At 47.3% G+C, this 72,089-nt stretch overlaps 1 protein-coding gene and 2 long non-coding RNA genes across 4 annotated transcripts in view; 2 read left to right on the top strand and 1 right to left on the bottom strand.

The window, feature by feature from the left end:
• Nucleotides 1-7,889: 7,889 nt before the first annotated feature.
• Nucleotides 7,890-9,062, top strand: LOC144114788 (histone H2A-like). The gene is made up of 2 exons (XM_077648742.1): nucleotides 7,890-8,251; nucleotides 8,604-9,062. The coding sequence occupies exon 2, from the start codon at nucleotides 8,611-8,613 to the stop codon at nucleotides 9,034-9,036; it is 426 nt and encodes a 141-aa protein (XP_077504868.1). The 5' UTR covers nucleotides 7,890-8,251; nucleotides 8,604-8,610; the 3' UTR covers nucleotides 9,037-9,062.
• A 3,800-nt stretch (nucleotides 9,063-12,862) lies between these two features.
• On the top strand, nucleotides 12,863-25,875 carry LOC144095767 (uncharacterized). Of its 2 annotated transcripts, XR_013306770.1 has the most exons (8): nucleotides 12,863-12,922; nucleotides 13,326-13,396; nucleotides 16,943-17,049; nucleotides 17,179-17,359; nucleotides 19,678-19,792; nucleotides 20,035-20,190; nucleotides 23,911-24,018; nucleotides 25,701-25,875. It is a non-coding gene; the product is annotated as an uncharacterized LOC144095767 (long non-coding RNA). The 2 variants fall into 2 exon arrangements; XR_013306768.1 differs by lacking the exon at nucleotides 12,863-12,922 and having other exon boundaries at nucleotides 13,287-13,396; nucleotides 25,701-25,873.
• A 44,184-nt stretch (nucleotides 25,876-70,059) lies between these two features.
• Nucleotides 70,060-72,089, bottom strand: part of LOC144095783 (uncharacterized) — a 3,200-nt gene continuing 1,170 nt past the window's right edge. Inside the window, exon 3 of the long non-coding RNA XR_013306771.1 lies at nucleotides 70,060-70,183. This is a non-coding gene — a long non-coding RNA (uncharacterized LOC144095783). The remainder of the gene's footprint in view (nucleotides 70,184-72,089) is intronic.

Genomic DNA, 72,089 nt, shown 5'->3' on the forward strand with positions numbered 1-72,089 from the left:
CCTCCCCGTTCCCCCGAACATAATGTGGCCGCGAGCGGGCGGCGCTCTTGCGCGGGGGGGGGGGGGGGGGGAGGGAGTGTCAACACCTCAGTATGTTATTCTTACACCATGGTCAGGACCAGTATCCCCCCCCCCCCTTCATAGCAACAACCACCACCAGGATGTTCGGCTGGGATCGTCGGCGCAAGCGGACGTGTCGCTCACGGCTCCGCTCTTCGCCAGCGGGGCGAGGAAGCGGCGGGAATACTGGCTCCCGTATCTCGTCCCGTCCGGCCTCAGAGTATATCCCTTGCCCTAGCGCGGGCGAACATTCGCTCGGAACCTTGCTGGTGAGTCGGACGACCTCGATTCTTTAGTATATCTTGTTGCTAGCTGGCGTTATTGTTGCTGTAGCAATAAATGCCTATTTCCGTCAGCCAATGTGTCGTTCCTTTGTTCCCTCAGAGCAAGGCCCGCCGTGGTCGGCGTGCGCTCGGTAGCGCACACGATCACGGGGTGCGGTCTGGCTGCTTTGAACTGTATCAGCCGCGATTAAGTGGGGAGAACGTATTTGTATATCCCTAATAAAACCCCACAAAATCGATTAACCTAGCGAGAAGGAAATATTAAAACAACTTGATCATACATGTAGAGGCCGCAAGATGGCCCGTTCAGATTGCGTTCTGTTTGGCAGCAGTCTTCAAGCCAACTTGTGTGTCAGTACCTACCGGATCCAAAACTTACTGACAATAATATACAGTCGCTGGGCGGCTGCATTCGGCTATAGGGACTCCAGCTACCTCTTCTTTTGGCTCTGACACGGCACTTAATGTCATTGCCATTGTGTTGAGACGCCGCGCGGCAAATATGAAGCGCCGATGATCGACGGAGGATGTCGTCTCTATCTCCCTGGCCTGGATCCCCAGCCACGTCGTAGTCCCAGGCAATGAGGCAGCAGATGCCCTGGCCAAGGCTGCCCACGGAAGCCGTACCCCCTGCTCTACTGCTGTGGTGCCCCTGGATGTTGCCAGAACCATCACGGAGCGGCAGCTGCTAATGGAGCACCCCGACCCCCCAGGGTTGCCCAAGGGACACCCCCTCAACGCCTGCCAGATATGGGGATCACCAGACGGCAGAGGCCCCTCCTCCTCCGGCTCCGCATCGGATGTTTTTGGACCGGGGCTAGGCTCCATCGCAAGGGTTTGGCCCTCACTGCAGACTGCTCCCGCTGCGGCCTTACGGAGGAGACCACCGACCACCTCCTCCTCGATTTCCCCGCCTTTGCCATCCACCAGGCAAAGCTGGCTGCCTGCTACAGGGACCTGAGCCTTTCATCCGACTCGGCCAGTGCCCTCCTCTTCCCCACCGGCCCCAATGCTTCCAAGGCGCTCCGGTCTCTCCTCGCCTTCTTGGAGGAGACGGGCCTGGAGGGCTAGCCTAAGGCAGCTGACTGATACGACTGCGTCTCCCGCATCTTTATACTCCCCTTTTCCTCTGAAACTCTGCCTATCCTTCTCCTCTCTATCTGCACGCCGGCAGTGGTGGTGGTGCGATAATATCAGTCACAGGCCCGTGCACTTTCCTTTCCTCTTCCCCTTTCATCCACTTACTACTACTACTAATGTCGAGCCAGCATAACATGCTCGATGTGGACAGTTATTGCCTTAATTGTAGCCTAGGATAATAGCGTGTTCGCATTCTTTCGTAAGAGAAGTGGAGTAAACAAAAACACACTGAAATCGCGAGACAACAGTCGCCAGGAATGTGTGCCGTACGCGCGCACGTAAACAGTGCTGGCTAGTAGACGACGCGCGTACGCATCCCCACCACGGTACAGCCCTAGAGCCCCAACTAGATGCGCCCCGCGCCGCGCCGCGACGGAAGTCGAAAAAAGGCATCCACCTCCATGCTCCCTGTGCTGGCTCGTTCCCCCTCTCGAGCCGACCGAAGGAATTTAAAGCGTGAAGAAAGGGGATTTAGGGGGCGCTGAAAGGACAACTTAAACCGCGAAGAAAAGTTCCAAGAACCTGAAGGAGCTTCAAGCCATAAAGAAAAGAGTCCCCCGAGAGCCCCGCGGTCCTCCTATTGTTGTAAACCGCACCCCGCTTCCGACGCGCCCTGCGCGTAGGCGCTCCGCCGGTACGCGTAGGATGTGTCCATCGAGTTGGGGCACATCCTAGGCGTACGGGCGGAGCGCATACGCGCACGGGCATACGCTGGATTCTGTCTGCGCATGCGCAAAGCGCGACGCGCGCGAGCAGGGCGCAGATATCTGTACATGTCAGATATCTTCGCCTGAGCGCGCGCGCGCGTCGGAAGCGGGGTGCGGTTTACAACAATAGGAGGACCGCGGGGCTCTCGGGGGACTCTTTTCTTTATGGCTTGAAGCTCCTTCAGGTTCTTGGAACTTTTCTTCGCGGTTTAAGTTGTCCTTTCAGCGCCCCCCAAATACCCTTTCTTCAGAAGAGCCTGTTGTCGGGCAAGTTGGCTTTGCATGATATAGAAGAAGTTAGCGCAAAACTTAGACGAAGACGGAGAAGAAACACACAAGACGACAGACGAGCGCTCGTCTGTCGTCTTGTGTGTTTCTTCTCCGTCTTCGTCTAAGTTTTGCGCTTTCTTCTATATCCCCTTTCTTCACGCTTGAAATTCATTCGCTCGGCTCGAGAGGGGGAACGAGCCAGCACAGGGAGCATGGAGGTGGCTGCCTTTTTTCGACGCCCGTCGCGGCGCTGTGTGCGCAGGCGCTCCGGCCGTGTGCCTAGGCTGTGTACATCGAGTTGGAAATATCCCCACTCACGGCCGGTCTCGAGGGGAGAGCGCGCTCTTTCGTCGGATAACTGTTCAAATAGCGCATCCTGTTAAAAATACCGACAAGTCACCCTCCCATTTCAGGAATCAAAATGACTCTAGGGTAGGTATTGCGGAGATCAATGCACAATTTATACCGTGATCAATTTTGTTCCCGTGGTATTCACTTGTCGCGCATTCTCAGTAGTGGCTAACCACAGGTGATGGTTCCAGCCAAAGTAAACAAGCTCTGGAAGTACGCACGCAAAAATATAAATGGTTGTTCAATCAAATCGGTAGAAATCTTGGGCTCTTAGTGAATAATATACGTGTATCACCTTTCCAAAACAGTTTGTAGCATCTATACCTTCAAATATTACCGACGGATGCCTAATCAAAACACTAATTTCGCTACATAACGTATATGATGCAGCATATCGGCCCGTAAATAATTTCCTAACGCGGGCGATTTCGATACGCTGATGATGTCACGTCAGTGATCTCACATTCAAGTTTCAGAAAAGAAAATGAGTACAGTGTAGATATTGCAGGGATAAACTGGTTGAACCCACGATTCGCGCTCTGGTAAATTTATTTCGCACGCGGTTATCACTTGTCGCGCATTGTCAATGAAAGGGTACTGCAGATGGTGGTTCAAGGCGGAGTGGATGTAAGCACGCGATAATTGGTGGATGGACACTCATCATGGCGAAATTCTAGGTTCCTCTCCAGCTGAGTCATGTGTATGGCTTTTCTCAAAATGTATGCGGCGTCGGAAGCTATTAACAATGATTGCGGTAGAAAGCAATGAATTCAAGTTGCACATGTGGCGTAGGCGAGACTGGCACGCAAAATGTACATAGGTGTATGCTCTATAAACCACAAAGGATCTAACCGAACATGAATTTTCTTTCTCCTCCTCGTATATTCGGTTCGCAGTCCATTTTAAGCCTATTCGGTTAAATCGGCGATTACCTAAACGCGATACTGATTATTAACATTTTTATTTCTAAATGCTGATTAGACTTACAACAGCAGTCTATATTTCCGTACTTTCTCGAAATTTGTTAAAAAGCGCCTTCAATATTTCTATAAATTAGTACCTTACCTTTTTCCAATGTTCGAAATTTTTGTTCGAGAATGTTGGACATGGATATTCGTGCATAATGTTAACTAACATAATTTTATATTCAAGGCAGAAAGGACAGGTGTGGGCTGTGAAACTGATTCCAGCTACATGCGTTGTTGTCTTTTTCTTTAATACAAATAGTTTATTGAGGCTTTTTTGATGTTGTTCCCAAAACCAGATGGCAGTAGTTAATTAGTCATTTAAGTTGGAATTAAGTAGGGGTGCATTCCTAGGAGCTAAGTTTAAGTAGGGTGAAATAAACGGTTAGTTTTAAATTAAAGTTGCTCAAATGCAGGCGAAGTTATAACACTTGGGAAGGCGTATTTGTTTCATTTCGAAGTCTCTTAGCCAAAATAACTGTATGATGACAGAGCTATTTTTCTTGTTTGAGTCATGTTCATGATTGCATATCTCACTCTGCCAGCTGGCTTCAATTAGTATTCGAGCGGGAAGTGTACATACAGCCTTTGCGAATTATGATCATGGTCTCTTGCGACCATAAAAAGGAGTATAGTTGAAATATGCGGCAGAATATTACTATATGGTACAAATTCACATCACCTTTGGCCATAAACAATATGCAACTCGAATACATCAATGCGCAAGACATGTGCAGGCCTGCGGATTGAGTATATACTGGCCTGAATAGATTCAAAAATAGTTTGCAGCGCTTCAAAAGCGCGATCAGCGAGCGAAAGCGCCCACGCGCCGCAGCATTTCACATGTGAGAGGCCAGTCCGCCGGCTGAGGAGCGGTAGGGTCGCAGCGCCACGATCGCGCAGCGAAGGCAGACAGGAAACACCTTCAGCGCACAGGGCGTACAAAGCGCGAACCGCCGCCGCTACTCGAGCCCAGCCGTGCCACACTAAGGAGGGTTTGTCGTAGCGCCGCCAGGTGGCGGCTCTGCGCGATCTCTCGTACAATGATGAGTACAAGTATCTTGGGGTGTGGATAAATAACGGTGCTTGTAAAAATGCAGCTGTCATGAAAAAATAGGGCACTGTGGAATTACAATAGGTATGAAGTGGCAAGAGGGATCTGGAAAGGGGTGATGGTTCCTAGTCTGGCTTTCAGCAATGCGGTCCTGTGCATGAGACCAGGTGTTTAAGCAAGGTAAGAAATCAAACAACGCGGCGTAGGGAGGCTAGCTTTGGGAGTACATGGCAATACACCAAATCAGGGCGTACAGGGTGATATGGGATGGGCGTCGTTCGAGAGCAGAGAAGCTAGCAGTACGATAGCATTTGAGGAGCGACTGAGAAAAATGGGGGAAAAGCAGTGGGCTTGGAAACTTTTAAGGTACCTGTACATAAGTAATGTTGATACGAAATGAAGAAAGCGAACTAGAAAATTGACAAGCAAATATCTGGACAGCAGTAGGGGGGCAAGTCAGCAATTATCGGCTAAGAAAAAGGTTGAAGAAACAGGGAGGGCTCTGTGGAAAACAGGGATGCTGACGAAATCGGCACTAGGAACATACAGGATCTTTAAACAGGGAATTGCTTAAGAAAAAATCTATGATAATTGTAGGGGAAGCTCTTTGTTGCTTGAGGCCAGGACGGGAGTTTTGCGGACTAAGACATATTGAGTCAGGTACCACGAGATAGACACGTTGTGCGTTGCGTGCGGAGAGGAGGAGGAAATGGCTGAACACTTGATACTTTTCTGTAAATGGCTTCACCCTAGAGTGGAAAGCAGCGAGGCTGATTTATCCAAGGCATTGGGGTTTAAGGACAGTGAATGTAAAGTAGATTTTAAGGGGGTAGAAGTAACCAAGCGAAGGTTATCTGATTGGTGGCTAAAATCAAGACGAGTAAAATTTCACAAGTCATGGCTATAGGTGGCTTGAACCACCACCTGATTTAAAGGGTCCATCCATCCATCCATCCATCCATCCATCCATCCATCCATCCATCCATCCATCCATCCATCCATCCATCCATCCATCCATCCGTCCGTCCGTCCGTCCGTCCGTCCGTCCGTCCGTCCGTCCGTCCGTCCGTCCATCCATCCATCCATCCATCCATCCATCCATCCATCCATCCATCCATCCATCCATCCATCCAATGACTCTAATCTCGCGTAAGGCTGCGTAAGGTGCCTGGATGTCCGCTGGCCTCCACTTTATTCTCGATACGATGGCGAATCAGGGAAATTGAGTGCTCAGCGACGCGGAGGTGGAGAACGGCGGCGAACAGACGGGCGGCGATCGGAGGAGTCGAGGGTCTCGGGAGCCAAAGTACGGTGAAAGGGCTGGGGAAGGCGTAGGCGCAGCCGCGAGGGTCGGCATCGTCAGCGGGGTCAGAATGTCGCAGTTAAAGTCGTGTCAACGACGCATCACGTGGCCTGCAATGCCGTAGGCATTAACTGGAGGTTGTCCGATGTGCGTCATAGGCGAAAACGTTGGGTAGGTGGTCGGGCGGGAGCAAATGGGCTCGACGGGGGAGGTCGAAACTAATGATGTCTTCGACTGGTCACTCCCGCGATCCGGTTAGGATCTGGCAGAGTGGGAGCCGCACTCGCTCCGAGCGCATAGCGAGACTAGTCAAGCCGAATGATTTTAGAGCGGAAGCGCAGGAGGCAGAAGGTGGGCGTAATTACCGGAACCACTACGCTGCACCGCTGCTGATGACAACAGTAGCCGCACGTAAGGTTCCTTGATTACCTTTAGCCACACGTTGCCGCACACAGTTTGCATCGCGGTTGCCGCTTAGCCTGTATCGATCGCTACCCCGGCTTTTCGTCCCACGGGACGCTCATTTTTCGAACATCGCCTTGTGGATCGCACTGTCGTCCTCGTCTGAGCTGCTGCTGGGATCGCTGTTGTCATGCGACAGCAACACAGACCGCGTTCCTAGCGTAGCTATTCGGCGTCTCTTGGACATTTTTCCTCACACAGCGCGGCACCCGCAAAACGCAACACAGCAAGGACGCTACTGATGCGTCAAAAGCCTACACTTACTTCTGCCTACGCGCAGGGGACGCCGAGGCCTCGCGAAATGGCGGAAGTGGCTCTGTTACGTGAACTCATCTCGAAGCCGCCCTCCGACTTTTTTATCGGAGCGCGTCACAGCGCTCTGAGCTGGAGGCGAACGCTCAGAAAGAACCAGCCGAATGTAGTCAGAGCGGCCGGTTTCGACCAGCCGAATGTGCGGTCGCCTCTCAGAGCTGTCTAGAGCGGTCTAAAGCGACCAGCCGAAGACACCATAAACAAACGCTTTATGGCGGGGCTGCCTGACGGCTTCGGCGTAGGTAAGCGGCGCAGCAACGGGAGGCTGGAAGCAAACAGCTGGTGGCTCGAACACCTAGCTGCTCCCGGATCACATGCGCTGAGCGTCGTAGCCAAGTCAGATGGAGGACTCGGGATAGAGGGGAGAAGCGATAGCTGCCTAACCTCCTCAAGGACAAACTACTTGATCTAGAACAGCGAGCTGTCCTCTGTCGCAGCGGAAGGTTGATAAGTGAATTGGTTGCGCAGAGGGTTGCTGACTGAAAATTCGACGTTGGGAAGGGTCACCCTTCCCAGGTGAGCAGAGCAGGAAAACGAAGGTCCGGGCTCAAATAGTTCGCCTTCTCGTCTCGCGCTTTGCGTCGGCGCTGCCGCTGCTGATACTCTTCCTCTTCGCACAAGTATTTTTTTAAGCATTCGTTATCCTACTTTTCAATCACTCATCGCTCACTCTGGGGGAGAGTGCAGCTCAAACCTAATTCAGGCCACGAAGCCGCAGTATACTGCGGCGGTGTCGTTATGATTGCGCGCTTGCTGTGTACTAACCTGCACATATTTTTTATTGTATTGGCGCCCATTATTTTAACGTGATTGAAGCTGCGTACAGTCACCATGGCGCTATGCTCTAGCAATATGTTGGCACTGAAATGGAAGCGGCCGCCATGGCACCGGCAGAAAGCAGACCGTGACTGCAGGTGGCGCCCGTCACTGCAGCGATCCTCATAGTCTGGAGCACAGCAGCAATGGTGTCGGCCAATCACACAACGCTCTAATGCGAGAATATCACCTCGTACTCGGCCCCCAATCTGCTGGCGCCAGCTGTAGCTCCCACTCGAGGGCTGAAAAGTAGCAAGCACGAATACGGATAGCCACTGCGATTACAAAAGGTGGACAGAAACGAGGAGGACGTCAGCGCGCCATTTCGAGAATCCTCTCCTGGCGGAACCTATGCGGTCCTGAAACCTGGGAACGCAGCCTGCCAGTCACGTGACTTCCTGATAGTATATAAAACACCCGCTGCAAGGGTCGCGTGCCCGCAGTCGCCGACGACGAGCGCGATCTGTAGCTTGGCTGACGCTGCACTTCACCCGGCGACTCGGACCAGTACAAGGCGCGCCCAACCGGTAAGATAACGCTTGATTTCGGCATTGAGCCCAGTTCCGTTTAGATGAGACGTGTGTCATGCTTTACTTCAATCAATGAAGGAACTCATACGCCGTTCTTCGAATCACTTGCTCAGTAAAATAGCTTGAATGTGGGAACGCCGGCTTTCGGCATTTTTTTTTTATCCTAATGTCGAGAACGAAAGGGAATATGTGCGCAGCACCTCGACTGCAACGCATCGGCTAAGAATGGCGTATATAGCTACGTAGATACTTGTACAGGCTTTGTCGGTGCTTAATGTTACTGTGCTTCGTGGTTCTAGTATAGCTGCACTGCGCTCCTTTGACTGTTCTCTTCCTTACCACTGCGCAGTCCTGCCATGGCAAGCCGGGGAGCCGGAGCCAAGACGTCCAAGGCACCGAAAGCAAAGTCACGCTCGGCCCGTGCGGGCTTGCAATTCCCGGTGGGACGCATCCACCGGCTGCTGCGCAAGGGAAACTACGCGGAGCGGGTGGGAGCCGGAGCCCCAGTCTACATGGCCGCGGTGCTCGAGTACCTCGCTGCGGAGGTGCTGGAGCTCGCCGGCAACGCGGCGCGAGACAACAACAAGACCCGGATCACGCCGCGTCACATCCAGCTGGCTGTGCGCAACGACGAGGAACTCAGCAAGCTGCTGTCCGGTGTCACCATATCCGAGGGCGGTGTGCTGCCCCACATTCCGGCAGAGCTCCTCCCGAAGAAGTCCGGTGGCCCCTCGCACAACGGCCGCAAAGGCGAACCAGGAGCCGCGAGCCAAGACTACTGATTTGATTTGAGCACGTTTTCCGCTCTAACGGCTCTCAATAAAGTAAGTTGGTTGTCCATAGGTAATCTGCGTACCGCACGACGCCGCACACAGTCATGCGCTTCCTTCCTAGCCTCGTCGAACTGATCGCCAAAACACGGACAAACTGCCTTATTCGTCAGTGTTTCATTGCCTCTTAATTAAGCCGCCGCGGTGCACTGTAAAAAAATTCCGTACCTATAACGTAGACTATGTATGTTTTAAATACAGAACCACTTCTGCTTTCAATGAAATGTAGGGAATGACCGTATATTCAGTCCAGTATTGAAGGAAGCGTCCGTGTTCCTCTGTAGTCGTTGCAGGGAAAAATACTAAACATTCAATTTAAGGGATCAAAACTTAACACGACAGGACGGTTGACCCCATCGACTATGTGTTGCACCAAATGCACTAATAACTTGCTTAAAGGCAGCAAAAACAGAAGATGCTTATGATGTGACGCCACTTTTACACGATGAACTGCTGGCCCGCGGACTATAGGCATCACATGACATCCGATTTTTTATTTGTCTGGTTTACTCTTAGCCAACAATGTCCGCAAACTAGCATGGCGAACGACCGTGAGCATGTCTAATGTGATTAACACAATGAAGAGCCGAGGAAGGGTGATAACGCATTACGTTGCTTCAAGGTTGAGTGATTGGTACAAATTGTGAGCAACGTTAAATAACAAAGGCCTTAATTTGCTATAATGTTAAAAGCTGACTTGATGAAAATATTTTTCGCTACATTGCTAGCCACATGATAGAGTAACATGTAATAAAAATGTTACTGCAACATTTGTTTCCTGTGAGAAATGCTGCATAATGAGGTCAACTGTTAGAAAACATTTAGACACAGACAATGGTTGGACAACTTCTCCAAAGTGAAACTGAACACCAGCTGAAAGTACATTGCAAACATGATGAAAGTGCACAATTTGAAAGCCGAATTTCCATCTGCCATTTGGTAAGGAAATAAACAACTGAGTAAACCAAAAGCATGGGCAAACAAATCTGTGAATGCAGTGCAATGTAGCAGTTACATCTTTGCTACACAACCATTAATCAAAAACACCAACTCCTTCATGGATAACAAAAGCACCGACACAACAACATATTGCTCAATGCAATGTTTAATTTAGTAGGTACCTATTGCCGCCCATTCATGCCTGCTCTTCCTGCAGATAAATGAAACGCCACCAAAAAGCAGCGAGCAGCCATAATTGCTGCAGTGACAAGGAGGATGTGCACCATCGATGCTGTTCCCCCATCCCGAGTAGGAAATAATAGCAGTTTTTTCTGGAAATACTCTGAAAGCACGAATTTTCTATCCATCGTTTACTTAGCTTGCACTGACACGACCCATTGTGTACTCGGTACCTTTGACAAACAAGGGGCCAGCCGATAGGCACACAAGACTGTAGAACCTTGCTGACTTGCAAAAAATCAATGCACAGAAAGAAAAAGCTGACAAAAAAATAAGGAATTCCTTATTTGCACTTTTTATACAATACTAAGAATTGTGGCTAAGATATGGCATGAACATTGTTTTTTTCTGTTCACTTAAACTTTCCAGCCTGTGCTAGCATATTACTGTGATGTAAATAATGAAGCATGCCAGCACTGTACAATATGCTGTAACACTTATGAAATACTCCCCTTCAAGGCTACCGCATGCCTCTTACATGCGGTAAAGTTTAAATCTGCCAAACTAGCTAGTCTGCAAGATGAGACGCCAAGCCTCTGACATCTGGCGATGTGTACCTCCCATGTAATTAGAGTGATTGGAGATGCTCCTTTTTGATGGCATTTCAGTTGCTGGGTGTGGAAGGACCAGATAAGAAGGGCAACAACTAGACACCAACTTTTTAAGCAACATCACAATAAGCAATGTGCCTTAGCTTTCCATCTGTCCAAAAAGGAGTTTCATTTTCTATGTTCTGTGTACACACAACTGCTTGCATGTGCACATTTTGGCTTGCTGGGAGGTGCTTTCCTCTGTTAAACTAGTTTTAACTCTGGCCTCAGTCTTCTGCGCCTTCTTAATTTTTTGCTAGCGTTCACCTTAAGTCGCGTACAAACTCACGCAGATCTCCACTTTTCTACGTTTCCAGCTGTCACATCTTCTCTGCCTTCGTCATGTCCACCACTGCATCCAATGCCTTCAAGTCTGCTGTGTACAATCATTTTAATTAATCTGCCTACACATGTATTTATGTTAGTTGCTCTCCTCTCTTCGATGCCAATTGGCCCTGAGAGTAAATAAGTGAAATGGTAGTCTAATCTAGGTCTGAGCAATCACGCATTATGTTGAGTTTATTTTACCACGTTGGCCAGTAGAGAGTGGAAGGAAAAAAAGCTGCTAAGTGGAGCTCGACATGCCTCTCGACCCCTACACTGGAAAGCAGCAGACACCAAGGCATACGTAATCACCAACAACAACAGAACATGACAAGTGTGAAGTAATTCAGTAACGTTCGTCGCATTTACCACAGTGCATACTCGCTGCTCAGTAATTTATTACCTCATTAGACATTCTTCAGAGTGTACAATTATGTGTTTTGTTTGAACATGGCACCACAGTACAATGACAATCATTAACCTTGTGCCAACACAACATAAAATAAACTTCTGCCCAGTAAATGCATTGCTTACAGTGCCACCACGGCACCTGTTTAGAAAATAAGCTCAAAATATTAGTGACATTAAATTTGAGCAGACGGTAATTCCCCTACCCCCTCCCTAAAAAAATGAAAAAGGGTGCTCTTCCGACGGTACGTTTGTACGCTGTAATATTTGCGAGTCCAACTAACTGTGAAATTCAGATATAGATAATTAACGCCAAAGCATTCGGTTGAATGCGAGGCGCCAGGGCGCGGGCAAACAGTAATCGTCTTCAGGTATCCACTGGTGCCACGCCCTGAGGGCCACTGCTCGGCGAATACCATTCATGGCCACGTTCACATCCAACAAGCTTGTCACAAACATCACACAGGTGATGATGCAGCAGCAGTTCATCATTGCTGTTGGCCAGTGCTGAATTTTTTGGCGTGATAAACGGAATCATCCACCGAAACGCGCGTCGACTGTTACTCGCCAGATTCTTGCAGTCCCACGAGGGAGAGCAGCTTTTCCGTCGGCTTCAAGTCTCCTCTTTCGTGCAGGGCCACTGGCATTGTAACGCACATTCTGCATGATCGTTTTACTACGCACCGATGCCGCACGGGACAGCGAGCTGTTGTATGTACGCTCCAATGCAGCGTTCCGGCCACACACATACACACACACACATACTAAAGACACGCAACGCACAGGACGCACGCAGCGAACACGGAAGAACAAAAAACCATTCCATTGCGCCTGTTCACTCAACTCCACACTGCGCTAACTGCGCACATGTTTCCGACTGCGGGCTCGGCTAGCGCTTCGACTTCGCCATGGCTAGCCATGGCCAAGCTGCGCTGCCGCTGGTGGTAATAACGTTCATGCAACGAAAAGAAAAAACAATATATCAAACGATTCAGGTTGTCAGCTAAAAAAGCTACCGTAAAATTAAATACATCTTATATGTTTTTACCGTTGTGCGCCTTTGCGACATCAGCGACGTGAGCTTGAGCGCGAATACGCGAATGGCGCTATGAATTTCCCGTGTTGCTCCGTAAATTGCAAATGGCGCGGCCAGCGCGGCTGCGCCGCTAACTTTTAGACATGCTTGCAGAGGTAATCGGTGCGAACAGTTGGAAGTTCAGTCGACTGGAATTGCTCAAGGAAAGTCAGCGGCACTGCATTTTTATTGTTTCTGTGCATTGCGAGTGACTGGCGGCAGCCACTCGGCAACGTCTCCGGTTTGGCGAACTTGTGAGAAGGTGAGCTCTTTGTTCTCAAATTTTGAAAGCGGTTTTTTGTTTGTATTGTAACCCTGCGTCTCGTCGCATGTTATGTTCACGATAACATCAGTACAACGTGCATGCGCTTTCTGTCTCTATTTAGAGTAATATTGGTCGATCAGCGTAAACTTTTGGATTCAATTAAGCACGAACTGTCCATGTTGGTACTGCGTGTCGAATGTGTTTTGAGATGATTCTGAGCGGGAGATGGTGTTCTGATAATTTGTGTACTACCAGATATAGTCTAGACATTTGAAACCATTTATCACACTGAAACAAAGTTGGAAAACTGTTTTGTGTTCATCTGCTGTCCTTAAACTTGACTTTTCGGCAATCATTCGCATGGCTCTTTTGGATCTGGAAAATTGACTACTGTTGCCAGGGGTGCCTGGTAGCAGAGCTCCTGGGGACGCCCAGTGGGTCATTTGTTTGTCCAAGTGCCCAGTACCAAAGGTACCATTCCTGACATTTTTTCCCAGTCCGTTAACCGCATATTCCTTGCAAAGATTACAGTATGTAATCAGGTAGTAAAAAAATTGGTAACTTTTGCATATTTCAGAACAGTTCAGAGAAATGCACATGCAGCATCAGTATTCTCTCGGTAGAATTTCTGAGACCTGGATTCATTTCTTCTAGGACTGTGGCAAGCAGTAGGTCATGTACATAAATTTATTTTCCTCTGGTGCAAAGTAAAGAGTGCAAACGTCATAAGACAAGTCTCTAGTCTGTTTCATTCTCACTGCATTTGGCCAAAGCATAATATGAAATGCTGTATGTTTTATGCCCTAGTTTCCTTTACATTTTGAGCAGTAGATATTGACAGTGAATAGCAAGGCAACTCCACTCGCTGACGGTTTTGCCTTCGGCAGCAAAACAGGGAATACCTTACCCCATGTGTTATCTCGACAGACTGAAAACTGCGATGGACAGCTGCGTCCACAGCTGCTATCACCTCCCAAGTGCATGCGCTCGTAAGACACATAATAACTCTGGATTGCCATTAACATAGCCTTGCTCATTGCAGTTGCCGATAAACACCTCATAAGTGGTACTATTATGCACTCTTTTCTTTGGCACTATGTATGAGCTTCTGTTTTCGCGCTTTCTAGAAATAATGCATGCAGTTTTGAACTGCGAAAAGAGAATTTACGTTTAACTAGATTGTCATGTCAGTATGTTACAGCCAAATTGTACATTGATGTCAGTGCTGGTGGTTTCTTTTCATTATTTTAGGAGAATGTTATAATTTTACCTATAGCAAATAATAGCCCTCACTAATTAGCTGATTTTGTCATGTCCAGTATTCTGATATGCTAAGCCACCAAAGCATGATTCAGAATGTTGTCAGAACTAAAGGCACTGAGTCTTTCGTGTCAGTAAAAAATGTGCTTTATACCCCTGTCACATGGCATTCCTCGAAGGCCTTTCCAGCAAAGGCACCATTTTTCACCAAAGGAGCGAAAGCTTAAAGGAGCAGTGATGCAGCTACACGGTGCAGCCCAAAGGTGAAAGTCGTTCAGGCTTAGCACCCGCTGCTATACTCGAGGTGCCTGAAGTGAGTGTTCTAAAATTAAAGTGGTGTATTCTGTTCATTCGTTGAGCTTTGACAATTTTTTATTCTGATTGCTTCCTTAAAAGTACTGCAACAGCTACTCTCATCAGCAGGAGCAGGTTTTGTACGTGTATTGCCTTGGCCTCCATGGGCGCTTGGTGTTGCCGCAACACTTTCACTGTCTTGAAATTTGAACATAAAACATAAACACCCGTACAAAAACCAAAGCCAGACACACCTTTCGTATTTGAAAAAAATGTTTTCAAACATTATTAGCTTATGTATTTTTTTTATTGCTTTTACTTTTTGACTTTGGATGGTACTGCGATCACAGCTTCTCGAATGCCGCGTCTTCGGGCTCTGAAGGTCTCGGTTGAGCGCCTTCGCCTCCAAGGCCCTTAGCGACAAAGGCGCAACATTTGTACCGGGTAGCTGCACTCCTTACGCATTTGGATATGATTCTCAAAGGCCTTTGCGGTGCCCGTGTGACAGGGGTATTAGTGTGGTATGGCTGCTTGAACACCTGTCCCTGGTATCTCACAAACTGAATAAGGAAGGGAAAAGCCTCAGGGTGCTTGCCGACGTTTCGACAAGAGGACTTGTCTTTGTCTGGCAAAGTGTTCATCATTGGTGGGGTTTAAATAAGGTTTTCACTTCGAGGCGAAAGGACTGTTGTGTGGTACGAGGGTGCGATATGGGAAGGGCATTACGATGGGGAGCATGAACCTTGACCAGGCATGATAGCTGCTAAAGAAGATTAACCGGTTGACCTGCAAAACTGTGAAAACAAAAAAGCCCAATTCAGTAGAAACGAATCTCGGGGTATGGAGTGTGGATAGTGGGCTTGAATGGCTTTATGTCCAGCCACAACAGGTGGCTTGGTATGGCTGGCTGCCTTTTCCTGAAAAACTAGGATAAAGGAATTAAGGAGCATGGCAGAATAAAATACCAGGGGGGGTGAGGGGGCAAAATAATTTGAAGTAAAAAGAGAAAATGAGGGCAGGTTCGGAGAAAAGGAAAAAAGAAGGGGGAGGAGTATGGCAGCCAAGGTTCCGAGAAGTGATGTCAGGAGGTGCAGGGCGTAAGGTTAAAGTATAACGATAAATTAAAGAAAGCAGGAAAGGAGGGGGAAAATGTGGGTTGGGAAACCTCTGACCATGTGCAAGGCCTTTTCAAATAATTATGCCAATTCCGGAATGTACAGAGCTGGCCACATTTAGTGCAAACATGTGAGCGCATGGCCGCACTCTTTAGAGGTCCACTGTGTGCGGCGCAGCCACTCATCGCTGCAAAATGGCGCAAGAGGAGATGCACCTGGATGTGGTGCTTCGTGTCATGTTACACTTCGATGTGTGGCAATGTCAGACACAGTGGCCCAAAGAGCACAGCCATGTGCTCGCGTGTTCGCACTAAGAGTGGACAACCCTGTACTTGATTCTAAGTTTCCTCTGTATATGTTAACCCCAGATGAAAACAAGTTGTCTTGTCGAAACGGCAAGCACCCTGAGATTTTTCCTTCCCTTGTTCACTTTTTGAGTATCAAGAAACCATCTGCCTACTCTCTCTGTACCATGCACTCCACATCTTGTACGGTTATCTTTGTATACACCAGTGATAAATCATGAAGGAAATCAAGGGATTTGTATTGCTTAACACTTACTTTAAAGCTATATCATGAGGGTATAGTTGAAAATGTGCTACGGGGGGGGCTTGGTTGTGTGTCGTGACTGGTTTCTCTTTATCAGGGCTACTTGACAGCCACCATGAAACGCAGGCTTTTGAAAAGTCGTTCCTCATATAAAAGAGCGTTTCCACTGTTACAATGGAAATGTTATTTGCTAAAAACTTCAATCATTGCAGTTCAGGGATTGATATTTTTCAAATAACTAACCTGAAGTTCAAAACATGCAGAAGGAACTATGTAACTTTTTTCCTGCCTTAAAAACCCAGTACTTATTTGCCAGTTTCAGCAAGCAGAGGTCTGTTTCATGGCACATACTTTCCACTACCTTGCATGAAAATTGTGCAGTACAGGCCCACCATAAAACTAGGGGCATAGTATACTGCTTGTATGCAACTACTTTGGCGTTAGACCATGCATAGCATGGTCTTAAAGTTATTCTTTTCATTTGCAACTGGTTCATAAAAGGCCTATTCTGGCAAAAGGCATTTAGCAAAATTATCTTCCTCTGAATGCTTCTAAGGATAACTTTAGTTCATTCAGGAAAATATATATTGACAATATCTCTTAAAGGCATGATTGTCCATATTAGCTCTTGTTACCTCACAGTATTTAGTTTTGTGCCTCCAGCATCACTGACTTGCATCATATGTTAAATAGAGTAGTAAAAAGCTCGCTGTTAGTTTAAACCACAACTCATGATGGGGCTGTGCACTTTTTGTTGTGTTACATGAAATATACTTATGTATGAAACAATTTCTTTCAGCTGCACCTCACATGATTCAAATTCCATCAGAAGAAAGGCTGCAACACAACATTGCTCACTACCTGTTGCTTTCCCAGCACATAACATGCCATAACAGCACATAGCAGGTAAGATGTGAACAAAAACAGTGCATGTATATGTTCCACACATGCATTTTGTGTACTACCAACACTATGATATGATTAACTATGTCATGTAAGAGAGAGCACACAAATCATTTTTTGTATATATTGCAGCATGGTTATTTCAAGTTTTAAACTGGCCATTGAAACGACCCATTGTATCACCGCTGGTTACCCGATGGCACTGGGGATCGAACTCCACACCTACCGCTTGCGAGGCAGATGCTCGGACCACTAGGCCACTCCTGCGGTCCCCCCACTGATGTTGCTTACACCAGGCGCTGTTAAAGCCCCGGTATGTATGTTAAATGCATTTTAGAAAACCATTCACTTCCAAAGTACCATTTCATCTTTATAGCAAAACCACAGTTCGCCTAGCTAGACAAACCTGCTGCATACAAGCCAGCAGAAGGGTTGCACATACATGCTTCGTTAGGAAAACATAAAAATCAAGCAGAGCCTGCCCTTCATGGTGCATTATACCCTGATTTTGAGCAATGATCAAGATAGGCAGATGGTCATTTCATTGAACTTTTGCATGATACATTCGTAGAATCGAAAAGACAAGTACTATTGCAAAATCTTCAAACAGTGTTTATTCTCAGAGAAAACATATCATGAAAAAAGTGTTGGATTAGTTATGGTGCACCTTGTATGGGGAAAGGGGCTCCCACTTTGTGAAAGGCTTAATTTTGGAATAACGACAGCGTTTAAACTAGTTGGGTTACCATGTTTAGATAGTGGATGTGCTCAAAAAGACACTGGAAGTAAGCGCACTGTGTGGAAATCTCTGTATCCTAGTCTTTTCGAGCGCTTTCACGATCTAAACTTAATTTTGCAAGAGAGCAAGGAAAACAAATATTTAAATTCTGATAATTAAGGATAAAAGATCATGTTTCATTGTGTTGCTTAAAGTGTACATTGTATCACTATTGCTGTATTGCAGCACTTCTGTCGTTGCCTTGCATTGCAGCCTCTTGACTTTTGTTTATATAATAGGCAGTCCTTTTTTTCATTCGATTGCAACACTTTAGGAGTTACTACAGAGTTGCGTGGTAGCGAACTCTCAGATTAACGGTTTGTATTATTACGCCCGCATAACTTGCTAAGTGTTTCACTGCAGTCTTGTTACTAGAACAGCCTCTTGAAAGTATTCAGCCTGGTGGTCATTGAGGGTGACTGTTCACATATCAAAATGCCGGATCAGCTGTATACTCTTTACAGCTACCAGAACTATGGTACATTTCATGACATGCTGGCTGAAGAGTGCTGGAGCACCAGACTGGGGATTTGGATGAAACAATTTTCAAATGTGTGCTCGGTATCACGCTGTTTTGTTCCAGTTGTGGAGAGGTTTTCTTTTCATATTTGTTCTGTCAAACATTTAAATTTTGGGCAATATGTTGTTGCCTTTATCTTGTGTTCTCTTTGTTGTTGAGGTTTAGTATTTTTGGCACAAGCACTCCACTCTATTACTTTTCAGTATAATTTAAAATTTGTAGGGCACGTCATGAAGAATAATACTTCTACTTGAATAATCTGCATGTGTTTATGTTCTCATTGTTGATATAAAAACTTAGTTGAGACAGCTTGTATTTTAGCTCTGGCTAGAATTTTTAGGAGAGCCTTAGTAACATAATCACATGACCAACACAAACTTGGTATTATTGTTTGTGCAATGAAAAACAGTTTTAAAATAGTTATTAACAGCTGTCAGTGTAGGACTGGCCTAAAATGTTTTGTGCTCTATGTAGCTCTTCTCTGAGGCAGGATTAATTCATCTGCACCTGCAGCCTGATACCGCCAAGATACCAATTCTTGGGTGAACTTATGATTTTTTTTCACTGAGCAAACTTGCATCATCTTGAAGCATGGAACTTGAGCTGATTCTTAACAGCTCTAGTGTAGCGAATTTCATTATCCTCAATGCTTAGTTTACATTCACCTCAGGACAATGGCCTTTTCCAGTTTAATTATCTGTGTCTTGCACCAGCTACATGCCACACTATCAGAAATCACCTAATCCTATCTAGTGAGCTTATAATCAGCTATCTCCTGCTATATTTTCCTTAGGGTGAAATTCATTTTGTTGCGATACAATGCACAAGCTGTTTCCTGGCGTGGTGCTCAGCTTATCTGGAATGAAATGCTTGGGAAATGGGTCTCTGATTTCACCTTGAGTAGACGAAATTAACTTGTGCTAAGTCACTCTTTGGCCACAGATGCCCTTGTGCCATTAAAATCCATCAAATTCATTATGTTGCCCTAAGATACCATTGGTGATTCATTCTCTGCATTGTATGCCCTGGCCAGATCCATTTTCTTCTTTTAATTTCTGCCAGAATATTAACAACTTCCTTGTTCATCCCTGTTATGGTTTCACTTGGTCAGTTGTTCTATTAATAATTATAATCACTTTATTGAAAACATATTTTGGGCTAAATGGCATCAGGTTTGCCACTCTGCATAATGATATATATGTTTGGTCTTGTATGTCTTTACTTGTGTAGTAATGTTTATTTTGTGCTCACTGTCTAAACAACCTTATTTGCCTATGATATCCTAAGCCCTTCTATACCTATTTTCCTTCCCCCTGGCTCTTTTTCTTTTCAGTCATTCCTCCTCTTTCCTTTACACCGGCCATTGGTCACAAGGCTGCTGTGGGAACGACAGTCAGCACTGGGCCCTTTTTTGTTCATGGAACCTGCACTGCTACTATTAGCACATAGTACGTTATCAGTATTTTTGTGATACTGCATTTATTGTTATTTATGAAGTAGTTGGCTAAGGCAATGGTAGCAGTGTTGGATATTGCAATATATTAAGCATATATCTCACTTGCAATATATCAGTGTGTTCACTATTACACTACCCTCTATTTCTTTCAGTTCAGTTATTTGGCTATAGATATATTGTGCTGCTTTCCTAGTTTAGTCCACTCAAACTAAAACTTTGCTCTTTGTGTCACAGGTAGAATCTACAATGATTGCTGCTCTGTGTCTTGTAAGCAGGAGGCAGTGTTCAATGGAGCCATGAACTTTCCTTGGAATTGAAAAGCCTTTGCCATATTATGCGCTGAACCACGAGTGTGAAGAGGAAAATGTCATGCCTTGGATTTCTGCAGAGGTGAGCCATTGCGGTGAATCCACCAGCGCGAAAGACAGGGATGAGAAAGGAGACAAGACAGGTGCTGACTCGCGACTATAGTTTATTGGCGTGAATAGGGAATATATAAAAAGCCAAGCAATACCATAAACCATGTAGTTACAGATAAGCATACAGGACAACATGAGTCAAAAATCGCCCTCAACATTTCCCTGATCGAGGTAGTCCAACTCATTGTGTGTTAACACGATAGACAAAACACACATTCTTCACGGAGTCATAAGATGTGTCTAGCCTCGATAATCTCCCATTTAATCTCTCTGAATTTACTGCCAAAATGCGTGTTGCCAAAAGGAAAGGGTAGCAGACTTCACATCCCGTGCAATGTACAGCAGAGTTACCCCAACCACCTAGCCAAGCCCCTACCCTCTTGTGTTCCTGTAGTCTTACATTCATACACCTTCCAGTTGCACCTACGTAAACCAGACTACAAGATAATAATATTTGATACCACATTCATTTTACAAGGTACATATACATTTCACTCTACACGTGTACTTTTCTCGAGCCACATTCACAGAATTATTCTTAAAATTTTACATGCTTTAGACAACGTATTAGGGGCCGAGAAAGCCACTTTTACATCATACCTTCTGGCCACATTTTTCAAATTTTGCGACAATTTATGTACATACGGTAACACAACTGGTCTTTTGGCATCTCGCTGGCTGGCCCCAGCCAGATTGTGCCGGTCGCCGCAAAACTGTCTCAGCTTCTTTAACAATTTATCATATGCTCTTGCAGTAACAAGGTTTGGAAATCCTGCGTTCGTTAACCTTAAAATCTGCTCTTGGAAACTAGTCGTCATGCTGTGAAAGCATAATTTCATCAATTCTGAGCCCGCGCTAGAAAGTGCAATGCTATCTTTCACTAGTTTGGAATGGTCGACATGTAGCCAGGTAGCAGCTTAACACTCGCCAGCACACATGAAGTGTGCTGAACATCAAGGTAAGGTCCAGAAACCACAGCTCTTTTTCTTGGGACATTTGCTCCAAGGTAAACCTGAGATAAAGGCCTTGCTCCTTAAACAACTTGAGAAGATGTACAGGTCCCGAACTATCACAACCTTTATAAAAGACCAGAAAATCATCGACATAGCAAAAGATTTTTCCCCCAGCCCATGCACATTCTAGACAATTATTCTATCCACCCTACTCAAGAAAATATTGCTTAGCACAAGGTCAACCTTTGAACCACTACATATTCGAGACTTTAGAACACATACCGCACTGCACTACTCTACAAACATGCTCTTCAAATAAATGCTATTCAATAACATGCTCTTCAGATAAACTTCAGAAAAGGATTCATGCAAAATTATCTCTGGTTATTTGCAAAAGCATCTGTCTACTTCGCATCTTGAAGATCCATTTCTTGTACTCGATTCGCAGTGTGGTTGAGTATCTTAAGAATGACAATCCAGCGGATTGTCTTGTGATTAGTGTCGATGTAGAACTATTTTATTCTATCCCGTATGAAGATCTTGTGAAAAGCTTATGAATGTGTATATCGGAGCACAACGATGAGCTCGTGTTTAGGAATGGGTGTGTAACATGTCTTTTTTGGCACTTGCCTCCTTTTATTTGAAGTGAAGAGCATGTTTGTGGAGTATGGCAGTGCGGCATATGTTCAAAAGTCTGTTAAATGTATCGATTCGAAGGTTGCCCCTGTGCTAAGCAATATTCTCTTAAGCAGGGTGGAAGGAATGATTGCCAAGAAATTGCATGGGCTGGGGGAAATCTTTCGCTACGTCTATGATTTTTTGGTCTTTTACAAAGGTTGTGATAGTGTGGGACCTGTACATATTGTGAACTTGTTTAAGGAGCAAGGCCTTTGTCTTAAGTTTACCTTGGAGAAAATGTCCCAACAAAAAGAGCTGCGGTTTCTGAACCTTACCTTGATGTTCTGCACACGCCATGTGTGCTAGCGATATTCACCCAGGAGTGTTAAGCAGCTACTTGACTGTTGGTCGAACGATTCTAAGCTAGTGAAAGATAGCATTGCGTCGTCAAGTCTAGGCTCGGTATTGGTGAAGCCATGCTTTTACAGCGTGACAACTGGTTTCCAAGAGAAGATTTTAAGGCTAATGAAAGCATGATTTCCCAACCATGCTATTGCAGAAGCGTGCGATAAATTGTTAAAGCCGAGCATATAAGATTGGGCAAGTTGGTCTGACATGCTAAAGATAAGAATGGCGCAGCATCAAGTTACGAGGACAACAGGAGAGCACACCCATGCACAAGTGCCATCCTTGGAGCGGATGCAGAATCTAAGAGCGTGTACTTGACATTCAGCGTTGGCAGCCAAGGATCAGGCTCGTTCAATCTTTAGCGTTCAAATCCGTGTTTCCTTGACTGTCAACGCTGAATGTCAAGCACGCGCTCTTGGATTTTGTATCTGCTCCAGGGTTGGCACTTGTGTGTGGGTGTGCTGTCCTGCTTTCCTCGTTACTTGATGCTGTGCCATTCTTCCCTTTAGCATGTTAAAAGCTGAAAAAACCCCTCGCAGGGTCTGGCATGATCAGGCTGGGGCCAGCCAGTGAGATGCCAAAAGACTGACTGTGTTGTTGCAGATTGTTGCAAAATTTGAAAACTGTGGCCAGAAGGTATGATGTAAAAATGGTGTGTTCGGCCCCTAATAAGTTGTCTACAATCTGTAAAATTGTTAATAATTTTGTGAATTTCGTTAGGGAAAAGCACATGTGTCGAGTGAAACGTGGCAACATATATGTGCCTTGCAACCATTGCATGCATTGCATACCATTATCATGTGGTTGGGTATATGTTGGTGAAACTTGAATGTGTATCAATGTAAGACTACAGGAGCATGAGAGGTATTTGGATATTGGTAGGGGTTGTAACTTATCTGCATATTACAAGGGATGTGAAGGCTGCTAGCCATTCCTTTCGGCAACACGCATTTTGGCACTACGTTCACAGCAGATTAACCAGAAAATTATCGAGGCTAGACACATCTTATGACTCGGTGACGAATGTGTGAGTGTGCTGCCCATAGCGTTAACATGCAGCGGGTTGGACTGTCTAGATGAGAGGAATGTTAAGGGCAATCTTTTACTTATGTTGTGATGTAGCTTATGTGTAATTGTGTAGTTTGTGGCGTGTGGCTTTTCTGTATATACTCTGTTCACTTCAATAAACTTCAGTAGCGAGTCAGTGCCTGTTTTCTTTCTTTTCTCGTCCCTGTCTCGTGCTGATAGATTCAAGTACTTGTAGAGTAGATTCACTGAATTGTGTACTTGCAGAGGCTTGTGAAAAAATGAGAGGAATTTTCTTTCCTTTATGCGGAATGGAAGGTTGAAATTTTTTTACTTAAATGTTTGCAGCATTAAATTCTATTCGGAAAGGTAAAACCCACTTTATTGTACATTTTGTGTGCAATGGTGCCGGTGGCTGCATGCAACTGAAAACATTCGTCCAGGTTATCTAGCTAGCGTCCTTCTTCCTTGTGCCACATTTTCTGAAATAATATTTTGTCAGATTTATTTCAATCAGAATTTCTAAGAACATATTGGTGATCACATAATTTGGTGATCACATATGACATAATTCAAAGCGTGATCATTGGTATTTTTTAGTCTGGGGCAGTACAATGAGAAGTACATAGTATATAGTAAAATTAAATATGACCAGTCTAACATAAACAAAACTACTTTTTTTAAAGGAAAATTTTGCTACCGAAGTGCTGGAGTGACATGGCATTATGAAGACGTGGACAGTGTGCTGTATTCATGATGGCACGAGAACTTGCGTACAGTGCTTCAGGTAACTGGTGAGTACCTTGGTGCTGTGCTTCTGCTAATGTAGCCAAATTATGTTTTTAATCTAAGAGCGTATCTGAAAGCATAAGCAAAAATTGAGTAGTATTTAGATATTCTTGCACCAGATACCACTGTGAGAATTAGTTATTAATGATGTGTCTCACATGTACCCTTGTCTGCTGAATATAGTAAGCATGGCTTTCGAGCTGAGTGCCTCCGACGTATGAAAAAAAAATGGCCACTGGGCTGCTCCACAACGCGTGGAGCAGCCCAGTGTAGCACATTCAGGCTTCATGGAGTGGAGAATGAAGGCAGTAAATAATTTAAGAGTAGAAAACACAGCACAAACCACAGGACCAGGAAACTGACAGGACACACCGACCCTGATGACACTCTTTGCATGAAGGGTGTTATAAAGTTGCCTGTCATGTAGAGCAAGATGGAGGTCGCACAGGACGGGTGTTAAATATGAGTTGATGCAGACACCTGTCATTACGTAGTACTCACTGTAGAACTCGAGCAAGAAGCAAAGGTAACAGCTGAGCATGGCCACTCTTGTGCTTTCCTCCGCAAGCAATCTAGAATTGCACTTAGAAATCTTTTATGCTTTCTCTTGACATATACATCATTGCTGCATGTGGCGAGGAAAAGTACATACCCTTGATGTCAAGTGACAGTGAACTCACAGGGCTGGTAACAGCTCACTGAGGTGTTGTGGTATATCGACAGGGCACCTCATGAGAACAAAGAGCCCTTGAAGGAATTCTCTCAAAGTTTGTTGCCACATGGACCTCTTCGTAATCAATGACTCTAAAAGGCAAGCCTTCCTTTAGTGTCACAAAAAAAGGCCTAGGACATGGGTCTTTTTGCTTCTCCATTAGTGCCAAAATGTTTGCTAGCGAGATCTTTCGCAGATATATAATTATTTCACAAAATGTCAAGAAGGAGACTGAAGCTGCACCAATCAGTACCAGTAAAAAACTTATCACATCTGTTCAAAAAGCAGAAAGACTCATGCCTTCATCCTTATTTTGCATCAGACACATGAGGACACTTCGTCTTTCTGGGTCATCATTTTAAAAAGGTTCACATGGCAACGGCCTTTGGTTAAATTTCTGCCAAGAGCCCTTTTTTTGAAACTTGAGCATCCGTTCCTTGTGAGGCACACTGCAGAGATATTGGAATGCCATAATAAAAAGCGTCATAATCTGCCGCAATGGGCATGCCCGGGGACTTTCACTTCGTCTTGTCTTGCCTATAACAAATTGGATGGACGATAAATTCGGCAAGCGTCTCCCACCTTTTTCAGATGTTACCAATGTTCCTTGCTCGCTAAGTTGCGCATTTAGTACTATGTACAGAAAGGCACCTGCATTGAATTGCATCTGGCCCCCATCCTGAGCTACTTTCTATTTGCACAAAATGATAAGCAACTGTAAAGACTTTCATGCGCACAGTGCCGCCCGGGAAAGCGCATTTTGTCTGCTTCTTTCTGGACCTGTGGTTTTTACTGTTTACTGTTATGAGAAATGAATTTTGGGCAATAAATTATAACTGGTTGGTTCTTGGTGAATGGCTTTTGAAAGCTTCTACGAAAGCCGATTGTTCAATAGCGGATGGTTGAAATGTATTTATGAAATTTATATTTGGTGTTGTGTGACCACTAAATGAGGATTTTTTTTATGCTTTTCAGATGGATCTGACAGCAATGTGCAGATGTACAATGTGTGTAGTTTGCCATGAAAATAAAACGTATGTACTTGTACTCACCCAAACACTTACCACTCTTTCATTCTAAGCTGCATTCTTTGTACGTATGCACTACATAATATGCGTAAAGGAAAGCCTTGTACATAATACTTATTTCTTCGGCACCTGGACGGCTATATCTGCAGTGAACATTGCGGGCAGAAGCTATACGAAGACGCATGTTCATGTACTACAGAAAGTACATAATTACAATACAGATAATTTCCGCTCTAGATGAAATGACTTCCGAGTAAACGGAGGACGTATGCATACACATTGCAGAAACTTCAATAAGAACAAAACATAAGCATTCGTTGTGAAAAAACGATTTCGGTCTCGTGCATAGCATGGCTTAACTTTCCGTTACCAAGAATGTGACAGTCGTCATACGGAGTCTCTGTTTCTGACATTTAGTCCGTACCTCATGTTGCGGAAAACCCTCCGGCAACGCATTACCAGCGGGTTTCTCTGTACTGCGGAGCATTTTTTTTTACAGTGGTTATGGCGCTCTGCTGCTGGCCCGAAAGACGCGGGTTCGATCCCGGCCGCGGCGGTCGAATTTCGATGGAGGCGAAATTCTAGAGGCCTGTGCGCTGTGCGATGGCAGTGCACGTTAAAGAACCCCAGGTGGTCGAAATTTCCGGAGCCCTTCACTACGGCGTCTCTCATAGCCTTAGTCGCTTTGGAACGTTAAACCCCCATAAACCAGCCTCTTAATTGTACTATCGTGAGCAAAATCAAGGGACCCCTGCCAGCACGCGCCGGTCTCTGCACCAGGGGTGCTTCGTCAGGCGGCGCTCGTGTGCAGGGCCGGCAAGCGCAGGCAGCGGTATCTTAATTTTGCTCGCGAGAGTACGAGACCTTTAAGTATATACGGTTTGCAATCTGTTTCCCGAAAAAAAGAACGCTCATTCAGCGCCTGCTAACTCAATCGACAGTCTCGGACGAGCAGGTACGCCGGCGATATCTGCATGCAGAATCGGTAACCAGTAGAAGAGATCGGCAAAAGCGCCGACTCAGGTACTTGGAATTCATCTGTCACGCTTCTTTAATGCCTCGGTGACGCAAATCGCCGAGCACTGCCTGCTCTGCAGACGTGTTTCGCTGGCTCCTCTTTTCACCTTTCCACGGCGGAAATCGCTCTTTCTTACCCAGTCGAGGGCGCTCAATTTTGCGCTGCGTTGCGATCACGTGAAGGCGGAATTTCGTGGACGCCTCCGACAAAGAATGTCAGGCCGGTGCGTTGTTCGCTTGCAACCCCCCCCCCCCCCCCGCCCCAGAAAAGCGATATCTGCTTATTTTTAAACTTTAAATATCCCGTAGTGGCTGGTGTAATGCCACAGTGAATGCCAATAAAGAAAAATGGTAACAACGATATCCGAGCGCGGGGAGCGGGGCTTTCAATGCCGCAGCTGTCTCAAACGCGTCCCGTGACAAGCTTGTGGCCTCCGGGGCCTTGTCGTGCAGAACGCCGCCCCACAAGATTTCTGCCTTTGTTGAAAGAGCATCTTCTCGGTAGTATCTCTGTTTATGTTCTTATCGCGTCTCATCTGTCCATTTTCTCTGCCGGCTAGTTGCTCCCCGAGTCATGTACTTATAGATGGTTGAACAGTTTCTGCGCAAATCAAGTTGTCGCGCAGTCGACGATAGCCCCTAGTTTCGCACTATCGCCGACTGTGAGTCGGACGTTCGCTGAATGTCCTAGAACGGCGGAAGAACCGACGCATGCACTTCCGCCATCTCAAGCGGCAGCAGTGGCTTTCATTTATGTTGACCGGTGCATTCGGCACACCACGGAAACGGCTACTTGCGGTGGGTTCAGCGCCATCCGGCTGCCAAATGTGCTGCACGAATGTTCTGTTCGACATTCTGCAGCACTGATCACAGTGCTACTCATCGCTGGATTCCGCAAATCCCTCATCCTCGAGAGTCAGCTGCCCCTCACTACACCGAGGTAAGATATATCGCCGCGAGATGAACTCATCTGATGGCGTCTCCGGTTTATACGCATTTCCAGTGCATTCGCTTTCCTTGGTGAGTTCCTGTTGAAACTTTTATCGGCAACACAGTTTTAGCCACAATAGCAGTGTCTCTCCAAGGAGGGAGGCGGCAAGGGATGAGGTCACATGTGTGGACTCTGGCGCTGCAACACGCGTTGACCTTCAGCCGCGGTGTGGAGGGGCCATACGGCATATTCTTGCTTTCTAGAGTAGATGACTCTGTAAAGAGAGGAGGAAGGGGGGGGGGGGGCTGTGTGGGTGGAATTCCATGAAGGAAGCGCGAGCTTCTAAGTCTGTGACTGTCGGAGTGGCGTTTGATGCAGCGTCTCCTGTCTGTGAAGCTGGGTGCGCGTGAGGTGGAAGGGGGCATACCCGTAACATGCTCATGAGGCGCGGAAGCGTCGTAAACAATCCTGCAAGCGATGTCCCTGGTTCCTCAACTGCATTTGTGGGACGTGCGTTCGATTATGCGAACGAGCTTCTTTTTGTCACGAAGGGACAAGTTGGTAGATCCATTCTTGGGATCCTCCTACATGACATTTAAAGGCATATGCAAACGGCTTGTGTACACTTTTTTTTCACCCCTCACCTTGCAGCTCGTCGAGCCTCCATTAAGTGCGTAGTGAGTCTTGCTTTGTGGGTCGTGACACGTTCCTGTATGCAAATGATGCGGTGGGCGGTGAGCAGTGTTCTGGGTATGGCTACAGCCTAAGGAACTCTTGACTTCCGGATGTTCGGGCGGCATGAAAAATAGAATTCTCCTTATTAGTTTCGAAAACATGAACTTTAGTTTGCTTGATTATTAATTTTGAAAATACGAACTTTAGTTGGCTGTGAAGAAAAAAAAAGGTAGAGGCCTACTAAGTTTTAAAAGCTCATTAAGATCACGTCTTCCTCCACATAGATATGTTCGGTAGTCAGGATTTGGGGCTGCAAAAATCCTGAAGAAAACAGTAAATCGAATGCAAAATGTGTCGCACAGCGCGGTCAGTGAAAAAAAAAAGAGTCGAGCCTGTCAGGATTTCAACCTGGAATCTTCTGATCCGTGGTCAGACGGATTATCCGTTGCGCCACAGGCCAGGCTTTGATTTCTTTAGCATGACATTTGTAACAGTTAAAGTTTGTTCTATATACATTAACTATTTGCACAGTCTTTAGGAAGCGGTATGAAATCCAGTATAAAACTACACGTCCAGGCAACAAGGCTCTGGAACTGTTAACAAATGAACCATGAACAAAATCTTCAGGTAGCCATATCAATTCCATTTCACAAGACACGCCCAGACAGCGAAGCGCTGGAAAAGAGGCAAGAAGAGCACATCACACAGACAGAGTGCCACTCTGGTTTGAAGTCTGTTTGGGACATACCTTCCATGAGATGCGCAATAATTCGGCTGAAATGGGATTTTATTGACATAACAGATTCACGATGCCGGTACATCATGCGAGTTTTTCGTAGGCTGTGCAGTCCAACAAAAAAGAGCATGTCTAGAGGCCCATCAACACATTGCAGTACGGTAAGGTATACTTACAGTATGAGCAGTCACATTAATTTGCTTTTTCTACGTCATCTGTAAGACATCTCATGGAAGAGTATTGCGTCTTACAATTGATGAATCAATGCTGAGTGGCCTGCAAAACGTCACAGAGGCGGCGTCTTACCGAACACACAAAAATGCCCTTTAGAACACGAAGCGTTCTACCTGATCATCAGCATTGTTTGAAGTAGCGGCAAAGAGAGAGGCGTAATATTTTTAAAAATTCCGAAGTGATTTCTCAATTACTTGTGACCAGGGCAGCATCAGAGTACCGGGATTCGCTCAGCATCCGCGTGCCCGCGCACATAAAGCAAGGCCCGTCTAGTTGGGTCCTTGGAGTACAAAGCACGACTAGTGCGAGACCGCACACGAGCAACCCGAGAGCGTTCCGTGGCGAACTTTTGGAAGGGGCACTTCACAGTAGCAATTTCCTCTGTGTACCAGCCAGGCGCCTCGCACTCAAGTTCGTGTAGGTTATAAAGGCTCTTGAGAAACTGCTTCTCGTCGCCTTCTTTTTTTATGATAAGACCTTATAGAAGTGACCTCAATGGCAATGCCCCGAACTTCCTGCTTAGACACCTCCCATGCTGCAAATAATGGAATACACCTGGTGGTGCAAGATGGAAAACCTGTCCTCACTCGCTCTACAAAGTACTCCTATAGCTTATCAGCGAAGCAGTAAGCTTCCAAAGCGCCCAATGAGGCTGAAACTCTGGACGGGCGCATTCTCCATTCCGGCGAATGACCATATAATGAACGGAGAAAGAGATACCTGTTTGACATCGCACGAAACGCGCCGATTAAGGAGTGCTGCAGAGACATAAATCTGGCCAATACAAACGTGGAAGGCTCCTGTAAGGCAAGTGAAGGTGGAAGACAGACCAGGATCAATTAAACCATGCGTGTTCAGTAATGCACACTTCAGGGCTCTTATGGGTTTCCTGGCTTAGCCGAGTACGGTCATTTGAGTCGCACACGCAGTTTCGTTTTGTTTTATGCATGCTTTAAGGCTATAAAGCCTGTTTCACATGCAAGAGGAAACGCCAGCGAATCCTGCCGCCGCGGAGGAAAAAAATTGGCAGTGGCTTAGCTCGGCTATGCCAGGATATACGTAGCGAGAGGCCCGTTTCCCTGGCTGAGCTTGTCGTGGTCACTGTATGTTTAGCAATGAGAGGCATTGCCTATACACATCTTTGATTCATTTTGCTTGACAGAGACGAAGACTGCCCGATGATCTGTGAAGTAGCATGCAGCGCTCTCAATTTTGTCTATACATTATTTCGAGCCAAGTGCCCAGACGTCAACCTCAGGACCGGAAGAGTTAATCTTTTGTCTATACCGCCTTTTAGCAGCGGCTGAACTCTCCTTCTCTGCGTGCATGTCAAACGTTGTGATACAGATGCCCACTATATCTCCCCGCCTTTTATACGCAATGCTGCGCATGCGAAGCGCGGTTCGGGTGATAGAACGGCGTGCGGCGAAGCTGCGATGAAGAACGCTGCGCAGCTGTGGAGCTGTGGGGTTTCTCTGGTTACCGTGGTATCGGGGCATGCGCACAACTAGGGTCTCCGCTCATCCTCGTGACGTCACGCTCGCCTCCGACGGTGGAGCGGGCGCGCGGCCGCGGCGACGGCGAAGCGCACGCCGCACCTTGCTCCTCTCCGGTTGCCATGTAATGACGCATGTGCACAACTTGCCTCTCCTATGCACCTCGGAATGCTCGACTGGTAACCCAGTGTATCTCTCGCTACAAAACTAGTTTTGAGTCGTCGCGGTGGCTCGAGGGGCGACATCCGTGTTGTAAAAAGTTCTATGATGCAATAACCTACTCGCTTCGTCATACAAATATCATTTTGTATGATACTCTATGAGATGTGGATTACAAATGTAAGCATGAATTGCAAACATGAATTTGACAATTCTGTGATAACGTATGACATTTGTATGACAAACCGTTTGAGGTCATTGCATTGTACAGCTTTTTCACTAAGGATTCCAAGTTGAAAATTTTTCGCTGCGACGCGCCGCGCAACCGCTTGCATGTGAACCAGCCTTAAAGCGACTCAGGCTGAGAGGGAAGCCGTAGTGGAGGACTCCATAAAATTTCGACTACCTGGGGTTCTTTACCAGGCACTGACATCGCACAGTACAAGGGCCTTTATCTTTTCGCCTTCATCGCAATGCGACCACCGCGGCCGGGATCGAACCCGCGTCTTGCGGGTCAGCAGCCAAGCGCCATAACCACTGAGCCACCAAGGACGCACTTATTCTCTAATGAATACAACGTAACGATCACAGTCAAGAAGGGCTCCAGCATCTTCAAAATACGCTGCTCGCTTTGCCCGATCATTGAAAGCGTACATGATGGTCAACCTCCACGATTCGCCATATAACTAAAGATCTCCACATACAAGGCGTCCCTCATCATCAACGCCGTTCATAACATCGGGATAAGGAACTCTTTTTTTTTTCAGGAATTGATAACAACCTGCCTAAAGACCCATCGAGTGCACCGCAGCGGTGGCCCTGTGGTTTGAGCATCCGCCACGCATGCGGGAGGTGCGGGGTTCGATCCCCAGTGCCGCCGGTTACCCGCCGGTGATACAATGGGTACAAACTTTCCCCTGGTCAGGTGCTCGGCTTCTTTGGGGTGAAAGGCATAGGAAATAGGTCTTTGACCCCACCTTGAGTAATAGAAAAATACCTTCTGCCATGGCGCTCTTTGGCGAAAGCTGCCCTTGCGCCATAAAAATTAATCATTCATTCAAACACCCATCAAGTGTGACACGCAGACATTGTAATCTGCTAAGAAAGGCCGCAGGGCCCTCTCTGTGTCCTTGTCATTTTCTGTCTCCTGCACGGCAAAGTCTAGATGACTACCGAAAAAAATCGGCGCAACTGTACCTGTTTCTGCCGAAGCAGGAACTCACAGATATTCATTGTTGCAATGTTCATCTGCAGCACGTTGTGGGAACTCGCCAGGCGACCGCCCACTGCAGTCGGGCTTCCCCGCTCAACCCCTAGGCAACCCTCTCGTCCTACTTGCTTAGCCACGCTATGGAGGGCGCCTATGCCTGCCTAGCGAGCGCCGCTTGCGGTGCAAGCACCACACCGGCACGGGAGAAAGCTGATCCGCTCATCTGGGAGCGCGGACTACCGCGCGCGGCACCGCTCTTCGGCGGAATGCAGCCTTGCTGGAACGTATCTCGTGAGCTCCCTCCTTCCCGCATCGGTGTCGCCCAGCCCTGGCCCGTGCGAACATTCGCCCGTTATTAAACTGGTGAGTCGGACATCCTTGACTCTACAGTGTAGCCTTCTGAGGAGCACCTTCTCGTTTGTCGCTATCCGGTGTTTATTGTTTCTGTAGCAATAAATGCCTCTTATGTCAGCACATTGTCGTATTCCTTTGATCTCAAGGGCACAGCCCGCCACGGTCTGCTTGCGCGCTGCAGCGCTAACCATCACGGGATGGGGTGGCGGCCTGACGGTCGGGTGCAGACGAGTGGAGAATATACAACCTTTGCCCGTAAAGTTTTGAGACTGATTTGATCTTTATAAATTGTATTGTATTGTATTGGGTTTTATGGCTCATAAGCAGCTCAGGCTATCATGCGCCAACATATGGTATAATTTATTTCAAGAATTGGGTGTCCTCAGTGAAAGTCATTGTGCGGAGAAGGACTCCGAGGAGCCCAACTAATCAGGCCTTCTTATCAGGCCCGAGAAAATTGATTAGGTGTATCATAAAATGAGTCAAAGCACAGGGTAAGAATTTTTAGAAATAATAGTTCTGTGATATTATACTTTGTTTAAAATCGCTGCGTCTTTCAGAAAACTAAAAACAGATGAAGTTTTTACAAGTAGATTATCGCCTAAAAGTAAATTGTGGTGGAAGGAAATGCGTTCATTGTAAAATATAGTAAATATTTTTTCCTTAGCCGTTCGAGTTGTGTACACGAGAATAGGATGTGATTTACTGTGAGCTCATCTCCCCATTTCTTACATAAAGGTCTGTCTTCTTTTGTCATTAGAAAGTTATGTGTTAGGTGTGCGTGTCCAATACGGAGAAGGCATAAAATAACTTCGATGAAACGTTTTTGGTCTGAGGATGACTTCCATTCTTCTATTATGGGTTTTACTAATTGTAGCTTATTATTTATTTCAGTGTTCCATTGCGACTGCCATTTATGTCGGATTTTACACTGTACCAGCTTCATGCCATCTTTGTATGGAATGTTCACGTTCTTTATTTCTTTGTTCCGAGCTTTTGCAGCACATGCATCCGCCTTCTCATTGCCTGTGACTCCAATGTGGATTGGCACCCAGCAAAATTTTATGTCTTGTCCCTGTGTTGTGGCTCTTCTTATGTTATGAATGATGTCACCGATTAGTGATATAACTGTATTTTTATGGTGAAGGAAGGTGAGTACGCTCAGAGAATCAGTGTAAATGATACTCTTCACAACGTTCTCATTTATAATTTTTTCTACAGCCACAGAGACTGCGTAACACTGCCGTGAAAATGGATGCGCATTCAGGCAGCCGTACTGTTTTTTCTCAATTATTTTGAACCACAGCACTTCCGACGTAGTGTGAAGATTTTGATCCATCGGTATAAAATGCTGTATTCTCTGTATTTTTCGTTTAGGGTTAAATATTCTTGTAATATATGCTCATGTGGTGTTTTTTTTTCTGAAACTGTGTTAATGTGAAGTCGCACCTAGAGGGCAGACAGTACCAATAGTACCAAGGCGGGAGTGGGTCAGGTTTGTGGTCAATGTTAGGCAATGTGTCCATTACATCTATTTCTTGGCATTTCTGTTCAAAGCGCCGAAGAAGTGGTCTGATTGCCAGAGGTTTGTTGGTAAACAGTGTTCGAGATTGGCACTTTGTAACTATTGGGTAGCATATGTGTTTTGGCATGGAACGAATTTTAAGAAGGTATGAGCATGTGAGCATAGTTCTGTCTCTGAGTGATGGTTCGTTAGTTTCAATATAAAGACTATTTATGGGCGACGTTCTGTAAGCACCAGTTGAAAGACGTAAACCTAAGTTTTGCACTGGGTCGAGTCGTTTCAAGTACGATGGCCTTACTGAGCCATACACTATGCAACCATAGTCTAAAATGGAACGTACTACAGAGCGATAAATCTGTAGAAGGCATACCCGATCAGAACCCCAGTGTTTGCGTGAAAGGACTTTCAGTATGTTCAAAGACTGCGATGCTTTCTTTTTCAAAGCGTTTATGTGGGGCAGGAAAGTAAGCTTCTTATCGAAAGCTATGCCTATAGGAATTCGTGTTCATTATTAAAAGGTAACTCGGTTTTGTTTATGTGTAGAGTGGGATCTGTCTGTACGCCCCGTTTGAGTGAAAAAACTAAGGCCACTGTTTTCTCTGGAGAGAACTGGAAACCGTTCTTGCCTGCCCATGTTGCCAGTTTATTTATTGTAAGCTGTATTTGTCTTTCGCATGTAGATATTTTGGAGGATGTGTATGCTATCTGAAGGTCGTCAACTTAGACAGAATACATAATAGACCTTGGGATTATTTTCCTAACAGAATTCATTTTTACTACGAAGAGCGTTGTATTTAAAATACACCCTTGGGGTACTCCATTCTCCTGAATAAAATTCTTTGAGAGAGTTGAGCCTAGGCGCACATGGAATAAACGGTTGAATAAGAAGTATTTTAAGCAATTCAACATTCTGCCTCGGATTCCAAGCTCGGCAAGATCTTGAACAATCCCGAACATCCAGGTCATGTCATATGCCTTTTCTAAGTCAAAAAAGACTGCAAGACAGTGTTGTTTGTGTATAAAAGCTTCTCTGACAATATTTTCTAGACGAACTAAGTGATCTGTAGTGGATCATCCCTTTTTAAGAGCACACTTATTTATATCAAGAAGGTCACAAGATTGAAGAACAAAAGTTAATCTGATGTTCAGGACACTTTCAAACGATTTGGCGAAGCAACTGGTAAGAGCTATTGGTCTATAACTGCTGGGGGAGGTTGGTTCTTTCACGGGTTTAAGAAATGATACAATATGAGCTTTTTTCTAGGCTGCGGGCAGTTTTTCTGGCACCCGAATTTTGTTAAAGAATCTTAGAAGTGCCTCTACGGCAGGCTGGGAAAGATGGGCCAGCATTTCATAGTATATTTCGTCGGGTCCTTGGGCTGTTTTTTTTTTACCGGAAGATAGTACTCTATTGATTTCCTGGAGGGTAATTAAATTATTGTATTGTTCATAAGCACCTCCACTCGTTGAAGTCCTTTTATTTTCGGCCATGTTTTTGTATTTTAGAAATGACTGGGTGTAATGTGACGAGCTAGAAACTGAAGCGAAGTGCTCACCTAGTATATCTGCCTGTTCCGTTATATTTGTTTGTGTACCAGGTGGTGTCAAAAGTGGCATTATGTGTGGTGAGAAGTTTCCATTTAATTTTCTTACCTGTTCCCACATTTTTTTGTGATTTGACTGTTTATGGATGACACATAGCTCTGCCATGACGCTCTCTCGGCACTACGACGGACATACCGAGCTTTAGCTCTTGCCTTTTTAAAATTTACTAGGTTCTCGTGTGTGGGGTACCGGCGAAAAATACCCCAAGCTCCATTTTGTCATTTCTTTGCATCTTTATAATCTTTTGTCCACCAAACTTTTTGATTTGGCCGTACGATTCCTGAAGACATTGGAATAGCCAAATGTGCGGCAGCTAAGATACAATCAATGAACTGCTCATTTATTTCATCGATGTCAATATTTTCTAAAACGATTTTTTCTAACCTGGCTTCTGATCTAAAATGTTCCCAGTCAGCTAAAGAGAGCTTCCAGCGTCGCGGTTTTGTCGGGATTTTTTCAGGTGCAGATGTTAGACTGATTATTACGGGGAGGTGATCACTGCCATATGGGTTGTCTATGACATCCCATTTAAAACCGTTAAAAACAGACGGAGAACTAAAAGGCAGATCTAAACAGCTTATTTTTCCCGAGGCTGGAGAGCAGTAAGTGGTTTTACCGGAGTTCAGCAGACAAATATTATTGCTCAGAATAAACTCCTCTATAATTTGTCCTCGGGCGTCCGCTTTTTCACTCCCCCAGAACGAGGAATGTGCGTTAAAATCACCAACTACCAGATACGGTTCTGGTAGCTGCTCTAAAAGATCTTCTAATTCATGTATTGTTGCTAGGAGATGGGGGTCAAGATAAATACAACACAATGTTAGTGTTTTGTGTGTGAGCAGAGTAGCTGCAACATTTTCAGATTTAGTCTTTAGTTTAAGCTCACGAGCTGGGACATCGTTTTTCACTATGATAGCAATGCCACCTGAGAGCCGGCTTGAGTTCTCTCGGTCGCGGCGAAATACTTTGTTTCTTGAGTACATTTGTGTTTTTGGGGCCTAAGTTTGTTTCTTGAATAAACAAGGCCACGGGTGCGAATGTGGCTAAGATGTCTTTTATATCGCTTAAGTTATTAATTAATCCCTTACAATTGCAGTGTATTAGGAATGTCATTTTGATTTTTTTGGGTGTATTTTGAAAAATTAGGTCCCTATTTTTTGGAGCCAGTTATTACGATTTTTAATTTTTTTCTCTCACGAGAGCTACGCCGCCGCTGCAGCGGAGGTGAGCTCGGTGCTACGTCCATCACTTCGCTAGAGGTTCTGGCACGTCGCGGAGAGCCCACGGGTTTACTGTTTGTAGGCCTCTACCGACTGGGAGACCCCTTGCGGGCGGCTGACCCAGAGGCCGCCGGTCCCTTTTTTGAGGCTGGCAGGGCAGCCTTCGCTGCGTCTGCCTGGGGCGCGGATGGCCCTGCCTTCGGCTCACTCTGCGTGGCCTGGGCAGATGCCGAAGCCTGGTGTGGTGCACCGCCCCGTCGCACCACATCGGCGAAATTTGTTTTTGCCGTGAACAAGAAAGTTCCCTGGGTCTGTGTAATTGTTTTCCGTGCCTCCTGGAATGAAATGTTTTCTTTGGTTTTGATAGTAATAATTTCCTTTTCTTTCTTCCAGGATGGGCAAGACCTAGAATATGCGGGGTGGTCCCCTTCACAGTTAGCGCACTTTGGCGCTGCATTGCAGACATCAGATTCGTGTTCATTAGATGCACATTTGGCACAGGTTTGGCGGCCACGACAACTCTGCGATCCATGGCCAAACCTTTGGCACTTGAAACACCGGCGAGGATTTGGGATGTATTGTCTGACTGCTATTTTCATGTAACCTACTTCAATGGTATCAGGGATGTTGGCTGGAGGCAAAAGTCAGAACTAAGTGCTTTGTTGGAATTTCCTTGTCTTCTTTTCTGATTTTTATGCGCTGTACTGCCGTGACATTCTGGTCCTTGAGACCGTCTAGCATTTCTGCTTCTCTCAGAGTATGGAATTCTTGTTCTGAAATCACCCCTTTGACAGTGTTGAGGGCTGATACTGTAGAAGCTTGGGCAAGTTGGTGTGACACTGTTTTTTCAGCAGCGCAGGGGACAAAGGACGTGAGAAGTGCACAGACACGGCGCCGTGTCTGTGCACTTCTCACGTCCTTTGTCCCCTGCGCTGCTGAAAAAACAGTGTTGAGGGATCTATGTGCACTAATAGAAACATGTATTTCTCCAAAGGTTGCTATGCTTGAGAGCTTAGAATGCTGTGCTTTGTCTGATCTGGAGGTGTAGGTCGCCACTGGCCAGCTTCGTCACCTTATAGCCAATGCCTAATGATTCCGCGAGTCTTTGAAACTAGAAAATGGAGATGATTCTGGCTTGTTTTTCAGGTACCTCAGTGTGTACGACGTGGTATCTGGTGAAGATTTTTTTTTTTGCAGAAACTGCGTAGTGACATCGGTCCACCCTCTCTTATTAGGGCGATCATTTGCTAAGAGAAGGTTAGCCATATACAGTATGTGTGTTTTTCGGCTACGGTGCCAGCTACCCACCATGGAGCCCAACTTGGGGGCGGGACAGGAACTTGCAAGCAATCTTGCCCACGCCAGCTGTACACCCCGACTATAACCCAATATGACACAACTCAGGGTAGTTGGTCACACAAGGTTACACTCGCCGCCAGGAAGAAGGAAAAAGTAATTAAGAGAGGAGAAGACAGGAGAGTTGTGCGAAAGAAGATAGGAAAGTGAAAGAGGGGAGGACAGGAAAAGGCGACTGCCGATTTCCCCCGGTCGGGTCAGGCCGGAGGTGCCGTCTACAGAAAGCTGGGGCCAAAGTGGTGTGTTGCCTCCGCCGAGGGGCCTTTAAGGTCCAAACGCTCGGCATCGGCTCAACCACCAGGATCCCCTTTTCCCAGGACACGGCTATGCCACGCACGGGGAATCGCGGATGCTCGGGTCCGTGGTGGTGCACTGTTCATCATCCCCCTGCGGGGATGTCCCTGCGGATGCTCGGGAACCCGTGGTGTCGCCACTCGCCAACGCCTGCTAAAGCCCCTTGATATACAAGTAGCGACACTCTCCTCCACTCCCGCGCTTTCCTCCTCGCCCGCCGGCTGCGCGCGCTGCGCACGGCACGCTTCGCAGGCCATCGCGCGCTCGCTGGCCCGATGCATTCGCTGGCACCCGTATTCGCACCTAAGTTCAGGATTTTTTTCTCGCTCTGTTATTAAACGAAACCACTAGGAAGGGATGCAACGTGCTTGACTCTACCATGACGCACATTTATCACCTTCTCGTTTCAGCAATGAAAGCGCTAAACGTGTGCGCTTGCGGCATGAACAATCGCAGCGTACTATATATAGCCCACATCGGCTTTTGATATCTTCATACTGTTCACCTCAATAGGGCAGAGCTTTAATTAGCATAGTATTTACTTTAAATTTGTACATTCTTTAATATTTTTCGGCAAAGTGGCGCTCCGTTAAATGCAATTTCAACTTGCGCTGCATTTTTGCGGAAGTACTTTTTATGACACTACCTTTTTGCAGTCGAGCCAGGCAGAAATTGCGGTAATTCAGTCGGATGTCATTGCACGCGTGAAGTTTAAGAAGCAGGACAGTGGCCGAAAAAATGCTGCGAAATTTGCTTTAACGCGATTATGGATTTTGTGTGTGTGTGTGTGTGTGTGCGGGGGGGGGGGGGTCAGTCCTAAAAGGTTGGGGGCCTCGGTGTGATGCATATGCCGCGAATTTAATACCTGGGCTATTGAAATTTCACTGCTGCTTGAAAGAGAATAATTTTTTCTAGTGTTTTCGTGCTGTCAAGAGAGATATATTTTTATTGACTACTGTAGAAGTGACCGTAGCCAAGGGTTTGGCTTTAAATTTATGAAAGATTGCTGACGCCAACGGATGACTAGATTAAGAGATGGGAAGGTACGTGATGCTCTCTCTGTGACTTATTCAGTGTAGCCCATCGAATGCATTCAGTTAGTGCTTCAGACACCCGTGGTGATTCAATATTCAGCGCTGTAAAGGATGATAAGAAAGGATCTAGCCATTCTGTGACTGAGTCAGCTTGAAGGAAACAATTCGTACTGTTTTAGAAACACGGAGTTACAGAATCTGACGTTATTTTGATAGCATATTTAAATGTAAATTGTAAAGATTTCGCCTATGGCGAATGAAAGTCAGCCTTAAAAGGCATCTTTGCTGACTATTTCCTCACGTGCCGGTAGACCTTCGCGGTAGGCTTTCGCACTTGCGGCGGTCACACGAAGGCCTTCATCGCTCTTAAGATCCATAGCAAGGTAAGAAGATGATCAAAGCTTATTTTCGCGAAGTTTTTGTCCTTCTTTTCATATTATTCTTCCAATCTGTGGCGCCCAGATGTCATTCCTTTTTGCAATTCGCCAATAAAGCTGTTTCGTAATAGCTGGAAAACCTGACAGCCGCAGCCATAACCATAGATCTGAGAGGGCGGCAGGGTTTTGTCAGTTCTTTCAGCTGCTTACTGAAAAAATCGTGCCACCCCAAATCAATTTTCAGACCCAGAGTACAGGTCTGGAGCATAGAATACACCGCCGCTGTGACACACCAACACATATCCGGCCAGATGCCATTTTTATTTCAGGTGGCTCCTGAAACGTTACACGTTACACGGGAAGCATACAGTAAAAATCCATGATGGTACACAGTTCGGAAAATGAAAATATTCGCATTAACCGCCGGTTAGAAGTAGCATAAGCTCGAACCCAGTAACATGAAACATTGGATGGTGTTAGCCTCTAGACGATATGCGTGAAAGAGGAACAAATATTCAAAATAGCGCACCAGATGAAGGCAACGTTAAATTTTTACAACATAACATAACTGAAGGAAACGAAGTAGTTGATTTGTAGGCTCACAAGGTTTTGGACAGGTGATACAACAGAAAGCCGCGCGATAACTCATGTAAAGCAAATGAAATAAACAAGATTATCACGCAAAGAATTTGAATATCTATATAAAAATATGACATATAATACTAGAATACATTCAGGCAACACAGAAAAGCATTCCAGTCGGCGAAGAAATGAAAGCGTCATATGAATATAATATTAGGTCCCTTAATGTAGAAATGCAACGGATCGGCCTAAGGACAGCAAATGCGCATAAGTCCTTATAGATGCTGCCTTTATTGCATGTAGAAGCCTGGCTGATGACACGCGCTGTATTGCTGCCATGTGCACCAGTAGCAAATGCTCAAACATTTTACCGTATTCCGGATACCGCAGCATGCATACCGACACTTTTGCTTCCCCACTTGCTACTGGCGACGTTAAGTGCCCTCACAGAAGCCTCAGTTCGAACAAAGATTTGCATTCGCACTCTCAAGAACATACGAACGATTTCAGGCACTATGTTATGACGAAGGAAAAAAAGTTTGCACAGAAATACTCTGAAGTATTGGTCTCTCAGCTAGGGATGTGCTGACACGGTTGGCTAGCAGTGCCTCACTGTTTGCACGGAAAAAGTTTTCAGCTACTTTAATGACTTCAACCACCCCTGCAGAAGGACTGGTGAGCGACAGGTGCGATGAGGAGTAGTCCTTGAGCTCAATTAGTCTGCAGCTTGCATCATTAGAAGTTAGAGAAGCACTGCAGTCTTCGCAATGAAGCTTCTTTATTTTGGAAATAACGTAGCCTGCTAGGTACACTAGCGACTCCTCTCCTTCCGAGCTTAAGTCTAGAAGGTCAGAGGGAGCTATGACGCTGCCTTCTTCACTCTGTTCTTTTTCTGCATTCAAGCCCACGAGCAAAAATCCTTCATCATCTGAGTAGCTACCGTACCTACTCGGCCTTAGAAACTGTGCTAGTGTTGCGCTCCTAAGGCTGCACTTGAACTCGTAGAGGCGTGGGATGGGTTTTTTGCCCGCAGAGTTGAGAACAGGTTCTCAAGTCCATTTTGACTGAACCTACTTAATAAAACATACTCGAAATCGCACTTCTTTATTAGCATGTCTTGCACTTCGAGTGCAGACAGTGTTGACAAAATGATGCCTGTTTGAACAGCCTTCCATATTGCTTTAGTCTGTGCACCAATACCAATTTTAGAAAACAACTCTACTGTCTCATTCAGAAATGATACGCCGTCCTCACAAGTTCCTCCATCTGCTTTGCTAAATGCGAGCTTGCTGATTCGTGATGTCAACAAGCGAAAGATCGTTGCGACAAACCATGCCGTCGAAAGTGCATTTTTCGATAGCAATCCTTTCTCTACCAAAATGTGCAAACCAGCTGATGTGTCGTTGTGAAATAAACTGTAAGCCAAACTAACATTCATTTTGTCATAATGAGTAGGATCGACACATGCAGTATTCAGGTGAGGAGCAAGCTTGAGCTCAGATTTTGCGTCGCGCTGAACCAGAATCTTAATATATTCAATGTTTACAACGTTAGTTGGCAGGCCGTTTTTTTTTAACTACATCATCGGGAAGGTAAATTAACTGACCTTTAGTCAAGTGGTTCCTCAAATTTTTCAGTAAGTGGGGCACATCAGCAAAAAACCACAGCTTTCGTGTAGGATCACAGGGGTGAACACAGTTTGTATGCGGCCGGCTGTGTCTTCCTGCATGAATGCCAAATAGCCTCCAGAGCGCCAGGTCACGGCATGAATTTTCAATCCCAGTGCTTCGCATTTCGTTATTACATTAATTATTTCTTCCTTCAGTGTTACAGCATCGAATGAATTTCCTGTTAAATGATAGGCAATCGTTTGTTTCCACCTAGTGGACAACCCTCCCAACATGAACACTAAGCCGTGAGTAGCTAGCGTATCTTCCGGTAGGGAACCGTCAGATAAAGGCAATGTGCACCCATGAAGCAAAATCTAAAAATAGTTGGTCCACTGAGGAGTTGTGCGCCCCGCCATTCAGCTTACACAGCCTGAGCAACTCTTTCCCAAAGGAAATTCAGCAAAGCAAGCGCCAAAATCTCTATCAAATCGCAATGCGCACAATTTCTGGTCTTCCCGCCAATCTCCGTCCCAGCCAAAGTCCCCCTCCGCCCTTTTAGCGCGAACAGACAGACAGACAGACAGAAAAACTTTACTGAGCAAGTGAGAAAGCGCATCTAGCCGCTCTCCCCGGGATTCAGAGGTGCTTGTCTCTGTAGGTGTGTGAAGCCTCTGCGAAGCAAGTGTACCTGGGTCAGTGAACTTCAATGGAAACCTCAACCATGCTCAGGCGATGGCGTCCATCCACAGATTGACGCAGTTATGCGCCTTCACATTTAATAATAATTAATAATTGATTTTGGGGAAAAGGATATGGCGCAGTATCTGTCTCATATATCTCTGGACACCTGAACCGCACCGTAAGGGAAGGGATAAAGGAGGGAGTGAAAGAAGAAAGGAAGAAGAGGTGCCGTAGTGGAGGACTCCGGAATAATTTCGACCACCTGGGGATCTATCACGTGCACTGACATCGCACAGCACACGGGCGCCTTAGCGTTTTTCTTCCATAAAAACGCAGCCGCCGCGGTCGGGTTCGAACCGGGGAACTCCGGATCAGTAGTCGAGCGTTCGAACCCGGTGTTCCCGGGTTCGAACCCGACCGCGGCGGCTGCGTTTTTATGGAGGCAAAATGCTAAGGCGCCCGTGTGCTGTGCGATGTCAGTGCACGTTAAAGATCCCCAGGTGGTCGAAATTATGCCGGAGCCCTCCACTACGGCACCTATTTCTCTTCTTTCACTCCCTCCTTCATCCCTTCCCTTACGGCGCGGTTCAGGTGTCCAACGATATATGAGACAGATACTGCGTCATTTCCCACCCCCCCCCCCCCCAAAAAAAAAACAATTATTATTACTATTAACCACTGAGCCACCGCGGCGGGGCCTTCCCATTTATCAAAACAAGTTTTAGATATCCTTAATTTTTACCCGCCGCGGTGGCTCAGTGGTTAGGGCACTCGGCTACTGATTTGGAGTTCCCGGGTTCGTAATCCGACCACGGTGGGTGCGTTTTTATGGAGGCATAACGCTAAGGCGCCCGTGTGCAGTGCGATTTCAGTGCAGTGCACGTTAAATATCCCCAGGTGGTCGAAATTATTCCGGAGCCCTGCACTACGGCAACTCTTTCTTCCTTGACTTCCTCCTTTATCCCTTTCCTTTCGCGCGGTTCAAGTTCAGGTGTCCAACGATATATGAGACAGATACTGCGCCATTTCCTTTCCCCCAAAACAAATTATTTTTATTATTACAGCCTTGATTTTGAGGATATCAAAATGCGCTTAACTGGCTCCCTGCGTCAGTGGACACGTCACTTGGCCCTTTGAGGTACGTGGTAGAGTGTCCACCGGCTAGAAAAACATATTTCCGCACAATATTTCTTGCTTAGCAATGCTAAACCACCAGCTACTTTTTTTAAAGCGAACTCGCTATACTTCCGCTTTGCTTGCAGCAATATATTATATTTGCGAAATTTTATAGATGCGGAGCTGATCTTCACGGTGAGCTCTCACAGGAGCGCACCCTCCGTTTTCAGCGCATACAGTCTCTCAAATTTGACGCCAACGAATACCCTATATCCACCAACGTCACCACACACCATCGATCCGTCAAAGGCAAAGGGGAGGGTAGTTCTCCAGTCGGGGACGAGGAGGGAGCTTCGATGCCCGCTCCAACCTCCGAACCCCTGCCCCGACCTCGAGCCCTACCGCACCGGGAACCGCCAACAGTAAACAGGTGAGCTGTGCAGCCATGACCTCTACCAGTCACACACCAACTAAATCCGGCTGCCACACATTCAGCCAGACCTTCGATATACGATATATTGAGTAGCAGGTCCTTAGGGGATAGATTCAAGAACAACTGCAGCTGCAACAAACTAAGCAGCCCCCCCCCCCCCTTTCTTCGATACGGAGAGAGAACCATCTGACCCCCGCCCTAACAAACGACGGGCAGTACTACTGAGGACACCTTAGACTACACCGCAAAACACGATTACCCTTGCCACTGTGGCTCAACAAATGCGAGACTTTTCTCGCGCCGTTCGAAAACCCCGCGGCTGCGGAGAGCGCAAAGCGACGCCAATCGCATCGCGACACTCCGTGGCGCACGTTACACGTAGTAATCCGCCCCGCCCGTGCTGTGCTGAGGAGCTCTCCGCTCCTCGTCACTTCACTGCTCCATTTGCGGGAGGGGCGGAGCTTGTCGCGTGGTACGTGCATTACGGAGTGACGCGTTTGACTGACGTCGCTTTGCGCTCCCTCCAGCCGCGTGGCTCTCGAATGGGGAGAGAAAAGGCAAGGCTCAAATTAGTTGAGCCACAGTGGTGAGAGTAATCGCATTCCCAAAATTCTAAAAACTCATATGGCCTAGTTGCCATCAGGCGCCTATTGGTAACAATTAAATTTAACGAATAAAATTTAGTTAATTGTTTTATAGGTTAACATGATTCACCTGTCTTTTTGACGTCCACCAACACGATATTACTATGTCGAAAAAACATCCTCTTTACCTTAGAAACCCTATTTTTAAAAATTAGTGGCGGGCTTTCATGAAACACCTGGTATATAGACAGTCATTTACCGATAAACAGAGAGCAAAAAATATTTATTTTCCCACCCTGGTCCAGGTTGCCGTCACATGTCATAGAGTGATTTGCAGCAAAGACATGTTCATGGTGGGTGGAACAGCGCGAACAGACGACATGTGCAGAGACATGTGCTGCGTGAATGTAAATATCTACAGTTACATGCAGAGAGGGAACTATTGTTTCACATGCTGTACAGTATGTTGTATACAAACAAAGTCAAATACAAATAAGTACAGACCACTCACCTTAACAGTCTAAATGAGTCAATCATGAATAACCGCTATAGATTCAGTGAGCCCTCTACATAGGTGACATGGTTACTCAAAGCAGGCCAGCCGGAAAACAAGCCTCATGTGGCCGTCATAATACGGATAAAGAAGGGCACTACCATAGGAGCAGGAACTCCTGCTGTCCTAGGGAAAAATCCCGTCCGCCAGGAAGCCTAAAATTTGCTTCTCAGATTATTTGACAAGATGTTGTTTACATCTAAGCAGTGTTTTCTCAAAAAGAAGTCATATTGTTCCCAAAATGAGTTCCTCAAACCAGCAGAAGACTGTCATTCTACTGAAACTCCTATGTGGTTCAACACACCTAATCTGCAAAGTTCAATTGTTTTTTTTTCCTGCTGGAAGTGCTTTTTTGGTCTTGACTTTTCACATTTCATCCTTCATATATGCTTTAACGCTAAAAGAATCTGTGGCCGGTGGTCTAGGATAAAAAGCACAAGTTACTGCACTGAAAACAGCATGAGGCCAGCTCAATGCAAGTCGAGGAGGTTCCGAAGAACAGAAAGGCATTGTAGAGATGAGAAAGAAGTGTACGCAGGGCACCTAACATGCGCAACATGTCGCAGACTATAGTGACACGTATACGAGCGCGAGGCCACTGCTTCTAGACGTGGGTGGTTGGCTCGCGAGCGTGAAGAGAATACATTTGTCAAAGCCATCACCTCCCACTCGTAGCTTCTTTTCCAGTACAAAAAAAATTATGTGTGTGTGGGTAGGAGCATTTTAGTGTGCTAGCACTTATACTTTCCCTTCTCATTTAGCCTTGTCTGTCTTAAGCCTATTTTTGGCATGCTGCTCACCGTGTCAGGCAGCAGCACAATTAATAGTGAGAGGCTTTTCGGGAAGAACAACCATTTTCGCAACCCATCCTCTGCAACCAAGTCACACCGATGGCAACATCTCCCATCAGAAATGGTACGAAGACTGCCAGGGATCTATGGATGCAGAGGATGACCAATTCCTCATGTATGAACTGTTATTACCCATTATTGCTGCTCGAACACTGGATCTGACCACCAGAACTGAAGTGAAAACCCAACTACTAGCTCATCTAATTTCCACATTTGGGCTAAACCACTTGTGCTCTGGTCTGCGGTTTAGACACTCCCGCTAGCCTGAGCCTGAGGAAGCTCTCGCCTACCCAGCCCGGCCTTACAAGTGGGCAGAATTGGGTCAGGTCTGAAACAATACAAATGCTATAAGCGTACTAAAGAAATGCAAATGCTGTTACTATCAATTTCAGTGAAAAAGAGTGTGTAGTTGTTAGAATAAAGGCCTGAAATCCTTCAGCTTCAGCATCTGTTTGTGTTGTTACATGTTTTTCCCTAGAAGAAAGTACATTGCATTGAATGCCACACATACCAATTTGCTTTTCTGAAAATATTGAACTGAAGCCCATTTCCCGCCTCTTAGTTTCGGATTTATGTCACATAGCCTGTAACACCGGAATCGGATCGCCACCAACGTGCAAGAAGTCACTCCAGACCACAAAGCCAGATGTCCGCTTGCGTCCTTCTTCCACAGAGCACTATGACAGCTGCGGGGCATAGTTTGTTGATCCGCAGTGGGGAAGGAAGAGACAAAAGTGTCGGAGATAGCGGATGGGGCCGGTTTAAAGCACTGAGGCAGCATGCATCAACGGAGGGTCCAGGTTGCCTTGCATCGATAAGTCTGCAATTTTGACACAGCAACTAATGATTCTAGAAGCAGAAGTGACATTGGAAAGAACTCTATTCACCAGCACAAAATTGCTTCGCGTGAAAACAGTAAGAGAAATGGCGACCTCTGCAGAATAAACGAAGATCCGGCCAAAGGAGCCATAGAAGGAAATGTAGCAACGGCCCCCATGAATCAAGGGCGCTCATTACATTCTACCTGCACCTGTTGACAAAATACTGAACAAATTGTGTGTCATGAAAGTGCGAGGTTTCCAAACGAAAATGCATGTCACTGATATAACGAACCTACCAGCAAGAATAAAAGTGGTCTGTGTGTGGTCTTTTCAGCTAGCTAGCCGGTGCTCTTCCACACGTAAAGATATCAGCACAATTAACACCTTCAATGTCACACCCTGGAAAAGACAGCTGCTATCATCAGTTGAACCACTTAATATAGTGGCCATCAATGTAACTTTCACTGTCATTTAGCCATCAAAATTTAAAATGTGTGTACCCTAATTTGCTACAGGGAGAAAGGCACTACAGCTATTCAGTTGACAAAAGTGTGCTGTTTGCTTCAAAAGACATGCACGACTGGGAGACTGACAAACTTTTGTAGAGTCAATTTACTGCAATAATAGTCTTCTCATTAACTGGCTTTGCCTGTGTCCAATGCAGTGTTTGCAGACACTTAAGGAACGCAAGTGCATGACTTCAACCTGTGCCCATCCATTACGGTCTCTCATATCACACGTTGCTTTGCAAAGTTCAGTTCAAAATAGCATACAGCGCCTGATGTTACTACAAATGTGTTACATCTGTGTCACACTTAACTGTAAAAGTCGCCTTGAGAGGTATCTGCAAAAAAATGTGCCACCAACCACCATCTGCGCTCTTAAACTCTACATCCTGTATTTGCACATGGTGTATATTGTAGCCCTAACCCTATCTTTCCTTACTATTGCTCCCCCTTTCTTTCCAGCGAGCCGCAGCTCAGGTGCTTCAGTTTTCGATGGTAGATTCCAGGACTAGCCTCCATGTTTTCCTTCCATTGTTATTTACTTTTATTTCATTAATAAATAGTCACTAATAAAAAAAACAAGCTCTAGTTAACAAAGTCCAAATGTCTGAAATCTAGACTCCAGTAATTATCCTCCAGGCATTCCTCTGCAACATGATGTACAAGGTATGAAGGACAACAGCGCACAGCATTTACAATCTTGAAACAAACTAGGTTATTACAAATGATGTTCGCATTAAACACTTTCCTTTCAACTGGGCACACAAAACAGTTACTGCAGGGCATGCAGTCGAAGTATTTATAGAGAGCTAGAACAAGAGGCTGCTCTCATAAAAAAATGCAAAGCAATTATTGCATGAAAAATGCAGAGAAAACCAGTACTTAAATTTCTTTGATTGCAGAGATAAAAAATTGCAGGAAAGCAAGGACAGAAAACTTCTTTACAGCAAACCTGACAGGAGGTAGTACCCCAATCATAAAGCAGCTGCTTGCATCAGTAGAGAAGAAAACTTGAAAGTATCTGCCTATGCTCGGAAACACTCATTAAACCAAAATGTTGCTGCTGTGTCAGAGCCTGCTGAATAGCGTCTGCACCTCGCACTCTGCCTTCTTCACAGGTGGGTGGCTTTGCATGTCATTTACCAGCGTTTATGTCGGTGCAACGGGCACACACAAAAGTTGCGAATGCTGCTGGCTACCAAGAGTGAAAATTAAGATCCGCTGACTGCTTCTTTACAGCATGATTAAAATTAAAAGCAAGCAAGTAAAGACCCCCCCACCAATTAAGAAAAGGCACCGATAAAATTTACACGCGCCTCGAACACACGGGAGTAAAGGTTTTGCTCGAGGTGTTGGTCCGGTGATTTCCAGAAACTGGATGCACTGCTTGAAGGCTTCTCGATGATATGACTTGCAGGCGAAGCGATTTAGTGAGAAACGAACTTTTATACAGGCTATTTACAGATGGGTACAAACAAACGTCAGTATACGGCCACAACTATCCGCGGCCGGCCTAGCCGACCGCCTGCACAGAGGCGAGGGACACCGCGTCCCAACAGTCAAACTGGCGCGCCTTGCCCCAGCTCTCAACGGTCACTCCCTCCGCACTCGGCCAGACCGAGCGCCTGCCAGCTAGGAGTCGCTAGAGACAAAAGCCCCCGGACGCGGCTCCCTTCGCGGGTACACCCCGAAGATGTCCGCGCCCCTTTCCACATGTAAAAGTTCAACTGCTAACTGCGGCTCATAAGTTTTGACGAATAGGAAAGCTCAGAACTGATGTCAGCGTTTTCCCTTACCCACGAGTTGCTCCCCAGGTGGTCTCGCAATCCGCCAAGGGGACAGGGGTCCAAGGTCGAGGCAGGCAGAAAGCCCCGCCGTCCGGAGCGGCGAAGGAAACCGCAAGGACGAATGGGGAGACTAAGCAAAAAGGCATGAGTCCCCTTCTAACGGCGTGCACCAAAGCAAAACGAAATAAAACAAAACCGGACGCGCAGCCTAGGTCACTGCCCTCTCGCGGAATATTCGCAACACATGTACAAAAAGATGCGACAGCGCGCCGAACCCTACACCTTCCCCCCAAGACTCGGCTAATCTATTCAGAGATAAGCCGAGACAACAAACAACAAAAAGGGTTCGGCAAGTGGCGGTTGAGTACCTCTGCATGAGCAAGCAACCGGAGCCTGCGAGACCGCATGCTGCGACCCTTCGTCACACACACAGATACATGCTACTAAGGTCCACAAACTATAGACAAAAAAACACGCACAGAAATCCCATACTTTCGTTCGATCGACGTGCGCCTTTCTTGAGTACAACGAGTACAGTTTGTTGTCCATGCACACAGTTCCCTGGTCCACTATCCCCAGCGGTCACTGCGGGACGTCAGCCAGTGCATCCCAACAAGCGTTGGGTATTCTAGACAAGGCATCTGCGTTAGCGTGGTCGGCTCCTCTGCGATGTTCAATGGTAACATTGTAGCGTTGGAGCGCAAGAGCCCAGCGCGTAAGCTTTGCACTTTGAGGCACACTGCTCGTAAGAAAGGAGAGCGGATTGTGGTCAGTGATGACAGTCACGGTGGCGGCAACACCCACGTCTCAAACTTTTTTAATGCCCAGATTACCCCGAATGCCTCCCTCTCGATTGCCGCCCACCGCATCTGCGATGGTGTGAACTTGTGACTGGCGAAGGCTATCGGCGCCTCAGTGCCGTTGTCAGAAAGCTGCGCTAAACAGGCACCGGCTGCTACTGCCGACGCGTCTAAAAAGCAGATACGGCTTTCGCGGGTCCGGAGTGGCCAGTGAAACCGCCTCGCTCAGAGCTTTCTTCAGGGCTTTCAAGGCTTTGTCCGCGTCATCTGGCCACGGTATTTTGTTCGGCACGCCTTTTCCTGTCAGGCGTGTTAGTGGCAGAGCGATTTCTGCAAAATTGGGAACATGGCTACGGTAGTAGCCGCACAGCCCAAGGGTGCTCCTCAATTCTTTCTTTGTCTTAGGGACTTGAATTCCTTCGATGGCCTCAATTTTCTCTTTGGCTGGGCCATGCCGGCCTGAGCCGACAACGTGTCCCAGGTAGCGGATTGAAGGCATCGCTACCTGACACTTCTCCCAGCTAGCGTGCAGGCCCACCTCCTCCAGAGTGCAAAACACCCGCTTTAAATGATGGATGTGCGCTTCTAGAGATTGGCTGAATACGGCGATATCGTCTAGATAGGCGCAAGCGTATTCTTCCTGCCCGGCTAGCAACTGGTTCATGTTCCTTTGGAAGGTTGCCGCTGCGTTCTTAAGACCGAAAGGCATCACCCGCCAGGCAAATTGACCTAGGTGCGAGATGAACGCTGTCGGAAGCTGAGAATCCTGAGCGAGTGGCACCTGCCAATAGCCGCGCCTGAGGTCCAGAAGTGTTATGAACCTCGCGGCTCCGACTCGCATGATCAGCTCCTGGGGGCAAACCATAGGAAATGCGTCCGTCTCGGTCACCGCGTTCAGCGCTCGGTAGTCTATGCAAAGACGTACCGACTCGCCTTTTTTGGGAACGCACACGATCGGGTGTGCAAAAGGGCTTTTACAGGGGTAGATGAGGCCTTGTGCAAGGAGCTCATCAATTTGCCTCATTACTTCGTCTTTTAAAGCCTCTGGGATCCTATAAGGGTGGCCTCGCCTTGGAGTTGCCCCCTCCGCGAGCTTTATGCTGTGCTCGCCCACGCGCGCGATCGACGGTTCGTTCGCAAATAATACCTGGTGCTGCTCGAACGTGGCGTGCACCAGCTCCACTGCATCCCTCTCTAAGTGGCTTGTTTTATCCGGCGTAGGCATTACCCGGTCCTTCGGGACGTTGCTTGCGCGCGGGGTATATTCGATTTCTCCAAAATCACAGTCGTCATCAAATATGACGCTCACCGAGCCTACCTTCCCAACGTAAGGGCGTAGCTTATTGGCATGTACCAGCATGCGGCGACCGTCACTCATCTGCACATAGTACGAGTGCTCGCGGTACCTTTTTGTCACCACCGCCGGCCCTAGCCACTTCGGGTACATTTTCCCTGGCCTCTTGTCGCCAAAGACGAGGACCGCCTCACCTTCGCGAAAGGTTTTTACCATTGCGTGCTTGTTGTAGTGCGACGAGTACGCCTCTTGCTGTTTTCTAGTCGTTAGCTCCGCAATGTCGGCCGCGATGTCGAGCTGTGCTTTCAGATTTTTCAAATACTCAGCGGGAGCACTCGCTAGCTCCCCGGGTACCTCAATGTCTCCTGCCCAGCTTTGCTTCAGGATACCGAGTGGTCCTACTGGGTCTCGGCCGTAAAGCATTCGGAAGGGTGACACGCCAGTGGTGTCGTGTGGCACCTCCCGATAGGCCCAAAGAAGAAAGGGAATGAACTTGTCCCAGTCTTTCGGTTCATTTTCGATTACGTGTGAGAGCATGGTCTTAAAGGCTCTGTTCCACCTCTCCACCGCCCCATTGCTCTCCGGATGATTGGGAGCGGAAAAGCGTGGGGTACAGCCGTGTCTTTCGAGGAACTCCTTCGTAAGTGCGGCTGTGAAATTGGTGCCGCAGTCTGAGCACACCACCTCGGGAACCCCAGTCCGGCTAAACACCGAAAGCAGCGCGTCGCAGGTTGCCCTGGCGGACAAAGACCTTAGGCAGAGAGAGTACTTCTGGCCAACGCGTGCACAGATCTATTATGCAAAGCGCGTACCGATGTCCTCGGCCAGACGATGGCTCAATCGGACCTATGATATCCACGTTCACTTTCTGAAAGGGAAACTTCGGGCGAGTGAGAGGCGTTATCGGTACCCTATCGGTTCGCCGGTGGTCTGAACGCACTTGACAGCTATGGCAGCTGTCACAGTGTTTGCGAATATCCGACTCCATGCCCGGCCAGTAGAAACTGTACTTTAGGCGAGCTTTAGTCTTGCGAAAGCCCAGGTGTCCCCCCCAATAGGACTCGTGAGCTAGGCTGAGTGCGGCCTCGCGCCGTAATCTTGGCAGTACTAACTGCTGTACCCCTTGGCCTAGCCCCTGGTCTTTATGATACAAAATTCCGTCTACGATAGACATGCCCGCCTTTCCTTGCTTGGCGTTCTGCCAGGCCTGACGCAGAGTCTCATCCTCATGCTGCTCCGCGCGAAACTTCTGTGCCCCGCTAAGCTCAGCCGTGCCGCCCGCCTGTGATGGCTCGACCTCATTACTGTCAACTGTCTGCTGGGGCAGGGTTTCGTCTGCGAACGCCAGGACGGGCTCGGTGCCCACGTCTGGCCCTGATCTATCTGGTCTGTCTTCAGCCGGCGGCGACAGAGTTCCCACCGCCTGCACGAGACCCTCACTGTCCGTCTTGCCCGAGTCGCGCAGCTGTTCCCACGCGTCGGTGGAAATTAGACAGTCGGCTTGTGTGAGCTTGTCGGTGAGCGCGCACAACACCGGTGTCGCATCGTCCACATTTTCGATCAGGGGAGCGCCCCGACACAGCGCCAACGGAACTACTGCCAGTTTTGCCTCTACCTTCTCTCCGAAAGCGGAGACGAGATCGATCGTCCCAAGTGGGGATACGAACTCCTCAGGTACAAGGCTTTCGCGCACTACGGTGATATCAGCACCGGTGTCCACAACAGCGCCAATAACCGCTTCTCTACAGCGGATTTTAATGTCCCTGAGCGCTGGACGCGTAGATTGCAAAGCATGGGTGGACACGCGTGCCGTTGGCCTATCATCGCGCGGTGGATTCTCTCGTCTGTCAGCTGGGTTCTCCCAATCAAATGGGCAGTTCGCGACATGCCTCCAGCTTCCGCATCGGAAACAGCCACCCAACCGCGATACCTTTTTCTTTTCTCCTCCTGGCCTGACTGCGGCTATTCTGTCTCCTCGCTCTGCTCCATGATTCTGCGTACGTGGGAATTCAGTTCTCGGTTTTGGGGGCCTGTCAAAACCTTTAAAGCTGTCGGCTTTCCTCTGAGCGCTTCCCTTCCCGGCGGCTTCCTCGAATGTCTGTAGCAGTGCAGCTATCTCATCCGCATTCAGCCATTTCTCACCCTCGCGCAGCTTGACATATTTATGTGATAGCCTCGCCTTGAGCTGGTCGGCAACCAGTAGCTTCAATAATCTGTCAAAAGACGACACGCATCGTGACTTTAAATAAAAATTTAAGTAACTCTGGACGCGTGTGACAAAAGCCTTCCAGGTTTCTTCGCGGCGCTTGGTGGCCCCAGAAAACCGCCTTTGATACTCTGCGGCTGAAAGTTGCAACTCGTCTAGGACCACCGCCTTCAACTTGTCATAGTCCCTGTGCTGCTCTGCGGTGAACCGTGTCGATAAGTAGGCTGCCCGCCCAGCCAGCACCGGGAACACAAGCTGCGCCCAATGTTCCTTCGGCACGTTGTAAGCCACGAGCGAGCATTCCACTGACTCAAACCAGACGGGTACTTCACCGTCTGCCGGCAATTTGGGGAACGCGCCGGCGAGTAGCTTAGCGTACTGTCTCAACCGCTCGTCCTCGGAAGGCGCCGCATTCTGGCTTCGAGCACGCATGATTTGCATCTCGAGCTCTAAGGCTCTTATTTTTTTTTTTCATACAATTCCAACTCTTTCTCAATGTTTTGGCCATGCCGTGACCCCGACGCCTCGTTGCTGCCCCTGTCTCCATCGTCCCCCCTGTCACCACTGTCACTATCGCTATCTAACGTAGATGCCTTGTCGGGGTTAAGATGACCAAATCGGGTTATCATCAACTACGCAAGCCTTAGTCAAACAGTGACCGCTAGGAAAACGAAGGAACCAGGGAACTCACTCGGAGCTGCGCTCAGGGTCCTCTTTTCGGGCAGGAATGGCGGCGACCTCGGACCAGGTGCCGACTGAAGCCGCTAGCTGCTGCCTTTACTCGGGGATGCCGTTTTCTGTCCGCTGAAGGCTGTGTCCGCTTGAATCTTCCAACTGCCGCCGTTGCTCAGGGATACCACTCTGTGTCTGTTGAAGGCCTTGTCTTCGGCGTTTCACGCCCGATGCGGTTCGCACCTTCGCACCCCCGTAGCCTGTCGTCCTTTCGGTATCTCGCCTTGGATGCCGAACTTCGTCGTTCTCTCCGTGGATGTCTTCGTCCGTTCCTCGGGGCCGCTGCAGAGCACCAGTACTGTCGACTGCGCCAGTAAAAGGTTTGCCGGTGGTGTTGGTCCGGTGATTTCCATAAACTGGATGCACTGCTTGAAGGCTTCTCGATGATATGACTTGCAGGCGAAGCGATTTAGTGAGAAACGAACTTTTATACAGGCTATTTACAGATGGGTACAAACAAACGTCAGTATACGGCCACAACTATCCGCGGCCGGCCTAGCCGACCGCCTGCACAGAGGCGAGGGACACCGCGTCCCAACAGTCAAACTGGCGCGCCTCGCACCAGCTCTCAACGGTCACTCCCTCCGCACTCGGACAGACCGAGCGCCTGCCAGCTAGGAGTCGCTAGAGACAAAAGCCCCCGGGCGCGGCTCCCTTCGCGGGTACACCCCGAAGATGCCCGCGCCCCTTTCCACATGTAAAAGTTCAACTGCTAACTGCGGCTCATCAGTTTTGACGAATAGGAAAGCTCAGAACTGATGTCAGCGTTTTCCCTTACCCACGAGTTGCTCCCCAGGTGGTCTCGCAATCCGCCAAGGGGACAGGGGTCCAAGGTCGAGGCAGGCAAAAAGCCCCGCCGTCCGGAGCGGCGAAGGAAACCGCAAGGACGAATGGGGAGACTAAGCAAAAAGGCATGAGTCCCCTTCTAACGGCGTGCACCAAAGCAAAACAAAATAAAACAAAACCGGACGCGCAGCCTAGGTCACTGCCCTCTCGCGGAATATTCGCAACACATGTAGTACAAAAAGATGCGACAGCGCGCCGAACCCTACAACGGGTGAATCATATGGACACGCCCAACAGTGGCACACACCATAAGCGGCTCGGAATCTCAGCACCCGACGACCGGACGAACCTACGGCGCACACAAATCTTCTCGACTTCGTCACGAGGACTAAAGTTCGACCGGGCTGTTACCGAAGCCAGAAGCACGACACACAATACACACACACGGCACAATACACACATACGGCACAATCCACACACACGGTAGCAGCCGCAGTCACGGTCATCACTCGACGCACTTTATTCGCTCACTGCACTCAAGTTTTGAGCGAGACGAAAGCCTTGGCGTACTACGAACGCGCCGCACGATGCGGTCAGGCTCCTTTTTTTCACTTCCTTTTTATCGCGACAGTACTAGTTGCCTGGTAGAGAAAACACCTGGGTAGCAGCGGATATGCGGTTACCGCACAAGGGCGTACTTTTCATCCATTTTCTGCTCCTGAGTAACCACTCACACACACGAAGTGCTCCGCTGCCCTCCTTCGGCGTGAACCGTCGCATTGCAGAATGCTTCCTTCGCCGAAAACACCAAACAGGTCGTTTCCACACATACATGCGGCACTCAACGGTCGGTCACAACAGTCACACGGTCGGCGAACTACGCTTAACGACGGAAAAATACTGAAAAAGGGAGCGCGCTAGAGCGCGCAAGCACCCGAGGACAACTCACCGGCGGCCATATTTGTTTTCGGCGGTGGCGTTGGTTGCGTCATGAGTGATGTCACGCCTCGCTCAAGCTCGAGGCCACGTGGTGGCAGCCGACGAAACTAGAAAAACGTCTATTCTTGCTGATTTCGATGCAGTAACTTGTCCTTTCTGCCCTATTCCGCAGATCATACACTAATTTTAATTTAAAAGGAGAAGTTATAGCTTAGTATAAGAAAATCAAGAATAAAGAAGTACCTGTAGGTAAAAAAAAAACTTGCGTAGAATTGAACAGTAATGATGAAGTGCTTTGAGCCACTTATGCGTTTCAGTGGAATGATGTTGTCTTTTGCTGACGCTTAGAGCGGGCTATTGTGCAGTAAGGGAGACGCTCGCCGAGTGTAATTTTGGTTGAAGATTCCAGTGAACGACTGACAGCTATGTTCGGGTATAACCCCATTACCTCTCCATTTCACGAATCAGAAGAAAGAAAGCATGTTCTGCCTGCCGTAACATGCATTGTGCAGGTTTGAAAGGAAAAATTAGCGTGGATAGGTTTATGGCGAAGTCCGGGTGTCGATCGGCGCTACCAGTCAATAGTACTTCATAGCAGGGAGGGAAGGTGCTGCGCTCATTCACCTGAACATCAGCATAGTACGTATGCTAAAAAAAAAGCACATATTCAACTGTGCACGTATTAATCACCTTGAGCGGTGTGTACAGGGCGCCGTCAGGTTCAGTCGCTACCCAGGAATGCGTTCTTTTGTTGATAGCACAGCATGTTTTAACGTGTGTAGAAGCTACACGAACGTATAACGGCGCTTTTTATGGCATTTAATATTCACTTGGAACTATTTCTTAATATGACCGTCATAATTACTTGATTTGAGTAGAAGGAAGTCTGGTGCGTAAATGTGCGCGGTCATAAAGTGTTTGATGAGTTAGTACATGATCCCGAAGCTTTTTGGAAAGAAGCAGGCGGGCTACTAACAGAGACCCGTAGCGAGATTGAGAGGGGACGCGGCAGAGTGTTTTTGTTATTTATGCATGAGATATTTGACCAAATTTGACGGAAATATGCGAACTGCTATGCTTATTTCTGTAATGCGTTTTATTTTTAGCTATACCTGGTACAGTTCTTGCGCAATTATAATTGACAGCCTCGTTAAGTTACCCCCGGATCTTGAATAATTAAGTAGAAAGCGCGCATATTTTTTATGCCAGCATGTCCACAAAGCCGTTCTCTATGATGCTGTTAGTTCTTTTTTTAGACGCTGAGTACTTATGCGTGCTAAGTTATATAGAAACTTTTCTTACAGCTATAACTAACATACAATTGCACATGTGGGAAAAAAAATCGAGAAATTTATTGCACTCCACAACGCCTCAGCAATCGTTCGCGTCAAATACAATCAATAAATTTTCATTCGTTACAAAATTACGAAGGGGTGAGTAATGCTAATCGCAGAAAATGCGAAAGGTCAGAAAACGAACCTTTAAGTTTATTCCCTCGTTTATGGCCTGTTCGCTTTCGCTTTGGTCAAAGAAATGAGGCACTGAAATCAAGGAAACCTCTGGTCTCTCTTCGTAGTGATACAATTGGTGGTGCTCCGTCGTCGGAAACCCGCGGAATTCGCGGCATGCCAGGACCATCAGAAGCGCAGTTACCTCAGTTTTGGACTACCACACATCTAAAAGCGTTATATTATCAATTTCAACTGAATTATTTTGCTATAATTCTTCGTCACGAAACAGAAGACCCCAGGGCTTGGAAAGAAAATAATCTCAAAAATAAAAAAAATCACCAAATTGACCAGTTTAACATGGGGAGAAGTCGGCTTCGTGTGGCGCCTGATCTTGCGGCTAAAAGCAGCGCTTACGAGTGACACAGGAGATCGGGGACACGACGCTGTCACCACTTTTCGCACTGCGCGACACGCGTGTCAACTGACGGTGAGCCCATGGCTCTCCACCGAAACACCGCCAGCGCTTCCCTGTCTACTGTCCTGAATTAAAACTATTCCGGCTGGTGCACAAGTGTCAAAATTAATTTTTTAATGCCTCGCGTATGAATCAATGGCAGAAACGCTTTCTGTTTACCGCTAAACATATACCTGTACAGTACACAGTGGCGAACTATTCCCCTGATTACGCCGTACGTGGTCAACGCCAGCTCGTGTACTTGCAGAAATTACTAAGTTGAAAGCATTAACCGTTGCTCTGATTCGCAGAAACTGAAAACTCGCCAACAAGCCTTGAAAAACCCGCGCTGAACACCTCCTCGGCGCCGCTCCCTGACCTCTTGCGTACTGCGAGCCCGCTAGCAACTGCAGCGCCACCTCGTTTGTTTGCAAACATGCAGGAGGCCCATACGTAGCGAGAGGTGCGTTTTCTTAGCTGAACTTGTTGTGGCCACTGCATGCAATGAGAGACATTGGGCTCCATCTCGGCGGCTATGCGCCGCCTACTACGCTCAGCAGTGCAGTCAGGTATCTCGGTTTGGCACGTCGTTCCTCTCCCTATTCGGTTGTCTTTAACCATGTACGCGAAAGAGCGAGCGACGCGACAAGGCGGCACGGCAACGCTCGCTCCATGGAAGCGAAGGCGGCAGGCGACGCGAACCCGCGACGTACTCAGCGGACTCCGTGCTTTGCGCACTCAAGCTCAGAAACACGCCCGTAACCTGTTCAAGCCGCCGCGGTGGCTAACTGGTTATGGCGCTCGGCTGCTGGCCCGAAAGACGCGGGTTCGATCCCGGCCGCGGCGGTCGAATTTCGATGGAGGCGAAATTCTAGAGGCCCGTGTACTGTGCGATGTCAGTGCACGTTAAAAGAACCCTAGGTGATCGAAATTTCCAGAGCCCTTCACTACGGCGTGTCTCATAGCCTGAGTCGCTTTGAGACGTTAAACCCCCATAAAACCATAAACCGTAACCTGTTCTCTCTCTTAAAATTTTATGAGTGTGCCTCATAGTCAGGGCCGAATGAATATTTCCTCTACGGCAGCGGTGTAGCAGCAGTGTACATAACCAACGGCGTGCTTGCGGAGACGAAGTCACCTCACGGATTCACGGGGGAGGTGTGCTTTCGTTCGGCGCCTGTGCACTCCGGCTTAGTAAAAACAATCCCATAAACTATCACCGCAATCTGATTGTAAGTGAGCAAACTATAATATACCAGTGAGAATGCGCGCCGCGAGTGTTTATGTACAGTTGGAGCGCATCGGCACGATGGATTGAGCGCCGGTACCCGCGGCTCAACACGCATCTCTCCCTGCAGTACGCCCGCTCGCGTAGCCCGCTCCAAATGCTGTCAGCCCTCCTCACACAACAAGTAGATTGTTTTAATTATTTAAATCATGCGGGTCTGCCTCTCAGCTACAAAACCAATATTTTCTCGATGGTGGCGATGACCAAGACGACGCGCTGGTTTCGTGAGATGTACCAGTAAAAAACCGTGGACAAACCGGAAACGGTTTGTGGGGCTCTGATTGGCCAGTCGCGTGGGGGACTTCCGGGTGACGAGCGAAATTTTTTGTGGGTGCAGATCCGAGCGACACTGCAAGCGACACATGCATTTTGCCTCTCGCCACGGCGTCGCTCGTCGCTTGCCGCCGTCGCCTTTGCGTTGGCGTGAGTTTTCTCGTACATGGAGTCCAGGCTTAAGCACGGACACATTGGAGGCAATACGCGCGCGGCACACTGCCGGCGGCAAGCTGCTTGCCGCGAAACCTACAGCGGCGGCGGGTTCATCTGCAGCGCAGAGGATGGGTCGAGGAGCCATTTTCGGCGGCTTGCCCAAGGATGTTATATATAGAATTTAGAACCTTTTTGAGCTTGCCGCGTGCCGCAGAGGGGGAAGACCAATGAGGGGTGACCGGCTGGTATGGGGGGGCTCCACATCGGGCGCGTCGCCGCTCCGCGGCGCGAACAATGAGGCACTTAGGCCTCATCATTCGACGCCATCAGCGGCTGCGCCAAACTCTGAGGGCGTTAGTCCGCAATCATTCAAGGTGCTCTTGCAGAACGCAGTGCAGGTTATGCAGAGTCTAGCGGGTATTTTGCAAAACAATTTGCAAGCCCAGGCCCAGTCACCACGCGTTAGGATAGACTTGCCTACCTACACGGAGTACCACGACAGTACGGGAGCAAATGAGTACCTCGACCGTCTGCTGCATTATCAGCAAGTGACAAAAATCGCAGACGCCGAAATGCTCGCGCGTGTTGTGCCTGTTTCTTTGACGGATCAAGCGGCTGGCTGGTACCGACTAGCCGGCAACCGAGCGAGGACAACGGAGGAATTTTGCGCAAGCTTCCGCGACGAATTCCTTCCCGCAAACTACGAGTGGCGTTTGAGGAGAGAGCCGGAGCTCCGCACCCAGCACCCCGACGAGTCTCTGTTATACCCTGTCACGGGCATTTCAAAGGTCCTCGAACCGATAGCCTATCGACTCAAGGGCGATCGAGCGCTGCTACACGGGCAGTTTCAATGGCCATCGAGGCAATAGTCTATCGAGTCAACGGAGCACCGCCGAACTCCATCGAGATTTCGAGGGCCTTCGAGCGCTGCCCAGGGTTGCTAGCGTTGCTTCGAGCGGCGCCAAGCGCACTTTCGTACGCGACCCATTCACGGTACAAAAGCATGAACAAACATTATTCTCCTAAACTTTAACGCGAGCAGTGTTTACAATAATTATAAAATTGTATCAGACTGGTTTTAAGCGCTTTAAGCGCATTAATTTTACTTTGCGGTCCATGGACTAACACAGGACACACGCTAGGCAGTGACCATTACATTATATCTACCATCTTTGAGACAGCAAAGCATAAATCAGTCTTCAACAAAGTAAAAATTACGGACTGGGACAAGTTCAGGGTAATAAGAGAACAAAGACAAAAAGATGAAAGCACAGACCCAGTAATTGAACATCTCGGGGACTGGGTGCAATCACTAAAAATGGACATTAAGGCTACCACAGCCGAAATCGGCATGGAAGAAGGACAAGTCACTGACTCTAGGTTATTGCATATGTGGGAAGCACATTTCAGCTTGCAAAACCGCTGGAAGAGGAACAAACACAACAAAAATCTTAAAAATATAATTGCACAGTTGCAGAGACTAATTGAAAAATATACTCTAGAGCTTCAACACAAACAATGGGAGCAAATTTGCGACCGCATGAATGGCAAGCTCGAGTGCAGGAAAACTTGGCATCTGCTAAGGCACCTTCTTGACCCCACAGAGGCTAAATCAACTAAACGAGGTCAACTTATGAGATTAGTGCATCAGTATCAAGGCACCACAGAGGAGTTCTTAACGGAACTACGAGATCGATACTTAAACACAACCCCAGATGGACCACTGCCAAACTATCAGGGAACGCCAAACGAGGACTTGGACGCTGAGATTACAGAGTCGGAAGTGTGGCTTGCCATGGGGCAACTACGCACCACGTCTGCAGCCGGGCCTGACGGCGTTACTAACAAAGCACTTAGAAACTTGGACGCAGGGTCAGTGACAGCACTCACTGATCTCATGAACAAATACTGGACAGACGGAAACATTCCACAAGAATGGAAACATGCAAAGATTACATTCATTCCAAAGCCAGGCAAGAAATTGTGTATAGAGAATCTACGCCCAATCTCTTTAACATCCTGCTTAGGAAAGTTAATGGAACATATAATTCTCAATCGGCTACAAGAATACGCTGAGTACAATAACTTACTCCCTAACTCCATGCTAGGCTTCAGGGCTAATCTTTCTACCCAAGATGTTATGCTGCAACTCAAGGCAGACATAATAAACATGGAACGCAGCAGAGGAACTAAAGCCATATTAGGCTGGGATTTGAACAAGGCGTTTGAAAATGTCACGCACGATGCTATCTTAAGGAATCTCTCGGACATCAACCCAGGGAAAAGAACTTTCCAGTACATCAAGTCATTTCTCAGTAACAGAACGGCAGAGATAGCAGTTGGAGAGATTAAATCAGACTCTATCTCACTTGGAGGTAAAGGAACGCCACAGGGCTCAGTCCTGTCACCCTTCCTTTTTGATCTCTCACTAATTAAAATTCTTTCTAAATTAGCAGCCATCCCGGGGCTGCAACACACATTCTACGCAGATGATATTACTTTATGGACCACAACTGGCAGCGATGGTCAGATAGAGGATACCCTGCAACAAGCTGTAGACATAATACAAGACCTGGCGGGTAAAGCAGGGCTAACCTGCTCGCCCTCCAAGTCCGAATTATTTCTAATCAGATACAAACCAAGGGGCCCTCGAGCAAAAAATTACAAACCTCCGCCTCCACTGAAAATCTGGGTGGAAGGGCTCCCTGTAAAGGAAGTTCAAACTATAAGAATCCTAGGACTCTTCCTTCAGTCGAACCGGAAGAACAAGGAAACACTACAAAAACTCCAGACAATCGTCAATATGACGGTAAGACTAATTAGACGAATTGCAAGCAAAAGGAAGGGAAGGAAGGAGACAGAACTTTGCAAAATAGTACAAGCATTTGTAATAAGCAGGCTTGTCTATGCACTCCCATACTTAAAATTAGACAGTAGTGAAAAAGCCAAAGTAGAGTCTATGATTAGAACAGCATACAAGGTAGCATTAGGGCTACCGAACCGTACCTCCACCGAAAGGTTTCTGGGCTTGGGAGAACACAACACCTTAGACGAGCTTACAGAGGCACACTTAACAATGCAGAGAGGCCGGCTTTCCCGCACCAAAGCAGGAAGAACCATACTTGATCGTTTAGGACTAGGCATACAGTTGCCACCCCAAGATACCAAAACACAGATACCTAAACGCATCGCTAAGGTAATAGGAGTTAAGCCACTAGCTAAGAATATGCATCCTGCTCACCACGAGGGGAGAAGAAGGGCTAGGGCAAAAGCTCTACACAACATATACAACCAAGATGAACATGCAGTATATGTAGATGCCGCAGAATACCCCCAGAAACAAGAGTTCGCACTAACGGGGGTGGATACGCAAGGTAAACTGATAGTCTCCGGCACTACCATAACGAAATCCTCGGAAACGGCAGAAGAGGTGACAATCGCCCTTGCTATCATTAACTCAGAAGCTACTACCATACTCAGCGACTCTAAATTTGCCATACGCAATTATGCGAGGGGCAGAATTTCTCAGGCAGCAATGAGCATATTGGGTCAAACCAAAGACTTAGGCAGAATTATTGAATTGATATGGGTCCCGGCTCACTCAGGGAACCCTGGTAACGAAGCGACACACGTAACAGCTCGAGGATTCGTCAGCCGAGCAGGGGACGCTGTCGTTGCTGAGAGTTTTTCGAAGGACGGCCTATCATTTTTTCACGATATTACTAATCATTTTAAACTTGAAAGGAGGATATTCCCTCCTCCAGACAAAGCCTTTAATAAGGAGCAGGAGACCACTTGGAGGCGACTCCAGACGCGATCCTTCATGACGCCTTACCTGTTGTCAAAATTCTACCCCGGTGAATACGACCCTGCATGTACATTATGTGGTCATTTAGCCACTTATGATCACCTATTGTGGAATTGTAAAGAGGAGCCGTCCCCGAAATCTCTAATACAGGTTCCTACTCTCGAGCAGTGGGAGGCCGTGTTGGTCAGCTCAGACTTGGGAGTTCAAACCCAGGTCATTGAATGGGCTACCCAGGTCGCTGTAAGCCGTGGACTGATAGCCACCTAGCACGGATCGTCTGCATTCTGCCTTTTCTGACGAATTAAATGTTTTCCAATCCAATTTGCGTTGCTTGCGTACTTAGCGTTGACAACATGGCGGCGCCCTGCCCGCCCGCTTCATAGCGATAACAGCTTCGTCGCTAATCCCACAAAGCAATATCGTGTTCTAAGCTGTTGTATTCGCCTTCGATTTGCCCATTCTTACCCTCGCATAAAGTTTCAAGAGACAAATAGCTCTTGTTTTTCAGATATCAAGGCGATTTCCGTGGTCTTGAGTCTGACGAAGCAGCGCTCCGACTCAGTTGTACTGGCTTGGTTTTGGCTCGTCTTGTATTAGAGTGGCTACAGCAGTGTCTGCATCTGTCCGTCGGGTACGTGCTATTAAAAGGGTTTTAAACGACATGCGCGTATGCATGTATTTCAGCATTTAGTATACATTTATCAAATATTTTTGTTATTTTTGCAAAATCCAAAGTAGCGATTGTGGCGCCACACAAGGTTGGCGTAAGACACGAGAACCATTTCAGTGGCCATTGAGATTTGCCGTGTAGCAGCGACAAACTCCTTCGAGTTCGATGGCGATTTTGAATTTCGAAGACCCTCGACTCGATGGCCATTGAAACTGGCCGTGTGACAGGGGTACTAGAGTACGTCTGAACGATGGACGAACTTTATCGCCTCGCTGACCCTCGCGCCACGAACACGAAGAAAGTTGAGCGCGTCACGAGACAAGCGCACCCAACTTTCACGGCCTACCTGAGAGGAGTCAGGTTCAGAGATTTGGATGAGCTGGCTGCTGAGGCGAAGCGCATTCAGGGAGACATCCTCTCTGCGCGTGCGTATCGGCCGCCCCCACCCGCATCGCTGACACTTGAGCCGCGCTGCACGTGGAATGTCAGCTCAGCGCTCAGTCCATCCAGAGCTGAAGCGTCAGCACGGTTTGCTGACGAGCGTGTCCCAAGGGGTCGGGAGTTGTCTGACCGCGCTTTGGACCCGTTCAGCTACGCGTTGCGAACAGCACACGCTGCCGCAGAGCGGAACGAACCTAGGCGAGATCGCGAGGCCGACACGCGGCCGTACCAGCGGCCCCCACCGCCCGCAGCGCGAGTTCGAGATGACCGACCGGAACGTGGCGACCAGAGCCTAGCCCGCCGGGGCGCGGGAAACCGTTGCTACCAGCCGGTGCGAACATCCGGAGCACTTCGAGAACCCGCGAGTGTGGCCGCCCTCCCGCCCGTGACCGAACACGGTCGGGAAACAGCTAAAGCCGCCGGTGATCGACCTTCGATCCCGCGCGACGTACTCAGAAAACCTCGGTTTGCTAGCGCCTTTGGCATGTCGCGTAGGAAGTTCTGTTGACCTGTCAGCGTCGTTCATTGAGCTAACGATAGCGCGAGAGAAATTCATCGCGTTACTCGATATAGGAGCAAGCGCCGGCAGGCGAAGGGCCGTATTCAGCAAAACAGATCCGGCAGAAGCTGGAAAATCTCAATAAGCACTACCGGTAAGTACGAAAGCTATTACATATAATGGTGTAGTTTACAGGCTCTTTTAGTGCTTTTTAACGCTGGTATCCGGTGCGCTGCACGTATACGCTCAAACATTCGCCGTGCTGCACGGTGCTTCGTCCGGCGTGACAGCTACTTTGCTGTAGAATACATTACTCTTTTTCTGGCTGACCTGTGATGTGCCCGGATCGTTACTGCCCTGAACTCGTATCGTTTGAACTGACCACTTGCATGTCTACTAACGGTAACCGCGTCAAGTGCAGTGTTTTTCGGCAGCGTCTCCTGAATTCACTCCTATATCTTCCAAAGCGATGGGCGCCAGCAGCACGCAGGTCTGTTTCGTTCTTGATGCTCTTTAGAGCGCATAGCATCGCATCCATCCGCCTGGCAGTGCGAACGTCGCTGACGTAGTTTGCACGCGCCGATAACCGATGACGATGACCGGGGTTAATGGTGAGAGTTCGCGCAACAGTAGAAGGTCCTGCCTCGAGCTAGCTTAGCTTGCTACGTTTTTCGCAGCCTGTCGGCGGTCTTGGTCGGCGGTCGCGCGGTATTAGTAAATGCTCGGAGGCTGTATAGAACTGGTATTCACTTTATATTTTACGTCCCAAATTAACCGTATCAGCAGCAAAGTAATCTCAACGTGAAATCGGGTACCTGCGCTAGCATGGTTGACAATTGAGATGTACTACTTTATCTGCTGAATGTGCCGACCAGCATGCTTGTCCTCCGATTCGGCACCCTTTCAGTCTAAACAAGGACAGGCGGGATATGTACTTCTTCCATATGGGTAGCCGGTTATTTATTGTTTGTTTATTTGTCTTTAAACGAAACACTACCCGCCTATAAATTTTCTGATGCAAAGTTTCATGGAATAAAACTACATTTGTTTCTAGGAAGCTGAGGATATCTGGCTCAAGCACTGGATCAAAAGGCATTGAATGGCCATTTTACTGGCTGCTTCACTCTTTTCTTGGAGCGCTGCCAGTGAATGACAGTAGCCTGGTGCAAGAAAGTGTGGAGGTAATCTAGATTCACTGGTTCAGAGAAACTAAATCTTACAGTGCCTGCAAGCACGTATATTTTCTTCACAACAAGTATTTTAATCCATCATGGCTAGCAACGCTGCAAGAAGGAAAAGGTTTTTTTGCCTCGGCAAGATGACGTGTTATAGCCATCACAGCTATGTAGTTCGAAAACACTACACAACACAAAGAAAGTGACTAAAACTTTTAAAAGACATGTCTCATTCACTTTCTGTTTTATTACAGACAACAGAGTAAACTCATCTTAATATATATGCACTTTGCTCCAAAGCAGGCAGTTAAAAGAGAACATGAAAGAATTTGAACATGTTCAAGAGCCAACAAGCAAAGAAAACCGTGTAAATTGACAACGTGAACAAGATGAGGTGATGCATAGCGCTGTGAAGTGTTTCCAATAAGCTGCACATGATTCGATTGTGTTTGAATGTCATCACACATAACACAATTGCAACACTCTGCACTGTGCGCTGTGAGAGACCTTTGCTGTCAGACTGTACTAATACTCTCCAAGACGAACAAATTGCAGTACAAGAAATGCATCGCATAATCGGACTGCACAGCACTTTCTGCACCTAAATCTGCCCTTGTGTCCACTGTTTGCAGCAGCTGGCCACAGTTAAAGGAATAGGATGCGAGTATTTGTATTTTCCAAAACATGTGGCAACCGTATTATATTAATTCATAAGTGTTACTTAATAGGTATTTAGTCGAATCAAGTGTAATGCCAAATATTTCAAAAAAGGAAGAATCCACACTGCATTTCCCATCATAAAGTGGCTTGTGAGCTGGAAGTCGTCATTTCTACCTTTTTTATCCTGGTCATTTCTCTGAGCTTTCTTGATAAGTTATCAAAAATCTGTATTTTGGGTCTTGCCTAGCAGCTAGGTTTTATATCCTGTAGCTATGTGGCACACATATTTATAGTTTTTAACTTTTGCTTGGTATTGGCAGGTGCCAGAGGCTCCTGAATATGGAGCTGCAGAGGTTCTCGCAATCTTGACACTTGACGCTGACCATGATACAGCTGAAGACACCATGGCCCAGCCCAGAGAAAGCAGCGACAGCACCACAAGGCGCCGAAAAAGACCTGCGAGCTCGCTTTTCCAGGAGCTACTGACAATGCAGCAGCAAACCGATGACCGGGCAGACAAGGCTGCCAGAGAAAGTTCCGAGCTGAGAAAGCAGCTCTTGGAACTGCGGAAGGAAAGCAATGAGATTCAAAGAGGAATGCTTGATGTCATGAAATCGTACTTCACACCAAATAAATATCAGGAATGAAATAATCTGTCCGCTCTGAAATAAGTGATGTTTTACCAACTGCAACAGACAGTGCAGCATTGTAAAGTGCCTAAGCCGAATCTTTTTCAACTACTACTGTCTAATTTGTCCACATCAATAATGATGCGGCACTCACTTAAATATTTTAAACTTAGAATGCTTATCACTATCCTTTTATCCTGCAAAAGTTAAACAAGCCTTTGCCCAACATAAAACAAAATGTTTTGTGGCCAACGTCGTTAATAATATATACATGCTATACGACAAGCTATCAAAATTATAAGATGGGTAGGCAACTGAACAAGATCCAAGTCGTAAACCTCCATAACCCTACAATGCCATTTCGCACAACATGACACAATGGCAGCATTGAATAAAAGAGATGCACCTACATGCTGCAAGCACTAGGCTGAGGCCACATCTCAGTACTTTATGCGGAGTAATGAATAGGTATACTATGAAGTGGGCAGGTGCTTTGATTGATGGGTGTACCGTCACAATCCCATGATAAACTCTGCTGCAAAAGACACTACATTTCATCATCTATACAACTTGAGAAAACACACATGAAGGTCCAGTGGGCGGGGCGTCCTCTGTGAAGGCTGGCTTCAAGCGTTCGATTGAAATGGTGTCAGTGCGTCCATGAATGTCGACGATGAAGAACTTCGATGTTCTTTCGAGTACACGGAAGGGGCCGTCGTAGGGCCGCTGAAGCGGCTTACGGACAGTCGCGGCGAACAAAGATGTGCGTGCAAGTCGCGAGTTCGGATGGAACATGTGAAGATCGTCGAGACTGGCGTTGGAGATGTGTCGCCCTGAGATGGCGGCAAAAATAGCGGAGCTGTGTCATACAATCGGTAGGGTCGGGACTTGTCAACGAACCGGTAGATTCGAAAAATTCACCAGGAAGACGCAGGGGTGAGCCGAAGACAAGTCCTGTCGGAGTGCAACGACGATCTTGTTTCAGCGTAGCACGGAGGCTGAGCAGAACCAGTGGTAGGGAGGCGGTGCAGTGGGTGGTGTCGAGTTGGACTTTAAGGGATGTTTTTAGCGAACGATGGAAGTGTTCGATCATCCCGATCATGCTGCTGCTACACATGCAAGACCGTTCACTGTGAAGCAAGATGTTTTGCCAGGGCATTTCTCACTGCCACCCCCGATGGCTCCTCTTGACTGCTTGTGCAGGAAGGCTGTGGTCGTCGTCCATCCTCTAGACGGACCACATCCAGCCAGTTGGCGTCGCATCTGTCAGTCATTTCCTCACAAATATTGTGGAGCACGCAGCAGCAGCGAATGACTTCGTTCATAATGACAATGTCGCATTCAAGGCCCTTCAGCAGTATGTGAAAACGTGCCTTGAGTCCCCCGAAGGCATTTTCTACCACACGCCTGACACTTGAAATATGAACGTTAAATGCCTGCGTAGTAGAATCAGCAGTGACAAAATGCGGGTATGGCTTCATGATGTTTTTTTTGAGTGGGAAGGCTTGATCAGCCAGCAGCAGAGGTGAAACGTGTAATCCTTCGATGGTTTTGGCTTCCATCTTAAACAATTCCCTGCTCAGGATCTTTGGCAGTTTCGATTCCTCAAACATACCTGCGTCATGGTTCCTCCCAGGAGATCCGCTGTTTGTGTAAAGGAATTTGTACCTGTGGTCAACAAAAGCCAAAAGTATTACACTATACCACTCCTTACAGTTATGGTAGTCCACTGCATGCTCGAAAGGTGGACAGACTTCGATGTGGCAGCCGTCTAGTGCTCCAACAGCTTGAGGGAAGCCTGCAACTGCAGAAAACTGCTGCAGGTGTTCGGCCACTTCGTGCGTCCTCGGCATTCTCACGTACCGCCCTATTGAAAAATCTCGTATATATGTGTTAAATGTGTCTTATATATACGCAATTATTGGATATGTGTCCACATATATGCTCGTAAGGCATACGTGTTCCTCTCCACGTATGGCAAAACACATATATACGGGTGATACGTGCCTCATATATACGCTATTGGATATATGTCACTCCCGTCCCTCGTACATAAGAGGGCCACGTAACCTTCGTACAGATACGAGGGCCTCGACATGGGGATACAATGGCTTTGCAACACATACTCTGGTGTACAGTTAATAGCTCTGAATATGTAGGCTACCTGAATGAACTTGCAACCCTTCAGTGCAGCAAATGCTGCATCCCAGCACTAAATACTAGGCTGCAGTCAATAAAATAATTTTTCTTGCTGCCTTTATTTTATCACTTTTTTCTGACTACAGTCATTGACTACAGGGGCAGGTGCAGGCGATGATTACTTGATGTCCCTCAGCATGTCCGCCAGGTAGCAATTCAACTGCTCTGCGCATTTTCTGATCCTCGGCAGCTTGTGCAGCTTTGATGTATGCATCAAATGCATCTGAAAAAGTATTAATTATGACAAAATTGAAGACATGCAGGTGCTGCAAAATAAAGGTATTTAAGTCATGCACACTTAAATAAACAAATGCCTTTGTCAGTCAGGAAATGTACCTAAATAAAAGAGGCTTACTGCCCACAGCTGCTAGTTTTTCTGAGTTCATCCGAGGCTACTGCATGGCACCAGCCTTAAGGAATTGCCAGCATATTGAGCCGGTGATGCTCCTTCCCTGAACGCTCTAAGGAGCATCACCAGGAAGGAGTGTCACTTTTGTGGGGAACCCCACAAAAGTTTTGTGGCGTCCTTGCAAAACAAGAATTCTCAACCTCGGGAAAGAAGCCAGCGCCACCGCTCTGCACTGACAATTTCCGCTCCCGAGGTGGACCTGCAATAAAACAGCTGCATATATGCTTTGTATAAAGCCCTATAACAGATTGGGGAGAGAGTTATTATTTGCCACATTAAAACTGCTAAAATCCTATTCCTCAGGACTCCTATATGTAACATTACGAAAATGGCAGTTTTCCTTGCAAACGCTACTAATGATAAAACATGACACATCGCTCTCTTCTTCGGAGTGAGCAGCGCGATGGGTCACCAGGTCACGTTTATGTGCAATCATATAAGCTGCCCTTGACAACGTAGATGAGCCTTTTTATCTCTACTTCAGGCTCCACTGCACCCTGGCAACAGTAATGCTGCCAAATATTCGAAAGCACAAAACTAACAGATGCAAGATTATGAATATTTAAAACACAGCAATTAAATCTTAGCACAAGAGGCTGTGCTAATTAGAACATGAAAGGCTGTGGTCATGGTCTATTGATCTAAGAGTTCATTAAGCGAAGCTGCCCTGAGCTGTCACAGGTTCAAATTGTGCCTGGGGTTCCTGTGCAGGCAATTTTTTTCCGCTCCATGCCATTTGGATGGAATGATTCCCCAAAACAAATGTTGGTGCGTATGTGTAGCGCCTTCTTTTCGGGCTAACCTGAGCTATTTATGTTACCTGCTGTGGCAGCCGCTAGATAGCACTACATGTAAAAAAATGCGTTGTCGCTAGTCGTCGGCGCATTCTACTGTGAATGAATGTGGAGAGATGGACGTCGTCCACCTCGAACAGCGTGTAAACATAAAATTGTGTGTGAAGCTTGGCAAGACAGCCACACAGACGTATGAGCTCCATCGTGACACTTACGGCAACGAGACATTATCGCGGGCGCGAATTTTCGAGTGGCACAAGAGGTTCGCTTAGGGGAGAACGTCGGTGGAAGACGACACAAGGCAGGGGCGCCCTTCAACCTCACGGAATGAAAACAACGTGGCTCGAATCAAGAAAATCGTACAAGACCGCACCATTACAGTCTGCATATAGTGTCAGATGCTCTCGACATTAGTAGGACAACATGCCACCAAATTTTGCGTGAGAACTTGGGGAAACGAAAGCTGAATGCCAGACTTGTGCCGCACTCCTTCACGCAGGACCAGAAGAACACGCGGCCATCAGTGAGCTCTAATTTGCTTTAGGATCTCCGCAGGGGGGCGTCTGCAGCTTGCAGGCGTTCATGAGTGGTGACACCACGGGTTTCCGAGCATCCGCAGGGACATCCCCACAGGGGATGATGGTGAACAGTGCATCACCACGGACCCGAGCACCCGCGCCTAGCCGTGCGTGGCATCGCCGTGTCCGCGGAAAAGGGGACCCTGGTGGTTGAGCCGATGCCGAGCCTTTGGACCATTAAGGCCCCTCGGCGGAGGAAACACACCACTTTGGCCCCAGCTTCCTGCAGACGGCACGTCCGGCCTGACCCAACCGGGGGAAATCGGCAGTCGCCTTTTCCTATCCTCCCCTCCATCTTTCACTTTCCTATCTCTTTCTCATAACTCTCCTATCTCCTACTCACTTCTT

The sequence above is a fragment of the Amblyomma americanum genome, chromosome 1, assembly GCF_052857255.1.
Source record: "Amblyomma americanum isolate KBUSLIRL-KWMA chromosome 1, ASM5285725v1, whole genome shotgun sequence".
In the NCBI taxonomy this organism is placed as follows: Eukaryota; Metazoa; Arthropoda; class Arachnida; order Ixodida; family Ixodidae; genus Amblyomma; species Amblyomma americanum.

Excerpts from the sequence above, each read along its gene's own strand:
- LOC144114788 (XM_077648742.1), top strand. The coding sequence starts at position 8,611 with ATGGCAAGCCGGGGAGCCGGAGCCAAGACGTCCAAGGCACCGAAAGCA.